We start from the raw sequence: 72,089 nt of genomic DNA on the forward strand, positions 1-72,089 counted from the left end.
GCATTAAGAGAAATGGCAACCTATGTTTACAGAGTACTACAAAGAACTGAGCATTGTACACAATTACCACTGATTGCAATGTTGCTAGACAGGAGCTGGAACAGAAAAATGACATCTCTGTCACCAGGTGTTTTGTATTTTGTATTATTACTTATAGATTGAATTAAGTGTGGATGGTTCTTTGGAACACAGTGGGCTTTAGGCTCTGCCTTGGTTAGTTTCCTGTCTAGCATGAGCCTTGACTAAACTTTATGTAACAACACTACACTAGGGGTGGACAGTTCTACATGTAATAATACGGAATGGAGCAGCAAAGTCAAAAAGGGCTGGCAGAAAATTGATTAAAAAGTTAGCTACGTTTAATATGGAAAAATCAAGCTGAGCCCCCAAAGAGGTTAGTGAAGTATAACATTTTCAACTGTGAAGGACCACAGGGAAAATTTAAATGGAGTTTAATGACCCAAAGTGAGTTCAGGCAGCACTTTAATATCTGCTTTTGAGAAATACAGCAAAGGGTACTGTGTTATTAAACACTGTACTTATACAGATTAATTCATCCAAGTGAAATGAAAAGGATTAAATATTTATAAGTCTGTACTTTTTCTTTGACTTGAAGTAGATGAAGGCCACTATTAAATACTCTGTGCAGCAAGAGCATTATCAGAAGTTATCTGCAATTCTCTTACTTATAAGTTCATTGGGATCAAGATAAAAGTCTAAATAAGATTTTCATATCCTTTCTGTTGTAAAGCACTATAGTCCCCTTAATCTTGTTCCCATGCCCTTTGTAAATACCTCTTTTAGGCTTTTTTGTAGCTCCCTTTAGCAACTGAAAGACTGCAAAAAGGTCTCTCCAGAGACCTCTCTTCCCCAGTCTGAATGATCCCAACTCTCTCATCCTGTCTCCATAGGAAAGGTGCTCCAGCCCTCTGAACACCTTTGTGTCCTACTCCAGGCTTGCTCCAGCAGGTCCATGTCCTTTGTGTATGGAGAGCCCAGACCAGGACACAGAACTCCAGTGGGGTCTCACAAGAACAGAGCAGAGGGGCAGAATCCCTCCCCTCTCCCTGCTGCCCACACCGCTTTGGATGCAGCCCAGGGCACAACTGGGATTCTGGGCTCCAAAAGCACATTGCTGGGTCATGTCAGGCATGTCATGACCTAATCAACACCTTCTCCTCAGGACTGCTCTCAATCCATTTTTCGCTCAGCCTGAATTTGTGCTTGATATTGCCCTGACTCCACAGTGAAATGCAGGGATGATGCACTGCTTCAAAACAAAAACAGCCTCAAGACATTAATTTGTACCAAATTCAGGACAATCCGATTGGTAAGAAGCACTGATTGACAACTCAAGCTACAAAGACATTTCGTTCTAAACAAAACTTCTTCAGTGTTCAGTGTTGTTTTGAACCAAATTTAATTTTCACTTTCCTTACATTCAGCCTTTTTATATTGTTCCAGATTGACAGCACACATCTTTCCAAAAAGCAGTAGCAATCCAAACTAGCTAGCCTTGAAGCAGAAGACTGCATGACAAGGAGTAAAGGCCTTTTTTATGATTTACCATAAAAACCCCACTTCTTGATAAAATTCATCACCCTAATTCAGTTAATACATATTAAAATCAGAAACCTAAAGGCAGATATGGAAATCTTGTTTTCACTGCAACTTTTAATTCACTTCTTTACTACTATAAAGTAGTTTTGTGACTAAAAGAAGGTTTAAGGAGGGGGAAAATAGGCAAGAGTGAATAATAAAATATTTTCTTAAGTCACACAAAATCAAGATTCTAATACTTGTTTGCAGCATATACTTGCAGCACCAGTTTGTATAAAAAAAACATTTAGTAGCCTCAGCTACAATAAGGTTGGCATGTTGATATGTTCTTACCTGATTGTCCATTACAGTGTTTTGGAATACTTAATGGGATACATTAAGAGCCAGCTATTCCCAAGGAAGGAATGCCACAAAAGTATAATTAATTTGAGGTAATACAATTGCTGCCTGTAAGTAACTAACAGTCTCATCCTGGAAGAGAAAGAGAGAATGCAAAGGAAGACCATAAATTATCCTTTAGCATCAATAGATTTCTCTTCAGGCTACAGGGAAAAAATATTAGCAGAAATATCAAAGAAGCTTGTGCTATAATATCCCTGCAGAAAATGCATATATGTACCTATAAAACTTTTTACTGCAGTAATTTTATTTATATATTCATATCTAAATATCAATATATCTATATCTCTATGTAAGGTCTTTGGCTTATACATTACAAATTGCATACACAGAAACACCACAATTCTATGTAGTCTAAGACCTTTTTTTCTGCACTGGGAGAAAACTGACACTGCTGCTATGTGGTGTTTACTGATGCAAGTGCAGTTTTTCAGATATTTTGTTGATATTTTTTTGTAAAATAACTGTTTTGGCATAAGAAAAAGCAAACAAGCATTAACTTAAAGTCCTAAGCATATTTTTTCAGTGGAGAAAGCAGGAAGAAAAGCAGGGGTGGCAAGAAGATTTAGCAATGGACTAAATTATTTGGATTTGTGAATTCTGGAATTCAGTTCTGTAACTAAATCAGTCTATGGCTATTTTAGAGCCAGAGCTCAATCTCTCTAAATCAATAAATATGTGATTCATAGAGATCAGTAGCAGATATTATCCCTCATCTGTAGCTTCACGAGCCATTTGCAAAATTTTGCAGATGTTTTTGCAAACAGGAGTGTTGAAGGTTGAAGAGCTCCCAGATTTTATATTTTGAGCCTTTACCAGTCTTTCTACCAGTATTTAGATGTCAAACAACAAACAAATAAAATCTCAAAAGTTGGACTCAATGATCTTGGCAGTCTTTTCTGTCTTAATGACTCTATGATTCTAAATATTTCTAAATTTGGATATTATAAATTAGAAAATTGATCAGCATACTGAAAATGAAAGGTTTTTTGTCTTTTTTTTTTCTTCAACTTCGTCAAATGTGATTCTCATTTTGCACAATGCTGAACATTTCTGAGTTGGCTGATCATGACCCATCTGCATTATGTAACTGTCAAAAGGCTGTCTTGGCTTTGGATAATGTTGAAAGCAAGTATTGTACACAGGGTCACTAGCCATTTTTATGTAATTTTCCAGAGAATGTCCTAGTTCACATTTAAATGACTCTACGATACAAAATTTCTCCCAGCATTCAATCAGCCTTTTGTCTTGCTCTGAATAGATCCTATTAAAAAGCAGAAATGTATGAATAGAGATACCACACTGCCTGCTTCAACCCACTGGAAGCTGTGACATGCTTGTGAATAAACAATATATACACATACATAAAGAGGAAGTTAAAATTAAAAACTTTGGTGTGAAAAATAGCATTTATGTTTGGGCTAGGCTGCTGTGGCAAAGGCAGTACTGAAGAACACCTATTCCTAAGAAAAAGGCCATGGTTCTGTGACGCCTTTGTAGTTCCTTGTCCCTGAAATCTGCCTTGTTTGCTGTCTTATGGCCTTAAATAGGGCACACCATGAGCATTCATTACTGTTTGTACTGTGCACAGTAGCAGAGGGTGGCCAGGTCACACAGACACCTTCAAACTGTGCTGAGAGGCCAGAGGGGCCAGGGACCCAGTTCTGCAGTGCAGCCAGGTATGGCAGCACTGCCTGGCCTCGAGAGCCCTCCTTGGAGAACAACACTCCAGTGTTTCCTTTCACAGCCCCATTAGCTCAGCACTTGCCCTGCTCCTGCACTGCCCAGTGTGGGACTCCTGGGCAAAGCCAGCTCCCTGGCAGAGCTGGTGCCATCTGTGCCTGCAACCACCACAGGCAAGGCACACACTCACATCACAGGTTCTCCCATGATGGCATAACAGGAAAGCACTATCTCTGCTTTCCCCATTGTTGTGGAAGGGGCTAACAGCGGGCTTGTTAGCTAAAGGAGCGAGAAGAAGCTGAGAAGTAAGAAGAAACTGATAAGGAGCTCTCTCCAAAGTTGTAACCAAGGAGACCGAGAGAGGAGAGATAGAAGAACTTTGCAGCTGGATGAAACATTTTTAGAAAGTTAATTAAGTCACCATAACTTCTCACCAATAGTATTATGTTGATTTCTTGTAGCCAATAGTAAAGATAGAAGAAAGATAAACAATTAAAAAGTGTATAAAAATCAGCCATATTCAATAATAAAGTGTTGCCAACTGAGACTGCTTGTAGTCTCTGCTTTATGTCGTGACCGCCTCAACAGCGACACATTGTCACATGTATTCAGTTACATACACTATCCTGTTTAGATATCAGATGAGAGGCTGAGGAGTTGGACCATTCTATTCTGCACAATAACATCAGTACCAAAGTGGGTTTTTTGTGCCAATACCAATTTCTTTTTCCTGCCACTTACCAAGATCTGAAACTAGTAAGTAAGAATCAAAACTCAGCAGCCAGATCCAGAAAACAGCTCAGTAAAGCTGGTGAATAGCCCTGTACTGCATTATTATGTGCCCAGACTTCCTTTTTTCCAGAGGCTTTTACATTATTTTTAATCAGTAACATAAATCAGGCTTTGAACTATATCTGCAAGGCCCAGCAGCCATTTGGCTAGTAATGAGCTAAAAGGGAGTTCAAAAGAACATCAAAGTTGCCAGGTATCTCCACCATGTTTCAGAATGAACTAAAAGGTTCCTTTTATTCAAATTACAGAATTCTGTATCACAGCTCTCTGTGGCAAGTCACATAACTTTATTTTAACTAGGGGACAACCATGCTGCTTTGAGAATCTGCTTCACTTGGAGGATTCTTCTTTTGCAAGATCATATTCAAGCAATTTCTAATCAGAGATTTGTTACAGTTTATTCCTAAATTATTTAACTTATTATTTATAGGCATACTGGCATTAAGGAAGTATAAAAAGCGTATTATCTATTTTAATATTCCATCTCTCACTGACCATTAAACTGTGTACTTGTCATTGAGAAAGAAAGTTTCAGTGGTGTCCTCTGTGCCCTGCCTGGCATGAGGCAGCCACTTTTCATCCATCCCTGCCTGTTCCCTGGTACCACTTGGATGTGTGGCACCTTCTGAGAGCCTGTCCAAGCTGCTGCCAGATACAGGGCAACCAGTTTCTTCTGCTGCTGCTGCTCACATTGCTCACCCTTTTTATTAGAGAATTCTCCTTGGACATTTGAATGATGATTTATTCTGCAGACTTTCAATTTCCTTTTTTCTTTTTGGTGCATCCACATTAGTTCTCCAGGTAGTACTTCAATATTGGTCTCATTAAAACCTCAAGGAGAGATAAAACTGCCTCTTCATACACTTACTCTTTGTTAGCTATATAAACAACTTTTAGCCCCCCTTCCCTGCAGAACAAGCATTTTAGGATCCTGCAAAAAACTTCTTTAGCCTCATCATTACTTAATGTTTTGTTGGCCTGTGTGTCATGTGCACATTTTATCAGATATGGTATGAGAACTAATTTGAAGTTATTGTACACTACATTGAACAGAACAGAAATGAGTCCTGCTTTCTGCAGAACCCTTCTACAAATTCCAACCATCTACGAAAATCTGGACAACCTATTTACATATATGTCACAAACAACAAAAATACATACCTATATAAAGACACAAAATTTCATATGCATTTTAAAAATCTGCCAGCTCACTTCTCTGCAAGGTCTGAATCATGGGAAAAGCATTTTGCTGCATTTGAAGTCTGAATGTCATGGAATATTTAGTCAAAACCTTAGACATCACAAAAGCAAAAAGATTCATTTTTGGAAAACAAAATTCAGTAAAATATTGGTTGGAATTGATTTTGTTCCTACCTTTTACTTCATAAAGAAGTTAATTGTGCATCTGTTTTCTGTTATTTTTGGTCAGACTGACCAGCCTACTGTAGCAGGGGATATCTTCGCAGCACTATTGCAATGTTATTACCATATTTTAAAAAATAAATAATTTTTCTATATGTATAATCTCATTGCTGCTTTTATAATTGATAATACAATAACATCAGATCTGGTTTTGTAGGAACAGATGCTTGTAGAGATCTATTCTTTATACATTAATTGAAAATACTTCAGAAATGGAAAAGAAATGGAATAGCACAGACTCATGGCAACTTTGCCTAGCAAAGCTAAGAGTTGAGCTGGGACTTACTCTTATTTTGCTCCAATATACAAAGGATGCATAGATCAGTGAATGAAAAGGCATATTTAATATGAAGGAAACCTACCAAATAAGTCAGCTTAGAATTTCTGAGAATGATTTGAGGGCAGGGGGGGAGATTGCAAGGTGGAGGTTGAGAGTTGTTTGTGGTTTGATTTTTTGTTTGGTTGTTTGGGATTTTTTTGTAAAAATGCAGTTTTATGGATTCCAAATTCTTTTGCTCGCTTCCTACAGCACTGATTTGCTTTCACTCTAAGACTGTTCTGGGGGAAAGCTACCCATGGCTTTCAGGTCTGTTGGGAAACCAGAGCTCTGCCCCAGCCCTTTGCTCCAGGAAGGCTGCTGTGAGCTGTGGGAACTGAAACCTGAGAACTGCAGCTATTCCTTGACAGAACCATCCTCATCCATCATTAGAGGAACCACTGAGACCTGCACAGCTGTCTCAGCCAGCCAGTTTCAGAGCCCACAAGGGATGAGTGGGCCTGTGAGCCCTTGGTCCAGGTGGGCCTGTCCGCGGCCCACCCGTGACAGCCTCGGGCAGCTCTGCACTCCCACCACCGAGCACCTGCCCTGGTGGCACTGAGCTCTCCTCCTTCTCTCCAAGGCTCTCTGTCCTGCAGAGGACAAACCATTCTGAGTGCTAGCACTGTACCTGCTTGTGTCTGCATTTGTGACCAGCTCTGGATTGCTCTCTCCTACTCAAACACTCAGCTCCAGCTGGAGCACACTGCTTGTCTGGTTCCCTCAGTTTGCCTCTGACTCCTCTGACCTCCTCTGACTGCAATACTGTGCTTTTTTTAACATGCCCAAGATCTTTCTTCTGGTCATAATTCTTGTTTGCAGCTTGGTCCTGCTAATTTAGGGGACAGTTGGATGCCTGACTCCCTTGACTCTAATTCCATTTTAAGCTATTTAACCAATGAAGCACCTTATGAGCAACTTTGCACTGCTGATCTGGACTGCCTATCCTTGGAGAGAGTGTCTGTCAAAGCTCTCATAGTCAGGGCAATGGTCATTATGCACACAGCATCAGCATTCTCCAGTAACAAACAGTACTCAGCCTTTCCTGTTTAAATTCCTGATAGTTCTTTCTCATCTGAAAACATTTCCTGTTTTTGTTCCCTTAGACAGTTTTATCAATACATAATTTTCTTAATCTGGGTTCTCCAAATTCTTGCAGCAGAGGCTCACAACTCAGTTTTATAGTTCTGCTCAGCCAGGGAAATATCTGGATCTTCCAAATATCCCTCGTGAGAGAAGCCTGAAAACAGCATCTATTTTCTTGGGAACAAATCCTAAATGTACTAGCCAGAACTCAACATGATGGAGTAAACTGTGTAGAGTAGTTTGCCAGATTATTCAATCAGGTGATCTTGTGACAGACAAGGAAGAATTATTTTTGCACACTGGAGAGAAGAATCTATTTTGTTACACAGGGTTTTTATTTCTAGCTTCTTTTACCACTGTCTCCAACATAGTGTAATGCAAAGCTACAAGCAAGTCTTACAGATATTGTTGATAGTGGTCATCTTTCCTTATAGTAGACGTGGGATTTGGTATTAATAATGTTGACAGTGCTTAGCTAATGCTTTTTATTTTTATTTTTAATAATAATATTTTTAAGACAAAAAAATTCTGAACATATTTTAATGTTTTTTTACAAACAGATGGCATGACTGTTTCACCTTTGCATTTTTATAAAAAAACCTCTGCTTGTGTTCTTGATTTTATTTTGTTCACACAATTGATTCTACAACCTTTACTCAAGAAAAGAAAACCTTCTTTCAGGATCCTCCTCTGGCACATGTAGATTTTTTGGGGGGGTGGAAGGGTGAGATTTAAACAGATAAACAGAGTACTCCAAGGCAAAACTGCTTAGCTTTCAAAGTAAATATTATGCTCAAAATGTAATTTATAATACCAGGCACCATTAGACATAATGTATTATTCAGCTGAACACCATAATAGTACCCAATTCACAATAAAAATTAAAAATTAATAACTTTGCAACCATCGATATTCTGTACTGTGCATAGATATGAGAAAAGTGAACTACAGTCTACATGAGAAAAAAAAGTCTTTAACAAGCTTTAAGGACACTGGACATGTAAACAAACAATAGGATGAAAAACATTACCCAGGCAACTTCTACTAATTTATATAAAAGTGAAGCAAATGGCAAAACAAACAAAGGGGCACTGGAATATAACCAAATATGTGCTGGGTTTATGTGTTCCTGTTTGCAAGACAAAGGAAATAACATTCAAAACCTCTATTTCCTGCAATAAGGCTCATACCTGCTTTGCTCTGAGAAATTATTACCTTCAGATAAATAAACAAGATATAACCAGTCTTGTCACTGCATTAGAAAATACCCTGAATATTTATCTGGGTTTTTCTGATGACATGAAGTGCTCTGCCTTTTTTAGGCCATTTAAGGAGAATTAAATGAGAAAATTACTCAGTCAACAAAACCACAACATTTTGAATGGAAATAAACTTAGATGCTCCTATTTCAAGTTCTAAACTTGAATTGTATCTTTCCTACCAAAAAACTTAGGATCAGATTTTAGATGAAAAGTATAGTAACCTTTCTCATTCACCCAGTAAAAACAATGTTTTTGCAACACAGTGTCAGCATAATTTTAACTACAAAACAATTTCAAAAGATGCTGAGGAGTCTGGCTGTGGATCAGGAATGCACTTAAACACATGTGTCACTTGAAGCACTTGAGCAGCTCCAAAAGAGAAATTCTGGCTCTATTTACATACAGTAATTTACATAAAGTAATAGTAATAGTCACATTTTCATTGACTCCAGTGTACCCAGAACTTCATTACTTCTAATAAAGTGCCTAAAACTAAGGCTTGTTGGCTTATTTAGATTAATTGGTGTAGCTAAGGAAAAAAAGAAAAGATTTGGGGTACACAAGCCCTTCTTCAAAAGCTGCAGAATTCAGAGCTAATTACAAGCTGAGAGTAGAAGAATGTATAGGTGTAAGTATAACTCTGGATTGAATCTGGGACCTGAGAATGAAGAGGAACATTTTGAAGATTCAGCAAATATGTAAGCACAAAACCACAGCAAAGGCTTTCCTTCAGACCTGCTTCATGCCTCTGCCTCACAACAATCACGGAAGAAGGCAAGCAGTTTTAGCACTTTGTTTCTTCTTCATCTTTTGTAATCTGGAGAATCTTTTAGAGTTATAAAACAAAAATCCCAAGGTCTAGTATTAGGGTCTCTGTCATTGTGCCTAGGGAGAAGGACAAACCCACTTTGAAAAATATTTCAAAGTTGTTTTACTTGGTGTTTATAAATCAGCACTCACAGTTGTTCCGCATTCTAAAATGGAAAGACTACTGCCATAGTCCACACATAAAGAGTTGCAAAAATAAAATGGACTATGTATTAAGAAAGTACTTCTCATTTCCATGTAAATATTGTTCAACTTTCATTTGAAACAAAACAAATAACATTTATTTGATAACATGGTCCAAATCTACTCCTTTTATAGAATACACTTTACCTACAAATTATTTTAAATTGCAATTATTGAAAAACTCTCTGAATTTCTGTAAGTAATCAGTCCTATTCTTTGATTTGTTGATATGTTTTGTCAGCAAAATCATCGCTGGATTTATACTATATTTATAACTGGAATTAAATGCTTGTATTAATACATTATAGAATTAATTTATCATAAGTAATATCTTCATATGCAGTAAAAGAAAACTGACTATTTAAGGTATCTACTAATATGAATTACCTTTCAGAGCATGTGTGAAGACACTTAGATATGACAGTCAAAAAGTTGCTGTATTGTCTTATAGTTATATTGTGCTTATGTGAGATAAAAATTGACCATTCCTGCAGCAATTTTCCTGAATTTCTCATTTAGTGTAACATCTTATGCAGTTGTTTCATTTACTGTACTTTTATGAATTTGAATAAATATACATTATTGTAAAGTAATTTAAAAAGACACCAATTTGTGAAGACCTAGCATCGTAACAGGAAATATTATACTGGTTGGTAGCTTTGCTTATATATGCTAATGTTTACTTCCTACAATTCAAAATTGATACAGGCACTATAAAAAAGATTTTACAGGAGTTAAATGATTTCCACTTTATAATTTTAGTTTTTGCTGGTGTGACAATTGCACATGAATGCACCTATTTATGTATCTAATTTTTATTAACATGCAATAACATTTACAAATACAACATTTAGTGTTTCAGTGCTGTTTCACACTAAATCAGAAATAATTTCAATTTACTAATACATACAAAGGGACAAAACATAATGTAACTACTCGGATCACATCCCAAAAAGCCATATATTTCATAATATTACAGGTTTACATGATTTTTTGTGGTTTAATTTATGTATAATCCATTTCTGCTACGGATATACTAAAGACATTATGTCCTGAAATTTTAATTCTGGATTTTTTGCTGGACTTTTAGCACTATGGAAACAAATGTCTATCAGTGTGTGTGTGTGTGTGTGTGTGTCTTTCTCTTATAGATTAATACAATCTTCATTAATAAAGTGCTCATTTTTTCAATGAGTTTTTCCTTTGTTTATTTATACTATGAAGTCTGTACCATGATTAGTTAATTCGCAGGTCAGGGGCAGAACAGACAGTAGATTATGTAGTTTCTTCTGCTATAACTACTCAGAATTAAACCTAACATGGCAATATTTCAAAAACATGGCGACTGTACAAAAAGAAATATCCTTTGCTGAGCATTTACCCTTGGTTCTATCATATTCTGGAGAGGACCTATCTGCAGTGTTTTGAACACTGAAATCATCAACAGATATTTGCACAATTCATTAGGAACCCGGTCTCTTGGAAAGATTAACATAAAATGAATGAAGAGTCAAATTCCCCTCTTCCCCATTCTCAGCCTTCTCCTAGCAAAATACATGCAGTTCACCTCCAAGGACCTCTGGATTACACAGTGTGCATACACAAAGCCGATTTTCTTCCCACATCTTTGTAATTACACTGCCTTCATTAAAATTAACAGAATTCTCACTGTGTATTTCAAGGCAACAGTGAGCACTAGGATGTGCACAGCACTCACTGGCATACACAGCACACGTCTCCTCTCTCTGCCAGCAGCACCTCCTGCACTCAATATACACCTTGGAATCTTCCAAGGTGCTGACAATAATTATTTGCATCCATATTAACAAGCACTTTAGGTGTTAGCATGCTACTGAGCTACAGCTTAATCAATTCAGTATTGCTCATCTGCAGCGTCGGGAAATTTTAAAGCCAAACTTGTTTTGTGGTTCCAAGAAAAATTTCATTTTGAATTAAGCGTATAAAATCTCTTAGTCAGAAAGGCCCTTCACAGAGGTGTTGCATGAGCTCTGCCCTGTCATTAGTGACATTGCTGAACAGGGACATTATCCTAGCTAATTAATATCTAAAGTATCCACTGTCCATTAATTAATCACAGTAACGTGAGAGAAGAATCAGCGTTGTGTATGCATACAGTGTAATCCAGAGGTTCTTGAAGGTGGACTGGAAGCACTTTGCCAGAAGACTCAGCAATGGGGCAGAGGAGTCTTTGACACTTAATTCACATGGAGGGTTTGTACTTGCTCTGTTTAATTATTTTTTCATCTGTTTAAGTTTCAAATGGTGTACTAGAGCTGCTGTTTCAGATTCAGAAAGCCAGCCATGTCCTGGCAGCACCTGGAGCACCGTGGGCAGCAGGTCAGGAGGGGATTCTGACCTGAGAATCTGCATCCAGATCTGGGGTCCCCAGCACAGGAAAACCAATGGACCTGTTGGAGCAATTTCAGAGCAGGAATACCAAGTTGATTGGATAGATGGAGCCCTGCTCCTACGAGGAAAGGTTGAGAACTGGGTTTGTTCAGCCTGGAAAAGACAAGGCTTTGGGGTGAGCTCATTGTGCCCTTGCAGTACCTGAAGGGAGCCTACGAGGAAGACAGAGAGGGACTTTCCTCAAGAGCATGCAGTGACAGGACAAGGGTGAATGGATTCCAACTGACAGACAGCAGGTTTAGATTAGATGTTAGGAAGAAATTCTTTACTCTGAGGGTGGTGAAGCACTGGAACAACCTGCCCAGGGAAGTTGTGGATGCCCCATCCCTGGAAGTGTTCAAGGTCAGGCTGAATGGGGCTTTGAGCAGCCTGGCCTAGTGGGAAGTGTCCCTGCCCATGGCAGAAGGGCTGGAATGAGCAGTATGGAAGAAGATACCTTGAATTATACTTTGGGAACATTTTATTTTCTCAGCACAAAAGGAAATAAAATAACTTCAGTAAAAAATATTGTAGTTCAGGTATTGAGATATAATTATGCATATAGTTACATGCTTTATTCAGAAAGTATTTTACCTTGCTCTATTTACTTTTTCAAAGGCAGAAATTCAAATTCTTACCCACTTTCCTCTATTTATTTTGTAACAATTGTATTCAATTTCTCATATATGTGTTTGTGTACTGTGTCTGGTTAAAGACAAGACCAAAGGACTATTAAAACAGATAATTTAAATTAAAATCTGAAAACCAGCAAAATAGAAGGCTGAAGGCTGATCATTATCCCCATAAAACACTGTGCATTCCATAGCAAACACAAGAAATTTATCTATTAAGCCCATGCAGCAAGCAGCTAAAGATAATCTTACAGAAAAATGAGCCCAGGAGCTGGTGATGCAGTCTCAAAAGGAGGTCATATCAAACAACAGCTATTTGTTGTTAAACCAAGCAAAACAACAAAATCTCTTGAAATAATCGCCTCTCAGGAATGAGGCCATGAAACACACAGCTCCTGAGCAATCTTACTCGTCAGAAGAAGGTAAAAGCTGTACAGTTCTAACTGCAGGGATGAAATACACTGTCTCACATAACCATACTGCTGTGAGGCAATGCTAATCCCTGAGTTAGAGCTTACACATTCCCTATGTTTTGGATAACACATAGGGATCATTGGTGTACTGATCAAATACAGACTACATTTATCTACTTAACAATAGTTTCTTTCACTATCCAGTAAATTATTTTATCTTAGAAGAAAATACTTTCAGACATCAGGTACAGCTCTGTGGTAGCTCCAGGTGGTGATTCAGAGCTACACTGCTCCACAGCACCATGTAAGACATTATTTGTTACAAAGCACTGCACTGACAACATTTGTTCTGAATATTGGGAGTTTCCTGGCCACAACAGAGTTAGCACAATCATTCCTCAGCCCTCTTGGGCACTGTAAAAAGAGTTTCTGCTATGCCATGCTCCTGAGAGCTGCCATGTGTGTGAAGTAACACTAGAATACAATAATTTATCCCCTGCACCATTATTGCATAAGTAGAACTAAACAACTGACATTGCTGAACACTGTTGAAAAGATCTCTTATTGTTTCAAAGAAGACTGCATAAGGAAATAATATTGGTGAACCTGTGCCATGTAGTACTTCCACTTCTGAAAAATTAAAAATTGATACCAATTGGCTTCAAATTTTAAAGGAATGCACATTAGAATGCTCAGGAGTTGCCCTGTTTTTTTGTAATATTTTCCATGTACAACCAGGTACAATTTAGGAAAATTTCCTAAATTACAATTTAGGAAAAGGTAGTAGGAAAGTCCTAATTTTGAAATAAAGTAGGCTTGGGTTAAATAGAACTAAGAAGTCAATCTTTAAGACTAAGCTATATGTTTAAAAGAGAAGATACTATCCAGTTCTGTTTTCCAAATACAGGGTCATAAAAAGAAAAGGAACTTGGGTCTGTTTCACGTGTTTTGCCAATGAATGTAGTGACAGTGCTAAAGGGGAAAAAGGACAGAGAACACCCTAACAAATACCCCTGGTCAAAAGCATAGAAATGTGTGCTTTATGCACATGATTAAATGAAACAAAATCCATGCAAAGTTGAGGTGTCCTTCTGTAGTATCTCTATTTCTGTAACATCTGCCACTCTTATTATCACATTATTTCCACCTACCATAATCTCTGTTTACTACTTTCTTATCTCTTAATCTGTACTTTCACTTACAAATACCCTAACCACGTGTTGTTTATCTCAGAAATCATTCTTTATCCTTGATTTCCAAATCAGAAAAGTATCCCTAAGCTTATTAATTTTCATCTCCACTAACTCTGTTCTTTCCTGAGCAGCAGTTGATATTGCACCCTCTACCACAGGGGAGGCCAGGAACCCTAAAACAAGACTAGGTTTCCATATGTGAGTGAGATGTTTTGTAAAAGCTTTTATCCCACACAGTACCAGGGTGGAAGTCTGCCCAAGAGAACACAGAATAGACTAAGCACCTGAACAACTCAGGAGAGCAGAGAAGCAACAAACACCTTTCAGGTGCCCTGGCATTCTCCATAGCAGTAGGACAATGAAGATGGCCAAATAAAATGTCAGAGGTCTTATAAAGTCTTGAGAACTGATGAACTTTGGGGTTTCTTTAAGAAAGAATTCTGTACCATCCTTTGCTAGGGCTGAGAGCATGCCTACCAATCAGAAGATGTGAAAAATATTTAAGTTATAGTTTGAGTGTTATCTATTTCATTGTTTATACCAATACTTATGGTTTATTCATCGTCAGCATCCAAGGACCCCTGCAAAGAAGAAAAACCAAGACATCCAATAAAAATAGAACGTTTGATACACTTTTCCATTGAGTATTACAGGAAAAAAATATTTTTAATTTACTGAGTATAGTAATAGCTGAGTCTGACTTAAAGTCTTTGCATTCTAATGCTAAAACACCTTCTGTGCTGTAAAATGCTGTTCTTTTTGAGCTCGTTCTGGGGGCAGAAGTTCTTGAGATTCTATAGAAACAAAAAAATCCTAAGGACTCACGGGAATGATGAATCTTAATTTAACAGATTTGCCTTGTAGGCTTTTGCATCTCATGTTTTGACTGAAGTTTTTCCTGAGATTCACAAAGTTTTATCAGTTGTGCACAGTTCTAACTACAAATTTCAGTGAAATCAGTGTTTCACCCTATCAGTGCTGACCAGATGGGGTTGTGGGTCCCAGTCACACCGCAGCTCAGCTGGATTATCCCGAGGTCCCTTCAACCCCATTTGTTCTGTGACACTGTTATCGGGTAACGGGATCTTTCTTTTGCAATCCAAGTGCAACATGTGCGTGCTGGGGAAAGACTTTGTAAACATTGCATAGTTTCCTTAGGGCTTTTATAATAAACAGCAAAACAAGTCATAAAACAACCTCTGACAGGTCACAGATGTGCGGACAGCCCCATGCCAGGGCTCTGAGATAGGGCAGAGAATCACAGAGTGGGTCAGGTTGGAGGGGACCACAGCGGGGCATCTGTGCCAACCTCCCTGCTCCAGCAGGGTCATCCCAGAGCACATTGCCAGGGACTGCATCCAATTTACTGGAGTATTTCCAGTGGGAAAGGCTCCACAGCCTCCCTGGGCAACCTGTACCAGTGCTCGGCCACCGCACAGTGAAGCTCTCTCATGTTCAGGTAGAACTATGTGTGCACCAATTTCCCTGCTACCTCTCGTCCTACTGCTTGGTACCACCGGGAACAGCCCTGCTCCAATCTTCTGGCACCCCCTCCCCTATCCAAATTCTTATATACACGGATGAAGGAAGGTGCATCAGAAAAGAGAGCGGGATGAGAAGTTCTGAGCCGCGAGGTGGGGCGGTTCGTTTGGCTTTGGGTTCGTGAGGTAAAGTACGGCTGACCGATCAGCCCACGTAAGAGCCAGCCCTGCTACTGCCCCTCCTGAGGGCCGACTGCCAGCACCCAGCGCCGGCGGAGCTGCACCCCGAGGTGCTTCCCTGGATCCCGGCAGCGGAAACAGCAGGACAGGGGGACAGGGCGGGACAGGGGGACGAGGAGCTCGGCTCCAGCATCTCCCCGGGGTACCCCATTGGCACAGTCCAGCCCGGTGCTCCCCCGCCCCGCCGAGCAATGGAACCTCCCGCGCGCGAGCAGTTTAAATTCGAGCCCCTCCCCGGCAAGTGCCCGGGGCTCGCGCGCGGGGGCATCACGGGCCGCGCCGCTTCCAGCCCCGTTCGCGTTCCGCTCCCGCTGTGCCTCCACTTCCAGCCCCGTTCGCGTTCCGCTCCCGCTGTGCCCCCGCTTCCAGCCCCGTTCCGCTCCCGCTGTGCCCCCGCTTCCAGCCCCGTTCCGCTCCCGCTGCGCTCCCCCCATCCCGCCCCCCGCCCCAAAACGACTGGCCGCCGCCGTGCGCACGCGCGGCCGCGCCCGCCGCTCTTCCCGCCGTGCACGCGCTCCCCTCCTCTCTCTCTCCCCTCCCGGCGTGGGCGGTGCGCGCGCGGTCGCGCGCCTCCGTCGGGGCGGGGGCGGTGCCGCGCGCGCAGCAGCCTCAGGGCCGGCGGCGGGAGCGGCGGCCCCGGTGCGAGGCCTCGGTCCGCCCGTCCGCAGCCCCGCTGTCCCCGCTCCGCGCTCCCCCGGCCGAGCCTCCCCACGCCCTTCCCGGTCGCTGCCTCCCCTCTTGGCCGTGAGCCGAGCCCGGCGCGCGGTACCCGCGACGCCGCTGCGCCCCAGGTGAGGGAGCGGGGGAAGGAAGGAGAGAGCGAGCGGGGAGCACTCGCTCCCCCTCCCTCCTCAGCGCCTCCCCGCCGCCGAACCCCGCCGCTCCCTGCTTCACTTCTCGCGGCGGAGCCAAACAGCCCCTTCCCAAGATGGGCTGCACGCTGAGCGCCGAGGACAAGGCGGCGGTGGAGAGGAGCAAGATGATCGACAGGAACCTGAGGGAGGACGGCGAGAAGGCGGCCAGGGAAGTGAAGCTGCTCCTCTTAGGTAAGGGATGCCGTGAGGGGAGGCTCCTCTTGAGGCAGCCGCTCCCCGAAGCTCCCTCGCCTACCGAGGGGTAGAGTTTTATAGGAACCCTCCGGGCTGGGCGGGGGGCGGTGCTGCCCTCGGAGACCGGGGTACGTGCTCGGGGCCCCTCAGAAGTTCTGGGGTCGCGGGAGGCACTGCAGCCTCTTGGAGCAGGTGGGCGCCTCGGCCGCCTGAAGGATTAGAGGCAGCGCCCCGGGGAAGCGGCGCGGCGTGGGCTGTCCGGGCCCTGACTTCCATAGCAAAGGGATAACGCCTGAAACTTTTGACCTGGATTTTCTGTTCCTCTGTTGAAAGGAAGGAAACGTTACGTTGGGGGAATATTTACTCTTAATGTTTCTTGTAGACCTGAGCAACATCTAAACTGTTGCTGCAAGAGTAAAGTATAGAAAAGTGTCAGAAGAAAAAAAAAGGCAAAGCACCATTTAACTTCTGAGGTTTTTTTTTGTTTGTTTGTTTTGTTTTGTTTTTTTTTTTTTTTTATTTTGTGGAACTTGCTTGTGTTTCTGGGATCTTACAACGGGAAGTACCGCCTTGATGGAGCTACTACATGTGTAATATAATGACTTATAGCGTGCCATCGTGTATTCTTCACTTTTGCTCACAAGTACTTGAAGCTTGCCTTTTTGTGTGTTTTACGGTATGCTTTGTGTGTAAAGATAAGGGTATTTTTAAAATTGCCAGAAAAAAGGAAGTGAAAATTTAATTAGAGTACATTTGTTCAGGACTAAAACTACTGTAGGCTGGGGACAGTTGAATGCTGCAAGATTTGCATTGAATTAATGTTGTGGGAAGTTTCGCAGTATATTCTGTGTAGCTAAACCAGACTGGGTCTAATAGCGACTTAAAATAGCTGTTGAGTTACAGCTTCCCTCTCAGAGGTGACGTTTCAGGCAAACTTTTTAAATGATGCACAATATCTCACTCCCCTCGACATTGATTTTGCTCTCCTGTAGTGCTCTATTCACTACAAACGTAGTAGACCGCTTAAATAACTTTCTGTTGCTAAATTCTAAGATGGCTCCAGGAAGGGACAAAAGACTGAGCAAATTTTATTGTAGATGAAGAAATGAAACAAATCTAGAATGGGAAAAACAAAGATCCTAAAATGATTTTCTAGGTTTAAAATTTAACTTGTGAAATAAGCCAGAAACAAAAGCTGAAATTGTTCTCCAGGAAATGGAAGCCTCTCGGGTCGGCTGAGAGGTGGAAACCTAAATCTGTTAGGTTTTGGGCTGGTACTGTGCCTAGTCCTGAACACCTTTGGAATCCTCAGCTTGTTGTATGGAAAGGTTTTCCTGTATGTGATAATAGCAATACTGCAGATGTTACTGCCTTTTTAAAAAGTGGGAAGATAACACTTTGTGTCATCTGGCATTTGAAATTAATTTTCAGTTTTTTGGTGCTCTGTATGGAACTTGTAGTGCCTGTAGTTTGGTACTTGTTTTCCTATTTTTCATCTTAATTCTTGGGTACAGATGACGTCTGTTTAAAGATGCTTTAAACTTAAGAATGGATTTTGTCACTATTTTAATGCTCTTATGTACTAAGTCCTATGTTATTAGCTTAAATTTGATAAATTCTCTGTTTCTAAGGCTGGGAAGGCTTTCTGCTGGGCTCTCATGAACAAATGGTCAAATACATGTGGGTTCTCAGGGTGTTCTGAGCAGCAGCTCTCTTGGGGGTTAGCATTTCCCTCTCCCCTGCTACAAAGAGGTGTGAAGGCTGACAGCCTGGCTTCTCCTGGGACCAGTGCTGGCATGATTGTTTGAACAATGATTACCTAAATGTTTAGTGAACTCTGGATGAGGTTTTGTGCTTACACCCATGGATGCACGTATGTTTTTCACGTGTTTTGAAAATAAAGCTTTTTCCCTTCCTCTTCCTTGTAAGTCTGTCAGGTGTCTTGAATGATGATGTGGATGCTTTATCTGGTGGCAAAAGTATTTAAAGTTATTTCCACTCGAGTCACTTTCTTCTCACCACTCACTTTCCCAGTTGCTTGTTCAGCCCACATGTCAGAGTTTATCATCTACTCGGTTGTACTCCTGCATCTATTTGTGGGTTTGTTCTGCTAAAAAGATACTGAAGTGAAAGGAAAAGTAGAAATTGTGGTCTGCTGCCAGGAAAATGCAGTGTGCGAGTGGCATCTGAAACACCTTGTTTATGTAGAAAAAGGTCATGTAGCTGTACACCTATTATTATTATAATTGACCCATTAAATTGGATTTATTCCAGCATATATAAAAATTCTGGTTTTGCATGGTGATTAGAGAATCCTCCTGAAGTTTGAGCTAGAATGCTCAGTTGAGGGAAGATGTTTTCATAAAATCAATCGATTTCTAGATTGGAAATTTAATTTATACCATCATATGCTTTTCTAATTTTTTTTCCTAAAACAGGAAATTGCAGGGATTTAATTGAGAGAGATGTGACATTGCTGTACCTGAACCATCACTGTGAACAATGTCACTGATGCATGTTAGATATATATTTTGTTTTCCTGTCTCTAGGAATAAGCAGATGTATTTAATGTGCACAAAAGTCTAAGTTCTTTTGTCCTATCTGTAAATTGGTTCATCACTTCATAAAATTTTCAATGCTGGTATTAGGAATAAAAATGCTGGATTCTAAGCATTATCTATGTATAGCTATTTTAACTTTAATTCTATGCACTTCCATGTGCTATCCCAACAGCACGAGAGCCTTTCCTGGAAAATTCTGAGAACCATCGTTCTTAGAAGCTGAACTTGATCTTGTAGTTGGTAAGCCAGATGGAAAATGCTTGTTTATACATGGGATTTGATGATTTTATCTTTAAAAACCATTACATAAACAAGCTTATTTACTTTAATGTTATTTTCAATCAGTGTGTAACTTAAGTTTCATGAGAACTGAACAAAAAATATAAGTGCAATATATTATATGACCAACACTAAAAGTTCAACATACAAAAGTATATACTTTTTGTTAAGCAGTTTATTTGTGACAAGTTGACAGTTCCTAAACTTCTGTGTCGTAATTGAAGTAATATTTTCTCTTTTTCTATTTTTTTGAACAGATAAACTCCTATACTTAGTGTAAGATTTCTGAAAAGCAGTTTATATTTTGGCTAGCTTCCAGACAGAGAAAGTAGTAGATCCAAGTTGGTTTTTTCTTCCGTGGTTCCTCATCTTAACTTTTAATTTTTAACAAATAAAAATTCTAGTGATGCTTGCAGAATGAATGTAATTCTTTTGTTGGGAGGTGGTGATTCTGAGTGACCAGTCTGTGGGCTGCATTAGTAGGCATGTGATCCTGGTCAGGTGTGCATCCCCAAGCACATTTCTGTTGAATTAGCAAGAGCACATAGGACTGAATTTATGCCAACTGCAGGAGAACAGGCAGTACCTCATTTAGTAGAATGCCTTCTGGTATGAGGTTAAACTCATCAGGTTTTATGAATACATTCAAATTGGCACCATGACTTTATAGGATTAGCACTTTGTCTTTTGAATTATCACATCCTTCACCGAGCTTAGCAAATTGGTGTTAAGGTTCTTTGTATCTTGGATGAAAAAGGCAATAAATGTGTCCTAAACATTCTTTAGGAGCAGGTCCTGGGATCCAGGAAGTCACAGGCCATGTGTTTGACAGCTGTCATTGTGTGTCTCCTTTCTGGATAATCACAGTTGTAGATGTGAGTTCAGTGGATACCTTTGTGCTCATGATTAGCAGAGCCACTTTTCTGTTCCTGAATAGATCCTTGTGATTCATACTGGAATGTGTGCATGTCGTTCTTAAAGATAAGTGACATTTAGCAGGCAGTGCTGCATTTAATCTTTTCCATTGCAGCTTCCTGTTCCTTAAGATGGTAGCTAGAACAATTCTATTTCATTGTTTTTCTAGTTCTTCACATCTCAGGCATCTTTTTCTGTCTGCTTTTCTTTTGTTCCAGACCTGCGTCTTTCTGTCTGCTCAGCCAAACTGTGTATCCTGCTGCATACTCATCTTTTCAGCAGCACCATCCTCACAGTGCTTGGCAGTACCTGGCTTCTTCCAGACCCTGTTGCAATTGGACTGAAAAAATACATTTATGCTGCTTGTATCATTACTTCTCTTGCCTTTCCTCTAGAATATTCTTTTTCTCCACACTTGCAGACAAGAAAGACTTTAGGAGTCTGAACTTAAGAGACCTCTCAGAAAAGCTTTTTTTCTCACAAGTATGGCAAATTTCGGAGATGTTGACCTTATCTTCATGAATTATGCCAGCCTAGTCTAAAACATTTGTACAAAACTATTTCCTGTCATGCCTTCAGAGACAACCATCTACAGATGCTTACCAAGTTCACCTCTTATTTAAAAGCTGATTTCTGATACCTAAAAGAAGTGTTTAATGTTTGGGTTGGGTTTTTACTTGTTGGTCTTGTCTGTGTTAGTGTAAACACCCCTGCCCCCCATTCCTGCCTGTCTCCTTAGATTTAGCAGGAGTTCTGAACTAGGAGCTCTCTTGCATTTTATTGTGGTGCAGTTGGACTCTGCCAATCAGGATGTTACTGATGTGGAGTGACTTGATTGTCATAGCGTAATAATCCCCCTTGCTTTTGTGAGAGGAGACTCAGGGATGTGCAGTAAGCAAACCCATTTAGTTATTGTTGTGCTTGTACTACTGCAGTGTGAGTTCTTTTATGCTTGTCTCCATCTGTTTGAATGTTGGTGTAAAACTTCAACAACATCATAATATTGGGCTTTAATGTGTGTATAGACTTCAGTATAAATTATCTTTAGTGGTTTCAGGTCTTCTGTTGCATTACTATATTAATAACTTCTTTTTGGAAGTTACTTTATAAAGTCACTATTTATGATTATATCATGATGTTAGTTCTTTAGCATTCTTAAGACAAAATTTACCTTAGTGCCTATTGTTTTAGGAAGGGTTAAAGAGAAACTGTGCATTATGTGCTTTGCTGTGTTACCAGTAACAGTGACTTTGCTTTTATAAAATTTTGATTAAAAAGTCTAGTCATGTATACCTAAAATTAGTTGTATTATACCAGGTATTAAGGGTTTTTTTTAGTATTTTAAGAGTTAGAAAACATTTTAAGCTTGAGAAGTGTTTTTTTTTTTCAACTTTTCATTCAAAAACAGTGTAAAGCTGCTGCAGTGTTCCTTCTGAATTCGAGGCTCTAGTAAGGTACTTTTTGATAAGCTGTCCACTCCCAGCAGCAGCGGTACCTCAAGACCCCTCATAACTTTTGTAAGAAACTATGATGTAATTAGTGTCTTCCTATTTTTATCTGCAGCACAGTTTATTGTATCATCATTTGATATATTTATATCCTTGTTATAGATGACAGTTTATTTTGTCCTATGTATTGTAGAACCAAAGTTGTTGTGGATTTCACCAGCCTCCTTTTGTGAAGTTGTTTTTAACTCACATCAGAACTGGACTTTACAGTGCAGCTCCCTGCATAGTTGTGTTGGCACGACTTGAACTTGGGGCTCTGTGCTCTAGTTAGGCTGTAGTGATTTAAATACTCATATTGCCAGAGTGGGTTGTTCTTTTGCTGCCACATTTTACCTTTTAGTTTTTACCTTTTAGTTGTTTTGGTCCTCTGAGAAGGAATAATCGAGTAGCCAGCATATAAGTCTGGCTAAATGATTTGAAACCAAACCATGGGTCTGGCTCAGAGGGCATAAAATTCTGAAGTCAGTTTTGCTGTCTAGCTAATGGATGTCTGCAGTGTTTCCTGTAACATGCTACCTGGCAAATGTTGTGGTACAGCAAAACTGGATGTAGAAAATAGGTATTTAAGATGTTCTTGTTAAGTGTGAGGGTGTGTTTTTTGGGGTTTTTTGGTTGGGTTTTTTTTTTTTTTTTTGCCATGGAAACACTGAAATAAAGATCTTAACTGACTTAATAATTAGCTATTAAAAGTTTGTGTTTTTTCCCCAAGACATGTATAGGAGAACCTGTATGAATAAAAACTTCCAATTCTGAATCTTAGTCATTGTCCAGCTTTTACCTAGCTTTGCTGTTCTATTCATTCCCCTTGTTTGCTCAGTGCCCTACTGTTACCTCAGGCTTTGTGTAAGTTACACAATTATTCTGTTAATGGAACTCAGTTGATATTAACTGAGAGATTCTGTATCCACAAAGTATTGAAGTTGGTAAGGTGTATATAGAGTAGTTGGAAAAATCTGAACTTTGGATTTTTCTCACTCAAAACTTTTCACTCTTAGAAGTCCAATTTATTTTAGTGGCTTAACTTAGTGACATTTGAGTGGAAGGATAACTGAGATTTTGAAATTAGACTCTTAGGACCAATATAAACTGGTTTTGCTGGCACGCTTCTGTACCAGGACTGTATGCTTCTGCAAGAAGAGATTTGACCTCATCTTTTCTTAATGCTATATATTTTGTTCTCCTTGAGCATTAAGTAGGAACAGGCAAGACAAAATAAGATTTCTTAGCAAGGATGTGAAGTAAAGGAGTGATTTTTGTAGACTAATTACCCATATTTGTGACTGCTTATAGTCCTTATACAGTACAGGTGTAAGAAGTATTAGAGTTGGGGATTTGGAAGATGCTTCCCATCATCATCATGGTTTTGCCTTTAGAATTTGCAAAGTTGTGGAGCCAGCTTCAAGGTCTCTAGAGTTATCTATAGCTTAAAACTCACAGATAGCTGCTATCTGCACCAGTCCTTGATTTGAAAGTGTGTTACCTGTTGAGGTTAGATTTTGACTTTGTTTCATTTTGGTTCAATTGCTGACTACCCCTTCCTTTGAAACATATTTCTGTTATTTTTAAAGTTACTTTTGGTATAATTCACTCAGGATCTCCGCTGATGGGGCTAATTGACATAAAGCAGTTAAGAACCAATTCTTTTAATAAGAGACTTGTTAAAGAAGTTATAAGCCAGTAAATTCTTAAATATGCGATAAGTTAGTTAAATGTGTGAGAAGTAAGTAAATTGGTTTTCTGGCTTGGAAATTTAAGAGTCTCTGATGCTTTAAATAAGACCACCTCTGATATGCTTTGTTAACTTGATCATCAAGTTGCTGTGTTAATTCACAGGTGTATGCTTACATGGGTACTTGGTGTTTATATTTACCAATACATGTAAACTTCAATATTGTATGTCCCTATAAAGTTGGTACTGAAATTAGAAAATTCTTTTTGTGAAGCAACTTATTTAAAGGAATCAACGCATTCATATATACTGTGCTTCAACTTCTGAAATAGACCAGACCTCATTACTTTTTCAAATATTCTGGTTAGAAATGTAGTGTTGCCTTTGTAGTGAGTAATATACACAGCAAAGGTTCCTGATTAAATCTTTAGTGAAATATAACAATATCTGGGCAACCAGAATGGACAGGAAGGCTTTACAATCATTGCTCTAAGCAGATTGTTTTTATAGAAGTAATCAATGTATTGTAATAAAAATTCCTGTTGAAACTGTGAAGTGGGTCTATAATTAATTATCTAGAATTTATTATGACCTGTTTCTTGACTTGAAAGTACTGGTGCTATCAAATGGCTACCTGTAATCCTATCTTCCTTTGGCAAAGTTGATCAAATTTTTTTTGCATACGACTTTGGGTTTTTTACATGGACAGAGCTGTTGTAGTTGTTTGAATCATGCTGCAAGTTTTTTATTGGTCACTGTTGTAAGGACATTCTGAATCTCTGGGGGTTTTTAATAGTTTCCAATAAAACTAAAGAGGTTCTTGCCTACTTTCTAAATCTGCATTGGAATGCTGGAAATAAGCAGTGGATGTTGTCTTACAAGCAGCAGAGCTATTCTAGAAGCTCTCTGTTGCTAAAAAGGGAAGTGCTCTTGCAGCATCTGGCTGAATAGCTTTGCCCTGTCCCTGTCACTTTTAAATGTTTAATTCAGGGTTTTTTTGCTGGTTGAGTAGTCAAACTGGCTGTCCTGATTAGACTTAGTTTGCTGCTGGAGTAGTCAATTCAACTGGTATTTGATAATGGTCTGATGAGGACCTGACTAAAAGCATAATGAGGAGCAGAGATATGTGCTGGAAATGCAGAGTAGCAGGTGGAGGGGAAAATGGATGCAGAATAGGATACTTTCAATTTCTGTATTTCTGTGTCACAGTTCACTGTAGAATTGGATTAGGAAGAATGTGAAATTTGCAGGACCACTTGGTAGACATGTTAAACTCTATTCAAAACCCTCTTTTTTAAGATTTCTTTGCTACAATAGGGAGAGAGAGATAGCCCACGTTAAGGAATGTGCTGATTGCCAGTTAGAGGTATGAGCTTCTTTTTGTTCCAAATACAGGGAGCATCAGATCTGTGCTTCTTCATGCTCTTGTGTTTTGTAGGTTGTAGGCTTGACTAGGAAGAATCCTCTTCTACCTAGCACTTCTTGGTGAAGAATGCAAGATGCTAGTGGGCAAGAAGTACAACTGCCAGCCCAGTGTCCAAACAGTAGAGAAGAGAATGGAGGCAGCAGTAAAGTTGTAGTAATATTAAAATAGAACACAGTGGGAATGCAGTATTGGAATGCAATTTTAAAACTTGCTATTACTGGAGATATGGGTCTTGCAATAAACAAATTGGGAGGAAACCAGACAATTGTTTTGTGTATTTATAGGTTTTATTTAAAGAAAAGTTATTTTGAATCCTGTTGATTTCATGTCTGCTAGTAATGTTTTATACAGTGCTGAACTGAAAATAAGTCGTGAAGTCTCATTGAAGTGCTGACTGTGTTCTTGATGCATTAAATATCTCTTGAAGCATTTTGAAAGTGGATTTCTCAGCTGTGTGCAGATCCTTAATAAATCTGGTAAACTCTTGGCAAAAGTGTTATATTCTTTCTAAAGCATATAAATGCTTAAGCATAAAGCTCTTGAATCATTGACATGGATCCCTTCTAATATGCTTTAGGGCTGCAGTGTTAGCTAGCAAAAGCTGTCATCTAATTCCTAGATGAGAGCCTATTTATATTATTTTCTCTATCTGCTGTTCTGGAAGATAGCAGCATTTGGGGTTAGGTTAGATCAGCCTTTGATGACATACTTGCTTGAAGCCCAACACCTGCTTCTGTAGGTGTCTGTCTTACTCCTTGCTTCTGGGATTATTGGGTGTCTTGGAGGGGGTTGACATTTTTATAAACTTCAAAGCTGTCTCAGTTTAATATGAGACTTGTTAAATACAAATGCTGTTTAAACAACAACAAAAAACCCAAAAAAAGCTGTATTTTTTAAGTACTGTTCACCCTACTTCAGGGCAGTTTTGTGTGTAAAATGCATGTGCATGGTACAAAAAATAAGATGGACTATGCTCATGAATTTTCTTTCTTGCTTCAAGTACAAATAGGAGTTATGAAAATGTTTGTATTTGAAAGAAATTGTTCACTGCTATCTAGGAACTTTTTACATTTTAATCTCTGTCACTTTAAATCCATCTGAGTTCTGGTGGAGTTGGTGACATTGAAGTGAATTTAGGTCAACTATCAATATGCTTATTTTCCTTATTTTTGTAGATCTTAGTCCTTGAGCTACAGGATGAAAAACTCTTAAGTTAGGTGTGGATGAATACTGAAAATTACATGAACTGAAGTTTATTGCTTTGTTTCTACAATAATGGGACAGCTTTTAGTGTAATTTCATTTTCCCTGAAATGAACTTTGACAGTACCCATTTATCACATTTGCAACAAATACCTTGTTGTTATGTACCAAGTAGAGCTTTGAATAAAATCAGTTGAGATTTATGTGAGAGATCTTTTTCCTGTTTTGCTAGAAATGCACACTCAGTTTTCTGCTTGTCCCAACTCTGCAGTTACATAGTTATATGAGATAGCTGGGACAGTAGGTTCTGTCAAAATCGTAGATAGAGCAACAGTAGTTTGTTCTGAATTGGAAGTGGGGCTTGCAATGAAAATACATTGTTATTCCAAGTTGTTTTGTTGTATCTCTCTGCCAGAACAACCTCCATAAAGTATGCCTTTGTTGCAGAGGAGGATTTTTTATAAAGCATTTTTGTTGTGATTAATGATAGGCTGCTTAGTAAGTTTGCCCTGGTGTCTCTGAACCTGCCATCTTTTCACACCCTATTTATAGCTTGGTGCATTGTTAAAGGCCATGAAGGCCAACCACACTATGAAGAGCAACGTCAAGGCACTGTGGTTTTTTGGAAGGTTTATTAGATACACATTTGAAAGACTGGATGAGGCTTGCTGTACTCTGTTGACAGAAATTGATGGTAACTCTCTTGATAGAGATTGTAAGAGTAAAGGACTTGGTTCTTTCTGTTGGAGCAGTCAGCATTTATCTCCTAGATTGGGCTCACATACAACAACCACTGGAACTCATGATCAAGAAGATCTTTAATCATATTCTTTCATACCATGATTTTAAATTATGTAGTAATTGTTTCTGAGCATACTACTTAGATTTTTTTAAGTAGCAAATTTAAATCTTACTGCAGTCTTGTAGAGCAGATAGTTATTTGCTGTACTGAAGTTCCATTCAAAATCCTAACAAGTTTTTGGGCTTTGAATTCTGGAGAGATTTCCAAGTATTTTAGATTACATTAGTGTGGATGCTGGCCTCTGATACATTTAAGTAGCCAACTGCTAATCTTATCAAGTTGGGTCAGTATTGGCATCTTAGATAAACCTGAAGCCGTGCAAGTTTAGCTGCTGGTGATGTGCCATGTAGTTGTCAGGCAGCAAGCATGATTACCAAGTGGTTTGCATCTCCAAAGGTGCATTAGCACCTGTGTTTAATTTCTGGCCTAAGTGAGAGGTTTATTTCCAAGCCTTTGATTCTCAGCTTGTTGTGGTCCTGCTGGGCTTGGCACTTCACATGAAGGAAGCTATGCTTCTGTCTTAATTGAACCAAAAAGTACAATGGCACTGTCCCTGTCTAAGGCAGTGATACTGGTGTTTGAGATCTCCTGTACATTCTGGACAGATACACCTTTCTAAAGTAGCTTCCATTCCAAGGTACCACATTTCCTTTTGAACGTTTCACAAAATTTCTGAAATATGACACTTGGCATTGTACTGGTGCTCTCCTTTTGAGTGAGATGACTCCCCTGTACAGTAATAAATGATGCACATAATGATAAAAGAGTTCCTACTATGTAGCACTAGCAGGAGCTAGTAATTTAAAACACCTGAGGAATATAGAAATGTGTTTGAAGAGCAAGGTAGAATTTGTATTCAAAAGCTGCATGCATTTAATTTTGTATGGTACATAAAATTGCACATAATTTCTGCTAGATGTCTGCTTATCACGATTGAATTCTAAGCAAAAAGAACACTTCATAACACTTTGTCATAAAAAGATATGAAGCACTAATTGAAGATTGCAAGTAGCTCAAAACTCAGTTTATACTTCTAAAGATGTGAATAGAAGTTACCTGAAGGTTTGCAAAATGGAGTCTCTGCCCTCCTTGTTTCACAATAAGATTTATTTTTAGAATTCATTGGGTTCCAGAGGTTATATTAAATGTAAACACATATTTTCTCCTTCTTGTTAAACTAATTAACACTGCCTTTATCACTTGCCTATGTGTTTGCTCTAGTAACAGACTAAATACCAATTTAAGAAACTCAGAGCAGTCTATTAGATATCTAGACCTGAATAAACATACAGGATGCTACTATGAGTTTATATGTGATTGCTTCTTGAGATGACATTTTATCTTAACAGTTTTCTTAAATTGTTTTATGTACAATAGATTGATTATTTTATTGTATACAGTTGATTTCAAACATCTAATAAGAGCAATACTGAAGACCTAGGAAAGACAAAATTAGTTGTAATTAATTTTTGATTTCTTAGGGAATTTACAAAAGTGACAGTGCTGTATGGGTATAAATGGTATTGCTTCTGTAGAACTAAGCCTGCATTTGCTGAAACCTTGAGAATTATCTCAGTTCTTTTACCTCTAAAAAGAGATTGGTGCCATAATTTTAGAATCTGTCACTTCTCTGGTTTAAATCAGTGACGTAATCTGTGATTCACACTATTACTACATGGCTAATTTACTGAAGTATTTTCTGCCAGATACTAATCATATGGATTCTTAATTCATTGAAAGATTCCTGGCACGTTCACATTCCAGTAGCTGTGGAAATTCCAAGACTAATGCCACCTTAGAAGTAATGAAATATATCTCCCTTTGGTTGTATGAAAACAGTTGGGAAGGGGAAAAGGGACATCAACTGCAAGGGCTAGCAGCTGCTCCAGAATAAGAAGAATGCCAGATGGTGGTAGATAACTGTTACTGTTGGGAGACTTCAAAAAGGGGGAGTGGACAAAATAAGAAAATTCAGGCAGAGCAATGTGGGTTTTGGAGAATGTTTCATTTGGTGTTCAACCTGTCCAGAGTGTGTTGTAGCAAAGTTTCCACCGTGGGTTTCTTGTACTAGCCTTGATGTATTTTGAGTATAGTAACACTGATTGGCAGCTTGGCTTCTAATTTTAATCTCATGTCTGATGATGTGTCATGAAGTGATAAATTTAAGAGATTATACTTCCAAGCTACAAAACCATGCGATTTTGTAAGAGATTCCTGACCCCATAGCAGAAAGGCTAGAAAGCACTGGGTATTTAGTTTGTGCTGTGACCAGTGGCAGCTGAGAAACAGGCACAATTCAGCTTGTTCTTTCTACTGTGAAGGTCAAGTGTCTGACAGAATTGGATAGGAAAGGTTGGAGAGAGAACTTTACAGTACCTGAAACCAAAAATTTACACGCCCGTGTATTTTAAATTTCACTTGTGTCTTTATGCTTAAGTCAGTCTGATCTAAGTGTCCTATTCCACAGGCTGAAAAGCTGGCAAACATCTGTTGAAAGTTTTAAATGAATTGCTCTTGTCCATACTTGAACTCTCTTCTGGTAACATACAAGACTGTTCTACATTTTGTGGATTCTGTTCCTTAGTCTGACTTATTTGGTGTTATTTCAAAGCCAGCCCAATTTTTCTCTCTAGTTTTTATCTAATGCTTAAGTTATTTTAATTTAGTCTGCATTTTTTTTCTATGTTAGTATTACGAGGAGTATATTTATTCAATTAGAAATACTTGTACTTGAGAGTTGATTTTGTCCAAAGAGGGATACTGTGAACTTGAAGTTTGCCTTGCTTTTTACTTTGGTATTTCATTGGTTTCTTCAGGAACCAATTAGCAAATGTGTCACAAGTTAGAAGTGTTACTGTTAAGATCTCAGCCCTTCCTTTTGGTACACGGGTGCATAAAACGTTTGTTCCAGAAATTAGTAGTTCTGGAATGTAGGCAGTGTGTGGGATAATGAGTCATGAGACATTCTAAGTAGTTTAAAGTAACATTTTTGCTTACCTGTTAATTTTAATCAAATTATTAAATGTTTCAATTCATTTTAAACACAGATTTGCTCCATTTGGAAAGAATATTGAATTTAAGATGGTGTTTGCTACAATTTCATAGTAATGAGTCATAGGGTGATAAAATCATTTAGGTTGGAAAAGAACCTTAAGATCAAGTCCAACCCAGTATTTTTAATTGTTTTTAAATTTCTTTTTAGAATTGACCAATTTACAGCTTGGAGGATCAAATATTGCTTTAGCTGTTTCTTAAATTTATTTGAGCTCCGCTTGTCTTACTTGGCTCCTTCAAGGGAAAGATTCATTGAGACTGATCTGTTAAATGTTTTTTTGATTGGTTGGGGGCTTTTTTTGAACATGAAGATGCTTTGATTTTTTTTCTATTTCCAAAGTAGAGAGCTGGCCTTGGAAGAAAAAGCATAATATGAGCTCAGTCCCTCTTTAGCTGAGGGTCAGCTTCACCATGCTGTGGGTGGGGCTGGTCACAGGCCTGGGTCTGTGTGCTGGCTCTGAATTCATGGAGTGCTGTCAGAATTCATGCTGCATCCAGGCAAATACTGCTCTGATAGCACAATACTAGCTGGGAAATAATGGCATGTGAAGGTAGAGCCTGAGTATTAAACTTTGATGCAGAAGACCCTTCAGATTATAGTAGAATCTATGGGGATAATGTGCAATTTTGCTATTTAAGTTGGATATGCTTTACTCCCATACTTTGGCAGTCTGCATAAGGAAGCATAAGGATCTACCTGCTTTCTGGCAAGAGGGTATAAGAAGATTATTAGATTTAATCCAATTTATGTTCTTACTCAACTACATGAACAAAAGTTTTAAAATTCTTTAAATTAGATTTTTGTAGATTGTGTAGCCCTCTTTTTGAGGAGCACATGAAAGACATAAAGTGTGCAAGAGAAAGAAAGGACTAATCAGTTATTGAAACTTCCATTAATGTAATGACCTAACAGTTAACTTAAATTTCCATTTAAAAGTAAACAAACAAAAAATGCCCACTACTCTTTTAAATTCAGAAATTACATGCTGCTGTTCTTCTAGTCTAAGCAGAACTGTCATGTCTTTTAAATAATATTTTTGTTATAAATAAATAGTAACAGAGCCAGTAAGACTGTTCAAATTATTGACAGTAGTGATCTAAAATCAAGTATCGCACTTAAATAGCAAGCAATAAATAGCATCATTTACTAGATGTTTGAGGAATATTCAATCAAGTCTGTCTAAATTTAGATAGTGTTTGGTTGTGTCAGTATAGCTAGCTCTGACATTTTATACACAGCTGTCACATGTAATATTTAATACTGCTTGCTTCTGTCCTAAACTTTCTAAACCAGAGTTAGTTCTTATTTTGCTGTATGAGCAACTTATTTATGCTGAGATAAAAGAGGGAATTTTACAAAGTATATCTGTCAGAAAACCTGGCAGAGTTCTGCCTTCAGGAGTGCAAAAATAATGCATTTCCTTTCAGTATGGTTCAATGTGTAAGGTGAAATTTTTCTGTCTACTTTGCAAAGATTATTAGGAATGCTGCAGTCATTTCAGCGTGCAGTTAAAGGAAAAACCCAAACCAAACAATCATTTCTGTTTTCCATTAAATAACATAGGGGAATGCACCTTCCAGGAACTCACTGCTGATGTTAGGTACTCTGTAATAAATGACTTAATTATTCTTTGTGTATTATGGGTGTATGTGGTTATAAACTGAGAATGTTTTTATGATAATTGTTGGTGTTTGATACATGTGAATTCTAACACCATGGAGAAACATGCATATCTGACTCAAAAAATGGAGTACAAGGTATATGACAAAAATAATTAAATTCTTAAACTATAACTAGCCCTGACACTGATATTCTTGGTTAGTCAAATGTGATAAATTTTTAACAGAACATTTCATGAGGTTATGTAAATTAAATGCTGTAGTATATTTCTTAATATCTCCAAAATTGCTGTTGAATGAAGGGAATATAACATCTTCAAATTATTTGAATAAAAATATTAGTCCAAAGCATATTATAGTAATTTCATTAATAAAACTAATCTTTAAACTTTTGTCACCTATTTGCACTTAAGTGCATAATTAGCTATTTTGAGATTATTTGGTTTATAAATGCTTCAGGTGTCTAAATAACAACTGACTTTTGAACTGGTGTCTGATTTCTGTTTATATTAATGTACTCCCATGGCCAGATTCTCAGATTTTGAGAACTATTGCTGCTCTATAAAGAAACTTGCATATTTATAAAGAACTAAGTCTTTTGCTTTGACATGAGCTAAAGATGGCATTAAGCAATCTAGATTGATGCTGACAGGCCTGCTCTCTTCCTTAGCTCTATTCCTCTGAGCTCAGTGTCTCCTCTAGGTTCCAGCACTCATTCTCTGGTGTTGGAGGAAGAAAGGTGTAACCACATCAGTAGCAGTGCTGGGAAGACAACCCAGCACCATGTGGTGGGACAGCCTCTGACAGCCAGTCTTAAATTGGGCTGAGCCTGTCCTGAAGCTATGTATTTGGTTTAATAAGAGGAATATCCTAAAAGCATCACTTTATAGTTTTTAAGTATAGGAATACTCTGTTCTGCAGAAAAACTTGAGTTGGAAGAAACCTCGTAGAGGTCATCTAGTTTAGGCCTTGGCTCAAAGCCAGGCTAACATCAAAATAGATAAGGTTGCTTGGAGCCTTGTCCAGTTGAACCTTGAAGATCTCCAAGGCTCAGTTTTTACTTCCTCTATGGGCAGTGCAGCCTCTTCATGGAGCAGGTTCCCTGCACCTCCTTCCCCCATCTCTGAAATTAGATGTGCTAGAGGTTCTTAATTGCCTCACATCTCTTTGTTGTGTAGGTCTGACAAGTTTACTTCTGCTTTAAGCTGTCAGAAGTGGGTGTTATGGCAAGGACAGAAATTTACAGATATCCAACCTCCTCCCCACACCAATCTTTCTAGGATTAAAATGCCCAGTTCCTTGTAGCTTTTCTTTGAATGTCACGTGCCCTCTAAACATCTAAGTGACCTTCAACTGTTTTTTATCTATCTCATTTCCTGGGTGCTGAGGGGGAGAATTGTATACAGTACTTGGATACAGCATGATGAATGCTGACTGCTGGGGATGAGCAGTGTCCTTTGACTTGTCTGCACTGTTGCCACTGCAGCAGTGGAAGCTGTTGGCCAGCGTCAACCCCAACACCCACACAGCTGTGTGATCACTCTCCCTTGGGATAAGGAAAAAATAGAAGGAAGGCAAGAAGATACATGGGTCAAGATAATGATGTTTTAATAGGGAAAACCACGGCTTGCACGCACTAGCAGAGCAAAGAGCAGAGTTAATTCCTTCCTTCTCACTGGGAGGCAGCTGTTTGGCCACTTCCTGGAAAGCAGGGCCTTGGCTTGCATAATGGTTGCGTGGAAAGAATCATAGAATCCTTTAGTTTGGAAAAAGCTTATAATGTCATTGTGTCCAACCATTAACCCAGCACTGCCAAGCCCACCACTAAACCATGTCCCCAGCTTCCAGAGCTGGAGTTTTTAAATACCTCGAGGTATGGGTTTTTAAATACCTTCCAGCTGGAGTTTTTAAATACCTCCACCACTTCCCTGGGCAGCCTGTTTCCATGCTTGACAATGCCTTTGATGAAAACATTTTTTACTAATAGCCAGCCTTAAACTCTCCTGGTGCAACCTGAGGCCATTTTCTATTGTCCTATCACTTATTACCTGTGAGAAGAGACTTACCCCACCTGGCTAAAACCTCCTTTAAGGTAGCTGTAGAGGGTGTTGAGGTCTCCCCTGAGCCTCCTGTTCTCCAGGATAAAAAACTCCAGTTCCCTCAGCTTCTCCTTGTATGAATTATGTCCCAGACCCTTCATTATAACCAACCTCCAAAGGTTTTAGCAAAGAAATGTTCAGACAAACACTGTAACAACAAATGACTACCCCTCTTCCCCCCTGAGTTTTTACTGCTGAGAATGGTATCATGTTGTATGGAATGTCCCTTTGGTTGACTTAGGTCAGCTGTCCTGGCTGTGTCCCTTCTCAAGGTCTTGTCCAAGCCCAGCCTACTCACTGGGGCTGGGGACCTGGTGGAAAAGACAAAATGCCTTGATGCTGTGCATGCATTTTTCAGCTATAAGAGAACCATCACTTTATCTTACTAATGAGTGTTACCAGCCCTGGTTTAGCTACAAACCTGAAGTGCAGCATCATAAGGGCTGCTGTGAAGAGAGTTAACTTTGTCCCAGATAGACCTGGTGCAGCATCCTGCAATGTGGTTGATCTTTATCACCACAAGGCCCCACTGCTGACTCTTCAGTTTCTTGAACCCCACAGTTTTCCTAACCTATTAGTCTCAAATCTAATGTGTTGGATGTGTTACTCAGTGCCCCTTGCAGGACTTCATAATTGTCTGTGTTCTGAGATACCTCAGCTCAGTCCTCTAGCATGTGAGGACCCTCTGAATAACACCTCTGTTATCTAACACTGGCAACCACTTCCTGGCCTCCCAGGCTCATGTCAGCTGCAACCTTGATGTCAGTGCATTCTACTTTTGCTTTCAGGTCATTGGTTGAGGATGCTAAACTGTGCTAGCCCAGTGTTGTCTCCTGGAGACAGCCTAAACACCTTCCAGTTAGATTCTTCAACCATTGACACAAGCCTTTAAATGTGACTGTCTAGGCAGTTTTTCAGACACCCTGAAGTTGGTACTTATCCAGCTGGGTACAAGGGCTGCCATGGACGGTGGCATTGGAAGCCTTATTAGAGTCAAAGTAAATTACATCTGTTAAATATTCTTCACCCCCAAACCCACCTGTTTCCTCATGAAAACTTAGTAAGTACAGTTTGTACTTTGTAGACCTGTGTTGACACTTCTCAATAACCTTTATTTTATCCAAGATGAGGTTGACTGTCATGAGTCAGGTTCTTGCCCTTTTTTTGGAGACAAATAAGTACAGCCTTTGTCAGTGCCTTTCTGTGGTCAGAGTGTTCTTTTGGTTATATTGGAGTTGGACAATGGGTGATCTCTTTGCATTAGAAATACCTGTAGATTGTATGAAGATTGTACTCACTTCTGTAAAGCTATATTGAGAAAAGGGAACTGTGAGAGGGAGAATTCAGCACAAGTCAGAGAAAAACTGGGAGTGTGCTATCTAAAGGGATTAGACTGCAGCTGTAAGAGTTCCACATGTTTTTTAGGGTAAGAAGCAGACTAAAGATAGATTGTTGAGACAGCAAAAACTGCATCTTTTTCCCTGTCTGTTAACAGATACTGTTTTTCTAGGCTTTGTATTTTAACATATCTTCTTGTTTTGTTTTGTTGTTAAGCACTTAAAATGATATCAGGTTGACTGGCAAACCTCATGCCATCTGTTCTAACAAAAAGTAGGCTGACTGTTGGTTTATTCATGCTAGGGTCAAAAGACAGTTACAAGGACTGAAGCCTTGAAGAATTTTAAGGTGTTCATTTGCAGTTTTGAAAGATCATTAACACAGTGTGAAGAGTGGATTTTGGTTACGTTTTGGTTAAAAAGACAGAGGAATTAAGCTTTAGATCTCTTTGAAGTTGAGCAGCTTATCACCTGTTCACATTAGAAACACCAGCAGACTGTGTAAAGATTATGCTCACTTCTGTAAGAGAAAAGACTTTTGGAACTGAGATTTGTTCTTAAAATGGCTTGATTTTGCAATTACCAGATGAAGGTGCATTTTTGTATTAAAAATCAGTTTGTAGCATGTTCAACATGTTGTAACCTGTTGAAGGTTTTTATACTGGTTAAATACATGAAGTATAGAATCAAAATGTATTTTCAAAGATTAGTAAAAGCCTAATGGTGAATTTTCACACGTTTATTTTTCAGGAGCTGGTGAATCGGGGAAAAGCACAATTGTCAAGCAAATGAAGTAAGTGTGGTGGAATACGGTGATAGATAAATATTTTTTTAATTTGAATAGAGAATTTATTTATTTTTTTTTTCCATAGGATTATCCATGAAGCTGGTTATTCAGAAGAAGAATGTAAACAGTACAAAGCTGTTGTCTACAGTAACACCATTCAGTCCATTATTGCTATCATTAGAGCAATGGGGAGGTTGAAGATAGACTTTGGTGATCCAGTCAGGGCTGTGAGTATTGAAATACATGCACAGATATACAGCTGAAATATCCATACTATTTCCTTCAGAAATCTTTGTGTGTTACAGTGTTTGATAACTAAATGCCTTTGGTCTTTACACACAAGGTTACCTGTGGAGCAGTCAGCACTGGGTTGATTCACAACAACTTTTTGGTTTAGATACTATTTTCTGAATTCTGTCTAAATTTGGAGATCTAAACATCTGAATTTTAAGGAGTCCACAGTCATGTGTCTATTTGTATGGACTTGGGGGCTACTAAGTAGGTAATTTAGGTTAGGCACCTTGAAAAATACAGCTTAAATAGGGAGGCATGTAGCTACTTCTGCACTGTACAGCCTGCACCTCTCTATTAGGTCATAGACACAGTAGTGCCTGAACATTGCCAGCCTCTGAGCTGGATCCTGTTTCATACTGATTTCCAGTGTTGAGGTCTTTATTTTGCTCAAAGAGACATGGGCATGGACCTGCTGCTGGGATGCCACTTTTTCATTATACTAATCCTGGGATTTTTCCCAAGAAAGGAAACCTTTTCCTAAGCTTTTCTGTACATTTTCCATCTTATTTCGTCTAATGTCCCATGTGCAAATCTCTGAGTTTATTTGCCATCCCACCTACTGGTATCTCCAGTCCTAACCCTGTGCTCTTACCTATGGTGACCCTGATTACATCCACATCTGGTCAGGCAGGGAGATGTTTGGAGTATCTCTGTAAAATGCTCAGTTTATCTTTTTTTTTGCTTGTCTTCTCATTACAAAACTATACAGTCTGTGCTGCAGTGCTGAAACTGACCTCCAGAGTTGTTGGTCTGAACAGCAGTTAAACTTGGTTCAGGATGTATGCTTTTGTCTCCTCCCCACAGAAATCAGAAATCACAGTGCAGAATGCTTGCCAGTACTGGTTTGGAAGCCAGAACTTGCCACAGTGTGACTGCCTCACAGGAAAGATGGAGGAAGGATCTTGTTGTTCATGAACATGTTCATAAGTATATGTAAGGTAGTCAGGAATATTTTGTCATAAGTTCTTTCCATCACTTTAAGGTAGAATTACAGTTTGGGAGGCAAGGAGGGTTTTTAAAAGAAACAGTATGTAGATTCTTCATTCTTGACAGTCTTCAAGATTTTATTGATTGTTTGAAAAGCAGTTTATAAATGTTAGACAGTATTCATTCAGTAACCTTGTGAAATGCAGTATGTATGGTTGTCATAAGGAAGATGCTTGTAAAATGATGTATAGTGAGTCATAAAGTTGTATCTGAAATCTAAATCTGATTCAAAGCTAATTACAACCATTATTTTATGTACATATGTTAATTCTACCTGATGTTTCTTCAGTTGTAAGCATAACTAGTAAAAGCTTCAATTTCACTGGTTATTCCTCTCTACATTTGCTCTCATGTTTGCTGTAGTCTGCCCTTGAGACCAAAGTTTTCCAGAGCACTGACAGTATTTCACTATTGTTAGTTCAGTGTTTGTGCAGCCCTCTCTGGAGTCTGGCAGTTGATGCTGGGAAGAGGCAGATGGTAGACTTATGTTACTGAATGCGTAGTAAGAGAAACCAGAGGAGGAGTAAATTTAGGTGTTAGCAGATAAAATGACTAACAAGAAGATTTTGAGGGCCTTGTTATATATGATGTCAGTTTTAAGTCATCTGAGTTTTTCAACTTCAGAGAGCTGTATAAATGATGAGGCAAACTTGTGTCAGGAACAATCTTAAAATAGCTGTCCATCCCTGTGTAATTAGTCAGGTCTTGGTGGTCCAAATTATTTTTTTTCAGAGGAACGTTGCTATGGAACGTTAGCATTAGATGTTAATAGTAGCATGTTCATACCTTAATTATTTTCAATTTTGTTTTAATTTTGTTGTCTTTAGCAGAAAAAATAGCTCAAAATTGTAACTCCTGGTGTAAAGTGTTACATTCAGATTATTTTTCTTAAAATTATGAGGTGAATTTCTGATGGTTTTGTTCTAAAATGGGGTAAGGTGTCTTTGAAAATCACATACTCTTATTTCTGTTGTAAGACTAATGGTAGAACAGTGAGTTGGGTGTTCTCTTTTTTCAAGTTATTGAATCAAGGGAGCATAGGTAACACCAGCAGGTCAGTTGTAAATCTGGTGTATCTTCCTTTGTGCTACAGGATAGTTTAAATAGAAGCATTTAGTGAATGTGCTTCAATGGCCTGTGAACCACTTTCTGAATGTGAGATTTGCACCAGTTGGAGAGATTGTTAAATTGGTTATTTTACATTACCTTATGTATGGAATCTCTTTAAAAAAATGACACTGTAGAGGAAGTTTCCCTATTTCAGTGTAACTAAAGGAAATTCTCTAGCATTGATTAAAAATTAAAATAGAACTTGATCATTGCATACTGCCTCACATGTGGTGTCTGTGGTAGTTGTCATTTTAGCACAAGGAAGATGGGGTAACAGAGACCATTTTGCATTTTAATGTTTGGCCTTTAAAAAAGCTGAAATCAGTTATCTTCTTCTGCCTTTCCTTTCCCCACTCCCCTGTTTGAGAGCATGTAGAGATACATGAAAGTCAGACCATCTTAGGTATAAAATGTCATCATATTTTGTGACAAAACTGTCAGTTTCTAAGCTGTTTCCATCATGTGTCCTAATATATTGTCCCTTCTTAAAGATTTGCTGCTTTTGTGAGTTGAAGGTTCTTGCATTTGCATCCACAAACAGTATTCAAGACCAGAACTGTCATTCAGGTTTCTTTTATGCAGGCATAGTGTTCAAATTAAAACTCCTGAAATCTGACTATCCAACCCTTTGATCTTTAGAGCTCTGGGTTTTATATGTAATTATTATTGCAATCTGTTAAGTTTTTATTATTTGTTCACAGTTTTTTTTGTGTATGTATAGTAATCAGTATTTTTGTTTGATGAATGTTGTTTTAGATTTCTACCTACTCTAGCTTTCAAAAGACACTTTCAACTATACATCAGCAACCCATTCTTCATATGTATACCTACAAATGTATATATATGTTTGAATCTCTTCAAGTTTGGCTTGAGTTCACTGAACTGCAAGCCTTTCATTTTCAGCCTCTGAAATTCAGTATTACCCAATCCATCTGTAAACAATTTCCCTGTCAGCTCACACAGTCTTTGATTATTTAAGTCGACAGTGGACAGTATCTTTAGAACAATCACTGCTTTCTGTGCTTATCCTGAAAATGGGCTTTATTTTCCCCACAGTTTTGTTTTGGAACAGCAAAGTGACAGATTTTTCTACAGATTTGCATATGTGTCTTCACTTACATTTTGTGAGAATAACGTTATATGTTGCCTTTTTAAATCCTCCTCTTTCTTGAAACACTTTCAGTTCCCAACTGACATGTCTGAGTCTCCCTTTTATCCTTCCTCCTTTCCAGCTTCATTGTTCTCTTTCTTTTAATTACTGGACAAACAGTGCATGCTGTGGATAGTTGTTACAAGCTGATTTTTCTGGCTGACGTACCTTGGCATTGGATCATGTTCCCCTAATAAGCAAGGTCAAGCAGCTACCTACAGGAGAGTACTAATGTGGATTTTCCCTATACCCATCTGCTGTCTTTTCTTCAGTGCCTTACAGGCCTAAATATAATAGAAATACTTTAGAAAATAAAATATTAAGTTTTGTTGCTCAGTCACAGTTGGATGTTGCTGGTGAACTGGTCAAATGCTGATAAAAGGGGAATGGTGGATTTACATCCTGTACTCCATTAGCCTCACTCTCAAAGCCAGTTATTGTATATATATATAACTATATATATTATTTTCAAAATCCAGCATTTGCTCTTAAAATGATGTTTGCTTGATATTGCATTACCAAGAGAACCTGGTCTCAGTAGAATAATTAAGGCAATGGGTATTTGTAGCTGATTCATCTGAAAAGATTTTTAGAAGTGTTTTTCTAATTCCTGATGTATTATTGGGAAGAAGTGATTATTTGTCACTTTCAAAGTTGTGTAATTAATTAAAATTAAGCATTTAATTTGTTTTCTTCAGCTGTTCAGTATACAGCTACCCTTCTGAAGGGTCTAGTTTGTCTTGTAACCATTTTATCCAGGATGTGGTATTATATGAGCATGTATGGTTAGCTTTAGGTTTGAGCACAAAATATGTTACTACTCCTGTTTATAAAAACCTCGCTCAAGTTATAAACAGACCAGAAGCTTTGTCAGCTAATGATAAATTCAATTACTAGTCTTTTTCTGTTGTTGAAAAATGTGGGAATTAATATCTAATGCAGAATAAATTTTCTTTCACTTTTTTTTTTGTTTGATTACATTTGCATTTACCAGGTTAAGTAATGCATTTGCTGAATCTAGTTCTTAGGTGATAATACTTCAGTTGTATTTCTCAATATTTCTCTCTTCACCCTGTGTTTCTATCCTAAAGGATGATGCTCGTCAGCTCTTTGTGTTGGCTGGAGCAGCAGAAGAAGGATTTATGACTTCAGAGCTTGCAGGAGTTATCAAGAGACTCTGGAAAGACACCGGGGTTCAAGCCTGTTTCAACAGATCTCGAGAATACCAGCTCAACGACTCTGCTGCCTAGTAAGTGCTGTGTGACAGACAGGATTCTCTTTGCCTTCTAGCTAGTAGCTAAGGCAGTATGAGGTGTCATGTTTTGACAAATTCTGCTCCCACGTAGATGGAAACCACAGAAGTATCTGGACAAAGATAGTGTCTGCTTGGGTCAAAATGCTGCAGCAAAGCTTTGAGGTTAGAAAGGAAAAGGCGTAGTGTAATTATGAGCTTGTCATGTTCTGACCACATGTTTCACTCCCTTAAAGATGGTAAAGATTGATTTAAGATGCTTTAATAGGTTTTCTATTAAAAAGCATGACTAAAGTACCTTTTTAGTATTTGAGTGTGTCCAAAAAACTGTGATTACATGATCTGTATCTCTATTACCAAGGATACTACCTTTTTTCATAATAAAGTTTTTCCTATTTGAACACTGCTATGTTTTCATTGTTAATTAATGGTGTCTATTGGAAATATGTTGAGCCAAGTAGCAATTAAAATGTATCTTTTATGCTAGGGCACTTAAGTAAGAAAATAAAACATTAAGGAATTAGGAAGGCAAAAAATAAGGTGGCATGGCAGTAAGGAACGGTAAGTCAGTCAAGGAAAAGAGTCCACTGAAGGAAATGTAAGATGGTAGGGTGGCAATAGCAATGATAGTGCCATTTTTTATGATTCTGAAGTATTTTGTAGTACTTGAAGCTGCTTCTCAGTTGTATAACTTTTTTCCATATGAACACTTCATTTGGAGATTCACATACTCTCCTGTCCTAACTTTCTGTGGTCTGTTTTGTTGTGTTAGACAACTGTGACTCAAGTTTCATAAGAAAACTATTCTTCTGGCCATATAAATGTATCTGTAAAATTGTTAACATCTTGTTACACGGAAAATAGAACACAATGCCTTCCCTGTTTACTATGGGAAAAGCACAAGGAAGAGCTGTATAGTTTTTTGGAAACACTGGACTTGGCCTACATTGCAAGGAGTTTGGCAATGAAAACATACTAATTCTAAAAAATACATGCAATTAGGAATTCTCAATAGAAAGTTAATTGTCATGTATTAGGCACTTTCTCAGACACATTAATTCTGGCCAAAACACTGAGTTATTCTTTTCATATCTGTTATCAAGTAGTGATTTTGGGCTTTGTTTATGGTTCAAAGTAATCTGCAGTTCAGTAGGTTGCAAAGATGAAGATGTTCTCATTAATGCCAATAACATGGATGTTTATGGAACCATGTTTACATTTAGGAATTTCTAAAGAAGAATTCTTTGTAATGGAATAAATTGCTTAAGTTTCCTTTCATCTAGGATGAAATCTCATTGTGTCTCAAAAGCTTATTTTGAAAAAACTTGGAAATTTGAGTAGAATACTGCATCTTGTGTCTCAGAGAAAACTCTTTTATAAAATTCAAGCACAGTGTAATGAATGGACTTAAAACCTATGTAATTCTTTGTAATTCTTTTGTTGCTGTTTTATGAATAACTGAAAGCAGTGTTTATTTTTACCTTTAGTTACTTGAATGACTTGGACAGGATAGCACAAACCAGCTACATTCCAACTCAACAGGATGTTCTCAGGACTAGAGTGAAAACTACAGGAATAGTGGAAACTCACTTTACTTTCAAGGATCTTCATTTTAAGTATGTAAATCATGCTGCATGGTTATCTGTCCATCAGAGTTCCTGTAAAATTATGGAATATGGAATTCAATGGTGTAATTTAACAAAATTGTCTAACCACAAGCTTGATTATTACCCCCCACTTTTTATGGAAAAAAAACCCAACAACTTATGCTTGACTCAGTTTTCTGAAGAGAGTTGTTGGAGCTCCAATAAATGTTTTTGTTATATTGAAAATGCTTTTTAAGGATACTTTTGATATAAATTCAATCTCACAACAAAATATTGCATTTTCTGCCATGTTAAATAGCTGTTCTATTGGATTCTTGTTTTAAATTCTGTTGGAGAACTGGAAGCTTATAAGAGTTTGCTGGTGTTGTATGAAAGAGTAATTCCATTTTCCCAAAGAGGTGAATTCAAATATGTCCTATACTCTAAGGTAGTATTTTAGAGATAAAAGAATGTCACTTACATTTTCTGTGGTGTGAGATTTAGAAAATAATGATAATATTCTGAGCATTTTATGTCTAAAGACACAGAATCAAAGAATGGTTTGGGTTGGAAGGGACCTTAAAGATTCTAACCTTGCTGCAGTGGGCAGGGATACCTTGCACTAGACCAGGTTGCTCAAAGCTTCATCCAACCTGGCCTTGGACACTTCCAGGGATGGGGCATCCGTACCTGCTCTGGACAGCTTGTTCCAGTGCCTCACCACCCTCACAATAAAGGATTTCCCCCTAATACCTTATCTAAACTTACTCTCTTTCACTTTGAACTCATTCCCCCTTGTCCTCTCACATGATGCTCTTGGAAAACGTTTCCCCTGACTCAGGTGCAGCATTCAAGGTAAAAACACAAGATAGTGTTAACCATCAGTGTACTCTACCTCCTAGTGATGAGGAAGAATGAGAAGAAAACTCAGTCAAACACACTTTAAGTATGGATTTAGGTTCTGCAGAAATTGTTCAGCATGTCTGTATTATATATTTGTTTAGTATCTTTATAGAAAATATTTTTTTCATGGAAATGCCTGGCAAATACTGAAATGTGGATACATCAGGACTGTGAAAAATCTTTTGTTTCCTTGTTTTAGGGTTTAAGAATACAAATTTTATATAAATCCACAAAAAATAGCTGATAAATGGTAATGAATTTCTTGCAAACCTAAGAAGAGTAGTCCTTAGCCAAGCCTGAAGAGAGAACTTGAGTATTCTCAGGAGCTCTCCATCTTCTCACTTACTTTCAAATGTTTCTTGTTCCCTCCTGTAGATGGGTCTAGTCTCTACAGATTATTGAGACTGTTACAAGGACCATATGGTTACACTGCTGTAAAATGTGTCTTTGAGCCAGGCCTGTGGAATTGTTTAGCTGTAATGTTGTACATTCAAACATCTGTACCTGTGTCTTAGGCAATAGGCTTAATGAGTTATTAGGAGGGCCTGCAGTACACTCTTACATAACCTTGAAATGAACTTTTAAGATCATCCAAACACATGAAAGGCTTGATTATACTAAGACAAGGGTACATAAGTATGACTAGCTGCACAGAATCAATTTCTTTCCCTTTCTTTCCTGTTCTGCTCTGTGTGTTTAGATTCCTTCAGGTTGGGCCTCAATTCAGCCTTCTCCATAAAGCAATTAACATAGCTTTGATTATTGATTCAATCTGAATTGCAAATAGCAAGTCATCTTCATCCTGTTTCTATAGCCTAGTCCAAAAGTTGAGTCTGATTATTTACTAGTTTTGTGTTCAAAGAACACTTTTTTTTAGAAGTGTTAATTCTTATGGAAAATCAGGTCTCAGTATAAAGTTACAAAACATAGCATTAGAATTGACAGAAGTAATTACTGAAATTTAAGGGATTAATTATTAAGATACAGTACAAAGTGCAGCATTAAGTACAAAATATATTCTCTGGGTACAGGCATTGCTAATTACTTGAGAACTGAGTAGTAGGTGGCTGGCTCACATTTGTATAGAGTGATATCCAAAGACTTCCCTTCAAAGATTTTTCTGAAGGTAAGGAGCCACCTCTAAGGAATCCTTTTTTCAGCAGGAATTATCTTTCAAGTGTTTTTGACATGGCATTATTTCAATGTAGAAGCTTAAAATGGCAGTGAGAATTGTCGCTTCTGCAGTAGTTTTTCCAAGTATAAGACCTTGTTAGAGGTTACAGTGTTTTTGACAGTTTTCCATGAGAAAGCAAAGGGTCTTTTTTTTCTTCTAATTTGTTTCCTTCTCCACTTACTTTTACTGTGGGTTTTTTTTCCTATTAAAACCTAGCAACTTGGAACACTTGAAGATATCTAAAAATAACAACTGTAATTGAATCCCTTCAAGTGCAATTTACAGTGTTTCTGTAGTGCACTAACATTAAATCAGTCAGGGTTCTTACCTGCCCTGTACTTGCAACCTTACAACTCATGGAAAACAGGAAAGGAGGCTAATAAAAAACACAAGTCAGCTTCAGTAAGTGTCATATGTGAGACTTAATTGCATTTCAAAAAATGCATTTATTGTTGGGAAAATGAGAGAGTTTTTACTATATAATGCTTATTTTGTCTTCTAAGATAATCTCTTAAAAATATTCTGTATAAACATGGCCAATTGAAGAACAGATTTAAGTTGTAATTTGACTTAGAAGAGAGAGGAGCTAAAACTCACCAGGACATTGTTGATCAGTACCTTTTATTATGATAGACTTTTTAGTAAAGCTAACTGTATATTTTATTTTATACAGATTACAATTAACTTTGTTAATGAAATATAATATTATAAATAGTTAATTTTGTCTTTCATCTCATGCTTTCTCATGTTCTCTAAAATGTATAGGAAGACTTTCAAAGCTTAAAATTGAGGTGTAAACTGAGAAAATACAGAGTTTTTTGCCTTCTTTTTAAGATGTTGTTCTCAGACTCACACAGCTGATAGTTCCAGATTTTTAGCTTCAGAAAGCTAAAAATTCCAAAGTTCATTCTCCTTTTTGCTTCTGTTTTGCAGAATGTTTGATGTTGGAGGCCAAAGATCAGAGCGGAAGAAGTGGATTCATTGTTTTGAGGGTGTTACAGCAATTATTTTTTGTGTGGCACTGAGTGATTATGACTTGGTCTTGGCTGAAGACGAGGAAATGGCAAGTACCATAATGCTGAAGAAGGGAATAGTTGTTGCACAGAAGCTAAGCTTTGAAGGAAGGCTAGAAATGGGTCTTTTGCAGTATTACTCCTTTGTAAGATGTGTGGGGTTTGTGCAAAAGGTCTCAGTGAAATGGTGATGGAACCCAAAAGCATGAATTCTAAAGTATTTCCTCATATTCTCATAAGGAATACTAAAAGATAAGTATTCATTTAGCCACACTTTTCATGTTTTAAAGGAACCATAAATTAATGAGGATGTATTGTCAGTATTATACATTTTAGTCTCTTTCTTGATGCCAGAAGTGCATAGTAAGAAATTTTTTTACTTACCTGTATCTGCTTTACCACATTTTGTTTTCCTTTCATTCCTCAGTCTTCAGTTTTTGTTTCTTTCTAACTGTGTTTCTCCAATCTCTTGTCTTAGTTGCAGAAATCTTTCTCTTCTTTTTCCTTTCCAACACCCTCGGCTCCTTTCTCCTCTTTCAAGAGTTTACTCCTTCCGTGTCACTGTGCACAGGGTGCATTTTACTCTCTTGAGTGGTCTGAAGTGATGCTTACCTCTGTATGTGAATCATTAACAGACTCTTGTGCTCTTCCTTGTGTTCTGCAACTTTCTATAACATATAATTTGGGGAGGAAAGAGAAATAAGAAAACCTTTCAAGTCAAATATAGTGTCAAAGAAGGTCGTAGCTAGCATCCTGCTACTTAAATGACTGGAACTTGGCCAAAGTACTTACATGTTGGATAATTTTTCTACAGAGTTAAATATTATGGTAAGAGTTAAAATACCTGCTTACTTGATTCTCTAGCTTTGTAGAACTTTCTTCCTTATTCTGGAATATCAGCTAGGTGCAGAATTTATTTTCAATTTCCAGAAGATCTAATCAGTGTTAAGACAAATACAGGTAACTCAGCAATTCCTGTAAAATATCTGTACGGCAAAATGTCAAACACACAAAAAAATTATGAAATATTGAGAATTTAAACCTGGAAATGAGAAAAAAAGTAGTTGCTTAAACCCTGCTTGTGGAAGTGATCTTTGTGGTAGTCTTGGCTTCTCTGTATTTCCCTGCAGTAAAATATGATTTAGTTTGCTAAAAACTTAGTTTTGTAACTGGTTCATTTGTAAGCAGTCAAAAATATGTATCCTTATGTTACTACTGAAGTCTGATAAAATAGAAAGTGATGGCTTTTTTTTTTTTCACTTACAGAATCGGATGCATGAGAGCATGAAATTGTTTGACAGTATTTGCAACAATAAATGGTTCACAGACACTTCTATTATTCTGTTCCTGAACAAGAAAGATCTTTTTGAAGAAAAAATCAAAAGAAGTCCTCTCACTATTTGCTACCCTGAATATGCAGGTATTGGAGGGGTGCAGATGTCAAGGTTTCAGTTTTTGTTTGTTTTTTTTTTTTTTATGCCTGATTTTCCATGCACAGATCATGAGGAGTTGCATAACTTCAGGCATCTAAAATATTTATATGACCTAAAATTTAGATGGGGGTTGTTTTGATGGGTTACAAATAAAACAGTGCTTAAGTCTTTTTAACCAGGTGAAATACGCTGGTCCACTGATAGCATTTACATGTTACTGCTGCAACTTTTCAGGCTCATTTATTTAGCCCGTTATTTCTAAGAAAATAACAAACTGCTTTTGTACTTTGATATAAGTAGGAATTCCTGAGATACATGAGAGGTTTTTGAACAGGGAGTGTACATACATTTTGACATTGTGGCTTATTCAGGAAATATACAGCAAAAGAGCATTAATTCATTTAACAGGTCTTAGCATTTTTATGTATCATTTTCATTGTAACTTCAGACAGAAAATAACATGTTGGAAGTAAAAAGCTTGGGAGAAATTTGTATGCCAAGTGTCTGTAACTGAGTGTGGGAAAATCCCAAAGCTTTTAAAAACATAAAAATTTAAAGGGAGTAACTTAAATGAAGGAAATAAAATGTCCTAAACTAGGAAAGTGATGGTTCATTAATGACTTGTTCCTCTGGCACTGGAGTAAATAGAAAGACTATTCCTGCACCTGGAACTGAATTGAGTGCCAAGTTTTTACTATTACAAATGCATCCAAAAGGTCTCCTTCCAAGGTTTTATTAATGGTATCTTAAAACAATGGCTGTGGAATTTCTCCTCTTCAGGTTTAGGTTAACTGTTTCCAAAGAACCCCTCTTCCTTCAAAGATAGTGCATCTTGTTCTTCCTCTGTTGGAAATCTGCTTACTGAGCAATTTTCTTCTTCTAGGGTCAAACACCTATGAAGAAGCAGCTGCTTACATTCAGTGTCAGTTTGAAGATCTGAACAAGAGGAAAGACACAAAAGAAATCTACACTCACTTCACGTGTGCCACAGACACAAAAAATGTGCAGTTTGTTTTTGATGCTGTAACTGATGTCATTATTAAAAATAACCTTAAGGACTGTGGCCTCTTCTGAGAACAGACAAAAGGTTGTTAAATGGTAAATTACATGCCTGAAAACAGGACTTAAACATTTGGAATATGCCCACGCTGTGTAAAACCTGCATAGATATACTTAATTCTCTTTTATTTTATTTTTAGGTTTGGAGATAGACTTCGCACAATTCTAATCTGATTCTTTTCAAGGTGAAAGAAGTACAAAATGCATTGTGCTCAATGATAGATCAGTACTGTACTTGCCTGTTTTAACAGCTTTATTTATGTTTGTCTTGTAAATTTAAGTAATTAGTTAACACTGAGATGTCAGTTGATTGTATGTAAACTTACAGTTGTAGTAATGTATTTGTATAAACGTTGAACGGAATATTTTAGTAACTTGTTGTCCTCTAAAACATTCCTCTAAAATTTCCATGTTTTATGAAGATACTCTTAGAGGAGACAGACACTTTTTGCCTTTGGATTATTTAAACATCTTGTAAAATTAAATTTTCTTTTCATCTTAAGGGTGCATGCTGCCTTATTCTTTACTTTTGTTGGTAATACTGTATATGGCGTTAGCTTTTTTGATATTTAAACAGCCTCATACACCTTCTCAGACTTAAAGAAACATAACCAATAAACTTATTTTTTGCCTTAAATATTGAAAAAAATCTTTTTATAAATTTAGGATAAACGCAAAGATTATTTTAAAATTCAAATGAAATTCATAGTGTATGAAATCCAGGCTTGCAGTCTTTGCAGTGGAAATGTGGCAACACTGGGAAATTGTTCTTTAAGGGTCAGCTACCCCTGAAGCTGATGGAAATGCAAAAAGGAAGTTGTTAAAACTATTCATATCAATAAAAAAAATGATACTGTGCTCTTTACTCAGTGGATTAAATGGAAAAATTACCTTTGGGGTGTTTTAAATAGCACAGGCTGGAGTTCAGAGTAATGTTTTTTCTGCTTACTTTAAACATAAATTCATGTTCTCCTTAAATTTTTTTGCTATTTTCTGGTAATAAAACTAGTTGGATAACTTTAAAACCATACAAAGATTGTGTTCTCCCACAAGACATGGGGGCTTCACAGATTAAAGCAAATTCCTGTTGCATATAGCAAGAATCTTCAACATTTTGGGTAGGGTGTTTTAGTGAGTTAGAAGTGCTGATTTTTAATTTCCTCTTTAATTATAGCCTCACAGTTTCTTATAAGTTAAAGATGATTTTCTTCTGGTTATGCTTTCATTATGTGATTTGCTGTCTTAGGTAGCTATCATCCATTGCCTTAGGGATAGTGCCAAAACTGATTTTTTTAATACAGTTTTTAAAAGGAATAAGCTTCTAAATGTAAATAAGTTGATGGTTGTCTTAAATGTATGTTGTCATCTAGAAAACACGAACATACCAAACCTGGAGATAAAATTTTCTATAATTGTTAAAATATTTCAGGCAGCTACAGTACACCGTAAGTTCTTTGAGAAGTAAATAAGTCTTGGAGCCTGTGGCTATTTTTCTATATTATCTTAGCATTTATGTTCTTAGAATGTTCAAAATATTGAAGTCATTGTTCTGTTGTTTAAATTTTGATTGTGTATGTGTTTAAGTTAGGCCTCTGCTTGAGTAAAACTTACCTGCCCTTCTCATTCTTTAATGCTTTCTTTGTTAGGTACAGAATTGCTAAATGCATTTTAAATGAAAGATTAGAAAGGAGATAAGTTATTGCTGGAGGTTGTTAAATATGTTGATACATTGAGCTCTTTCAGCAGTTATGGTAAGCAATCTGTATATCCTGGGCTGCTTTTAAGTGTGCTTTATGGTTTTGGATATGATTTTAAATCTCACTGAACTACTTTGTGGAATTGTATTTACACCTACGTTCCAGCTGGTTTTTGTACTTAATGTAAAACAAAAATTGGGATTAATCAAATTAAATAAATCTAAATTTTGTGCCTTGCTTGAAAGAAATGTTTTTCATTAAATGTGCTGATGGAAATCCTTTTGCATCCATTCTGTGGAGGTAACTAGGTAGTAAAAATGAGAGGATAGAAAGAGTAAATGAAAAACTTTGTGCTAGAAGCATTAGGGTTTTTTATTGATTAATTAGTACATTTCTTAGCACCTTCACTTGGAGAATTTTTGGAATTTTGTGACTAGTGGTTTACGAAGCATTTGTATATTAACACAGAACAAAAATTGTGAGCTAATTTGCCTTGCTAGTCCACAGATAATCTTTTTTTTTTCTGACCTGATGCATAGCCAGCAGGGACGTTTCCTTGTAGAGGTGCTGCACTGGTAGATCAATCTTTGTCTAGAGATGAAGTTGTCAGCCTAGGCCTCTTCTCTAGGAAAAGCTCCAAGAAGATTTCCATGCAGTTGTGGTGTGAGCCACACTTAATTTTCACTGCAGCTGTAATAAGGCTCCATATCTCTGTTCCATCAGGACCCTGCTTCCCTGTCAGAGCACTGCAGAAAATGGAGGAAATGCTGCAGGTACTCCACTGTCCAAGAGACAATCTTGGCTCTCAGCAGCCTGAGCTCTGTTCTCTTCCAGTTCCCCATTCCTCTGATTTCTTCATGCAGAGTGTGCAGGCAAACTGCTTTCTGTAGCATGACACAAAGAAGCTCTCTCTATTACCTAAGAAATTCCTTCAGGATATTGTAAATGCACTATATGTAAAAAAATAGATATATTTTTTTTATATATAGTACATTTACAATATCCTTTGTGGAAACTTCTCCAGCCCCATGATCTTGTGCATGGCTGTGGTTGAAGTCTCTCAGTAAAATGCAGCTGTCATTAAGCATGTAGTTATTTTTAAGAGGCTTAACACTGTGGAAGAGTGGTTTGGAAAATTTGCTATTTGGCTTCATTATGCCACCTATGGAATCTGGAGGTTAATTTGATGTTAAATGTAGTAATCTCTCATTAACTAAAACAAGGTCGAGGATCACAGCATGGGAGCAATGTAGATTTTCTGGATTGCTGTTTCTGGTTCCATGTAGGCAATTAGCAGCTTCATGATTTAAAGTCTACATTAAACCTTAGGGAGCAAAAGAGATCCATCTCCAGCATGCTGAACAGCATGGTGGCTGGTGTGCATTCAGAACTGGGGAAAATTAAAGGATAATTGTCTGTTTCAAATCAAGCAAAAAGGAAACCCTGCCAAGATACTAGCTATCCTACTGTGTGAATGTGTCTTGAAGTTGTTATACTTCATATTAGTAGCTCAGATCCTGTGGGTCAAAGAGTAATTGCAGGGTTGTAAGCTTCAAAGCCTTGACTATATTTCATTTTTAAAAAGGTATAGAAGGTGCAACAAGAGTCTTTAAGGACCTCATCCTTGAATAATTCATAGCCTGTGGAAGTGCACTCATGGTCCATGAATGTGGAACATGAGACTGGTAAAAGAGGAGCTTAATCAGGACTATAAGCAGTGCTTGTAGTTTTTGCAAAATTGTCAAGTTTTTAGACTCTGATGAACAGTAATATTGAAAATTCAGTTGCATAAGTGCAAGAAAACCATTTTGTGGTTTTGCCTCTGGAGCTCTTGCAAAGAAGCTGGCTTGACATAGAGGAAACTAGGACCAGACTTTTACTTAGTTATATTTCCAAGTAATGAAAATATGCTGTACTTAAAAATGGCTGTTAAATTTCGTTTATCAAGCTTTTTGTCCTTGGTGTATTTAGAAGCAGTGCTTTTCAAAGTTGGTCATTCCAGACAAGATGCTTCTGGCTGGTTTGCTCTGCTTGTGTCTTCATTTTTGTGGTAGTGAGAAGACTTTGACTGTTACCTGACACAACAGAGATCAGGATTATTGAGCAGTTTATTGCAGGAGTAATTTATTTGATCTAAGGCATAGTTAGGCTTATTTTCAAAAGTCAATAAGGTGAGATCTATATAGGGCAGTGTAATACTATATCAGTTTCTTGGTATAGCATACCCCTTCTGGGTATTAGGACAGGAAAAATTGAGCCCACAGTGTAGAAGTACATGTCAGTAGAACTTTGTCAATTCTGAAAGGAATGGCAGAGCATCTGTTACAAAAGAAAGATTTATGCATGCAAGCATGTACTGATAAGAATGTGCCATCTGAAAATTGACTCTTTTTAATTGCAGTGGAACAAAAGGCATTTAAAACCAAATACATTGTCACTGGAAGCCACTGCAGCTTCACAGAACTAGCTGTTCCCAGCTACCTTAGTCTTCCTCCTTTTCTATCCTCCCACTAAGAGAAGTCTGGGGAGAGGTGGTGTCACTGTGCTTTCCCTCACGGGTTGTGCTATTTGTGTCGACATCTGAGGAACGGGTACCTTGAATCCTGCTACAGATATGCTGATCACTTTCTTTTGCAGATAAAGAATATGCAGATGCCTGATTTAGGATTATTATTAATATGGTAATGTAAGAATATGCAGATGGATTAGAAAATAAGTATATTTAAAACTACTTGTGTTTGTATGGAAAAGCATGAAGAAAAGTCCAGGAAACCAGGAACCTGAGCAGGTGAAGCTTTTTAGTTCTGTATTTTACAGTTCCACTGTGATCCACAGTCTGACCAGAAGTCTTCACATCACACTAAGCACATGTCAAATACCTCTTGTAAGTGTCCTCCTGTCTACAGAATGCACTGTGAGACAGTACTGTACAAGTGACTGAGAAGGAAACACATTGCAAATAGAAGCATACTTATAGGTTTTCTCCATTGGTCAAAAAAAGGAATAGTTTTCTAGACTAAATCAAATTAATAAACCATCTATTTTGTACATAGTTTCATAATAATTTGTCTCAGGAGCTATAAAATCTTCCTGTGGAAAAAATATTGGGAGGTACAGTCACAAATTTTCACTCTTCCTCTGTTCCAGTGTCATGATTCTCTTGAATTATGATTAAAAAAACCCCAACCCACAAAATCTATTCTAAAAATGCTATGAAACTGTCATCCTGAGAATGCTAAATAGTTTTTATTAAAAAATGTTAATACTTGTCCTGTAAGTCAGGATTTTTTTTTGATAGATTAAAATAAAGATTCCTGTTTTGATTCTATAAATCACAAACTTATAATAATACCTTGTCTAACTTTCAAGAGCTTTATTAAAACACAGATTTTTTTGTGAGAGTACTATTAACTTTGACTTGATATGAATTGCCAAAACTTATATTTCTATTCCTATTAATGAGAATTAAAGGTGAATTTATTAAAAAAAAAAAAGAACTGTAGCTATCAACTGCATAATTTAGAGTGTAAAACTGAACACAACCAGAAAAAAAATGCATTGTGATTTTATTGTTGTAAACATTAGAACATAGGTTGAAGATGTGAATTTGGCCTGTAGGTCTGTAAGTCAGCAAGGGTATTTTGTTACATCCAGTTTCTAATGATGGCCTTTCTACTATTTTTTTGGCATTTAACAAAAATGTGATTTTCATCCTTCATAATTCTGGGCAGATTATTGAAAAAATTTTGAATTTGTTAGGCACTGCACATGGACATGAGTATGTCTGAGCAAATTCTGGAGTTGTTGCATATAGATTCTGCCCATATCTTTCATAGCCAAATTTTGTTGGTTTAGCTTAAATGTCATTAGTTTGCCTTGTTTTCCTACCTATTAACTTAATTCTTTGTAAAATTCTCAGTCTTTGGCCATCTGATTCAATTTAAGGAATGGAAGAAAGTAATAAATTTTATTATCTACTGAGACAAAAAAAAACCAAAAAACTTTTCAAAACGTTTTTGCTCAGTTGGGCATATATGAGATTAATGTTCTGGGAAAGCATTAAAGAAAGTATTCAGTGATGATCTTCACAGCTCTGTCCAACATTTGAAGAAAGCAGCTTTGAGGGTGTGTTGTGGCATAAAGTTGTTTTTTTGGTATATTCTTGCCTGCTTTTGTTGTCTGGAGCTCTAGTGAGACAGTAACAGTGAGGTATGTGCAGTTGCTCAGCTGCTTATCCCTTTCCCAGGTGAGGCTGTTGATGTCTGTGTGTTAAAGGCACATAAGCCTGATCTTTCATATATTCAGGGAAAGGGTCTGAGCTACTCAGCAAAAAGAAATGGGCAGGAGGAGGCACCCTGATCCTCCTGGACAGGAGAGAGGGAGCATTCTTCAGCAGTGAAGAGAGGAGGAGGAGGAGGAGGGACACAGGTGCACTTCTGATGTCTATTAAGTTTGTATTTGGATGCTATCAGGACTTAGTACAATTTTACAAGTAGAGATGATGTATTTGGGTGCTGCTAGGAGACAGTTGTTGGTATGTTGTACACTTAAACTTGGAGCATCTTGTCCTATCCAGATTCTCAGTCCTTCAAGATCTTTCTTCCTCTACTTAAAAGCTGTGCCAGAAAAAATGGAAGTAGAGCAGTAGAGTAATAGTTTGCCAGTCTTGAATGAGTTTTGTCTTCACCACCAGAAATTTTAGTGTTGCAGCATTTCAAAGATGATCTGAAAGATAAATTGCGAGGTTAAGTGAGTTTTATAGTGTTTTAAATATTAAAGTGCAGAGACAGGAATAAGGTATTTTATATCACTTCATTTTTTCCCCCAGTAGCTCTGTGAAATGAAAATGAATAAAGAACTCCAAGTGCTCTGGGTGAGTCTTCTCAAGACCAGTGTTGAAATATGATGCTTCCTTCGGCTGTAAGAGAAGCAGAATGAGGCATTTGTGTCTCCTGTGGAATTACAGCAAAGAACTGATAGCACTGGTGTTTTTAATCCAGTACACTGATAGTTGACATGCTTGGCCAAGAGGAGAGAACCTACTGCACTTGTATCAATGACGTAGCACCCTAAATTACAGGAGTCCAAGCGTTCAGGTCGTTTGAGGCCAAACTGTGATGGCTGCTGCAGATGGGTTGTTTACACAAACTGACTTTCAGAAAAGGCTTTGAAAGGAGCTACCTGTTCCATCACCTTAAATGGACTGCAGAAAGCAATGAGCAGTCCTGCTAGAAATGCATAATTTGCTTCACTTTAATGTTCAGCTTTTCAAGTGAGTTAAAAGAGTTTCTCAAGTGATTGCTGTCAGCTGGCATGGGGTAATATGTTTTCTGAGCCTTTACCAAATGCAGTGTAGTTCACATTATTTAAAGCAACAAAACTTGTACTTCTGAGAAGGAAGGCATGATCACTAAGGAAAAACTTTGCAGAATTAAAATTACATATTAGGTAACTAAGACTTGCATTCCTCCAATAACACACACATTATCACATTATGCCAGCATTTCAGAAACTCAATTTTTGCAATAGATCTGTGCCAGGTAGCATTTCTCATTGCCATACTTTCTACAAAAGGGAGGGGATGATGACACAGTATTTTCTGTACTCCAGTTGCAAGGATGTTCAGCTGGCAGTTGGGATGCTAAGGCTCAAACTCAGTCTGATGATTGAAATATATTTGGCCTGCTGAAATCTGAGAAAATCTTTGTGACATAGTGAGTAAGTAAATACTCTGATTTTATTTTTTTTACCTTGTTAATTTGATTTCATTTATATGATACTGACCTCCTACAAGGACTAGAATCTGAGTCACAGTTACCAATACTAGTCATTCATTCTTTTGCAATAAATATCTGTATCCTTTACTGAGTAAAATAAGTTCAATAGAAGGTCTCAGAGTGAGATCCTTTCTTGGCTCCTTGCTCTGAGCTGAAGTTGAACTCTGTCAGTATCCTGAGGGGGACCTGAGCCAGTGGTGCTCTGGTGTGTGAGAATATTGCTGTCCCTCCTCTTCAGCTTTGGATCATAACAAAACCATCCTTACAGACTTCCCCCCCCCACCCCCAGAGATAACATCTTATTTGTAATAGTTCACAATGTCTAGTTCAATTTGAGATTAATAATTTTTTGACACCAGCTCACTTAATAATTTTTTTAGCTGCCAGCTGACTTGGTCATCCTTCAGCTGTTTCTCTTTTGAGCTGGATGGATTTGGCCTGAGGAGACTTTCTGTACAATGCAGTTTTTTAGTCCATTCATTCTTGCAGTTTTTTCTTGAATCAGTTTCCATTTCTCCTTGTGTATCTTGAATTGTGAAGTTATTTATAAATGAAAGGGGTTTAAAAGTGGAAAGCTGTTTTTTTTAAATTTCCTTTTGGTAGGGTGGATGAGGATGGAATATGAAATGAGTGTCTTACTAAAAAATACCAGTTTGAATCATCTCAACAAGCTTCAAAATTTTCCATTCCTCAAGATTAGACATTACTTGAGATGTTTGTAGATTACTAAACATTTTAATACACTTTAAAAAAAATCTGATCGAAAAGAAAACTGCTAACTTACCAAACCCCCTTTTTGCCTCTGTCCAATTTCTGGTGAGACAAGGATAGTTAATTGATGGCTTCATTAACTCATGATGCCATTAGACCAGGGAGAGACGGAGAAAATCAGAGTACTGTGTTCATTCCAGAAGAATTCAGGTAGCACAGTGAGGAAAGGCAGAATGATGAAATAGGACTGCAGGAGTTTAACTGGATAATGGAACACTTTTAAATTGCTGAATGAAGGCATGCAGCTTCCTTGCAAGGTGTTTGTCCCTTGCCTGAATTGCTCTAACTAAAGACTGCTATAAAAGCATTTCTTCGCCTCATTGCCAACCCCTGTTCTGCTTTAGAGCCATTAATCTTTGCTGTGTTCAAAAAGAGACTCTTAGGAAGTCAATTTTCCAATGGCCCAGGAGGTATAAGCTGGACTTCTAAGGCGGATCTTTCTTATGAGCTTTGTTCTGGAAGGCAAAATTGTTCAGTTAATGTGTCTACTCAGGTTTCTGTGCTTTAAGCACAGCAAAGTGATGTTTATAGCATTTCATTATACCAAAATAAAATACTCTATTAGCAGTTCTATCAGCACACCTCTTCACTTGTATTCTTTGTTGGGTGCCCAGTGGGGCTGAATTCTTTGAAAGAGAAATGCCATGAGAAGTATGGTGAGAAGGTACAATCATTTATCCTTCTATTGATTAATATCTGATTTGGTTTTTTTATTGCTGGAAATTCAAACAACCTGGAGGTCATACCACAGATAATCATGGTAATGATAATCATGAAACAGCATCATCAGAATGTATTTTGTCACCAGGATGAGTTTGCTTCTGAGGCCAAAGACTGTAGATTACAGAAGAGCTAGAGCTAAGTGCAGAAATCAGTAGTTCTGTGGGATACTTGAATAGCTTTGTTCAATGGATCTTTTCTTTACTTCTGAGCTGCCTGCTGCTCCCTGGAGGCTCTTCAGCTCAAGATGCAGGTGGGTAGTTTTGTGACCCTGGTAGTTTGTAATGCTTTAAAAAAATTTCATACTGTCTTTGTTGGAAAGTTTTCCCTCATCACTATCTCTCTTCTAGAGCTATGATCTTACACAATATATGGAAAATGCCTCAAATAACTATACTAAGGTTTCTCATTGCCTTGCTATGGGTTTAAATATTTCGTGGCTCTAATTTAGAGGTCTTTTTTTCTTCCATGGTTTCCCTTTATTTTTTTTCTGTTATTGCATCTTTTCTATGTTCTATAGTACTGCAGCTGTGCTGAATATACTGTCAAAAAAAAACCCCACAAGTACTTATAGTCTTGCTGATACATCAATTATTATGGACCAGAATAATTGTTTCCTCTGCAGTTTAGAAATGTCATGCATGTTTTCTTTTTCTGTTTTAGTACTGCACTTGAAGCCTTGTATGCTTTTGAAAATTACTTTTTAGTTCAGGCTGCCTGAAATCTCTCAGTAGTTTAATTTGGGCCATTAACTCACAAAACACACTTTTGATAAAAGCTTAGTGCCAAGAAGCTTTGACCAGTGTACCTTTCTATTTACAGGGCTTTTATGCCCCCTCTCTTGTTATTTATCTACAACTACAATAAATGCGCTTGCCAAGTGATGAATTGATTTAGGGGGATTTTTATTAGGAGAGGGAGGTAACAGGAAATGCAGTGAGTGGATCTTGGGGAAGAGGAAGCAGCTGAGGATGCTGGTGGCTGTGGGATGTGTTATAGCTGAAAAATAAGATTTTAACATCTGTCTTGTGAATGCCATATTTAGTGTTTTGTAGAGGGAGCAGAGGGAAAGAGGCTGTCAGATCTGCACACTGTGGAAAGATAAAGAATAAGCCCATTTAAAGCAATATGGAATCCTTACATGTTTCCTCTTCTGTAACAGCTTCCAAATTATGATTACATGGTCATATACACAGCCTCTGACTGTCCTCCATGCAACTCCTGGGCTACATATCTTGTGTATGATCAAAGAAGGTTTTGGCACCTGTTTCTGAGCACTTGCTGTGTTGTGTTCTTAAATGCTTTATGCCCCACTACAAACTGTAATCATTTGGCTTTATTTGTATTGGTACTTTTTAAAGTGTTGTTTTCAATCACTCTTACACTGCTGATGGAACAAAAACTCCTGTCTGGCTGCTGTTTTATGGTGGGAGACACAGCTGGTCAGTCTGGCCCAAGGCAGTGGAGTGCCAAGTGTGAAACCATGCTAAATCAAGGATGAAGCAGTGATGGTCCAAGACAAGTTAGAGGACTACCAAAACCAGACTTTCTAGATCTTTCCCATTTAAAGTGAACAAACTCATCCTGAATTGGAAGTTGCCTCATTTCCTACACAAATACCTGCTCTGACCACAAAAGCAAACATCTTTTTGTTTTATTCCCATAAATGATCATTTGAGGTGAATTGTCTGGAATAGCATTTAATGAGAATAAGACATGGGTATTATTCAATTCCTCACAGTTATTCAGGAGATGTAAGAAGTGATTCCACAAAGTGAATCCCAGCCAAAGGAGTCTGCAGCATGTGCAGGGGACACCATGATTTACCAGTCAGACAGGGTTTCACTGTAGTAAATAAGCTTGAGATGTTAGCCTGCTCTGGAGAGGAATACAAATCCTCTTTTGGAAAAAAACCATGCAAACATCAAAACACGTCACATTTCATTCCTCAAAATCAGCATCAGGTGTTGGGAATTTCTCCCAAGACCCAAGCAAAAGGTACTGTAACTAGAATACAATGCTAAAATGTACCTGACAGTGCTGCCCATTGCTTTGCTGGCAACATAGATGGGAGTTTTGTGTTCAGCGTTGTCTGTCCCACTCGGCTGAATTCTGCTTCCACTAAGGTTAGAGGGTGACCAGCTAATCTAGTACTGGCTTGCCTGTGATGACACAAAGCCCCATGCTGGCCAGTAAGTGTGAGCATCCAGCTTTTAACATGGCAGGATTTATAATGGATGTTGTCTGATGTGTAATGGTTTAGTAGCAAAACTTTTTAACACAGTATTTAGTATCCAGTAAGCATTTAAGATGGTCTCTGTTTAGTCTGATGCAATAAAATCCAAATGCTGTCATAAACAATAACATCATGTAATGCTAGCAACAGGATGCTTCTTCTGTATATTTTAAAATCCCCATTTTATTTGGAATTCGGTTGTTTCTATTTATTATGAATCATTATATAAACAATATAATGTCCAGTGTAGGTGAGAAGGGTTCTTCTACCTGTAAAACAATCCCTTTTCATGCTGTAATGTGCTATGATGTGTTAAAGATATTTTCTGTAAAAAACAAACTGGAACTTCTTTTCCACAGTTGGAAATGGCATGAAGTATTACTGTGTTACTGAAAACAGAAGGTAAAAATGACTCCTGTAGAATCTCTGAAAGACCATTTCCTGGCATACCTCACGTATTATAATACATTTCTTACTTGAAGTTGCATGTGAAGTCTGTGGCAGAGCGAGTATGAGATAATCATATTCAGCCTTACTCTTTAGATATCTCTAAAACTGCACTATTATCCCTCAGCCATTTCTGAGATCTGGTTCTCTGAGCTGCTGTGATGTAGTTCAGATCATTTATTTAGTATTTAATTACCCTCATGTCCTGTAAAGGTACTCAGCCTTTCTTTAAAGGCATAAGTTAGAAAAGCAATCTAAACTTTCCAAAGAGACAGGGTGAAATATTACTTTAGAAACAAAATCTATAACCTTTTTCTTGGAAAATGTGTGCTTATCTCCTTTTAGAAAACATGTTTATATGACCCTTATCTTAAATTCGTTGGTTTTATCATATTTTCTCTCTGATTAAAAATAGCTGACTTCAGAGTGTATTAACTTCTCCATAGAAAATAGATTTCATAGCTTCTCTTCAGATACAGTGTTCTCAAACCCAGATACAAGGTAGTAAATGTTATATACTAACACTTTACAATATGATCTATCAGCAATCCTGTTAAAGCAAAATTGAACATCTTTTCAAGGATTCATAAAAGCTGGTACTAAAACCAGCTGGTAGCTGAAACTGAAATTGCCAGACTTGTTCCAGCATGACATGCTTTTTAAATCCATTAGAGGAAAACAGAACACTTGTATCAGGCCTTGCAAATAGAAAGAATCTGTGGTGAATTGTGTCTCTGCTAACTTTTGTAGGGATCATCAGAGAGGGCATTTAAGTCCTCCATAGTGCATGCAGACTGTCTGGTTACCATGCTGCTCTTGCCTGTGCTCTACAGTGGCTTGGCTGGGCAGTGCAGTGGTTCAGCTGCAGCACCAACTCTGGCAGTTTTTGGAGTGTGTCTCTTGTCCACCTGTGCTTGTGGATCACTTGTCTCACGCTCACCTTGGCTATACCTGATAGCAAGCAGCACAGACTGCAAGAGGTAGATTTATTCAAGTAAAATGCCTGTTGCTAAGGGTGCAATGCCCAAGGTCTCTGTTTCACAAGATGTTACTCTGAATCAGCTCCTCTTTTGGACCAAATGCCCCTCAGAAGCTCTAGGTGCACTCCTGGTACAGAACCAGATTTGCAGAACTTATTAACTCTAGGAAGCAATGAGGATGCATTTCCTTTGGAAATACATTCCTGGTGAAAACTAAACTTAGTGTAGACACACGCACCTGGTTACTCACTTGAGGGAGACTGTGCACAGGAGCTCAGTCTTTGTGTATCACTGGTATAGAAAGAAGCAGCAACCAGTGCCCAGCACTCTTATTTCCACTGAAGGTGCATGCCTCTGGAAGAGAGCCTTGCCACTGCTCTCTGGATCTTGGGAATCCTTTGCTTGCACTGGTCACTGAGGAATCAATTCAAAGTCAAATGACCATCTTCTGGTGGCCTAAGCCTGTGATGCCATTTCTCACTTTTAATATAGTTTGGTCTCTTAACAGTTGTATACCCAAGGTTAATCAGTACTGGTGTGTTATTAGTGATCTCTCAACTGGAAAGGAGTACACATGCCTGTATGCAGTGTTCATAATAAAATTATGATTTTATTAAGTAATAATTATATTTTTTTTACTTTACAGGCCCTGTAAGCTGTTGTGGAAGGTGATTTGTGTCTCTGAGTCTCTGCAACAGCACCAGAGACAGCTGTTGCATCACAAATTGCCTTTTACCCTTTAGCCTTTTTCCACTAAGATCCATTTCTTCTCCTCAAGGAAGAACTTGTTCTCCATGGTCTTCATTACCATTCAGCTCTACCAACAGACCTAGAGGCTCATGCACTTGCTTTGAGAATCTCCTAACTTTTCACTGTTGACATGCAGGGTGTTTTCTGTCATGTCTCTAAGGAGAAGGATGGTGTGGGACAGACTTTCTATGAGCAATGTAAGGTGCTTGAAACCACTGTGCAGGGAGCTGTGAGCTGTGCCATACCATCCCAGTCAAGTGTTCAGCAGGCTCAGCCTTGTCCAAGGCTGCCATTCTCCAAACTCCCTGTCCCCTTTCTTGCCCAACCAGACATTGTGCTCATTTGTATTGCTTGTTTCCCTGCATAGAGCACTGATCTTTTCTCCACAGTGAAAGGTTGCAGCATGCACAAAATGTGCCATAACCATAAGGGCACTTTATAAGGACACTCATATAATAAAAAGCATAACCACTATGTTGCTGTTATTGACAGTAAAGGTCATCCTTGTTCTACAGAGCTATGAAATTTTGTGAAACCTCTTAGGCTTCTCTTTCACTCTACAAGTTCTGAGTGTTTCTCCTTGCTTGCAGCCTTTTATCTATGGAGATAAAGCATTCCTCCTTTATAAATCTCCTGTTTAGCAACCTGGATTTCTGTAGCAGCCTGGATTTCTGTGGGCTGCCTTCTTGTTGAAGAGCTTAATATTTTTAAGAGGTGTAGGAGCAGAAAAGGCTCCCATCAAAACACTGAAACAATTTTCTTTTTTATGTTTGGGCTTTTTCAGCCTGTGGAGGGAGGAGATTGGGATGAGGTTGTCAGCTAATGGCAGCCTACTTGCCTGGACACCTGGACACCTGCTACACCTGGAGAGCCAGAAAAGTGTCCTTCCATGGGGTCTTCTGGGGCAGGAGACTCACATTAGAAAACACAACCAAGGAACTGCACTTTTCTCGGTGCCCATGACCTTCCTTCAAATGCAGCCTATCAGACAAGTCTGTTTTTTTATTGCTCCGTCTTCTCTTTTTGCAACATTTTGACAATCAGCCTGCTGCTGGATGACCCACACTGAATTGTATGTGCAAGCCTGGGGATAGGTGAGGCTAAAGTCTCAGATCTTTTTGTGGTGAGGAGCTGTTTTATTCTGAAGATATGCATTGGTGCCAGTATATGTGCTTAGCTTACTGGGATCTCAAAAGTTTTAATAATATTCAGTTAGATGACAGTAACAAAAAAAAAAAACCAACCACCTTGGAGAAGGGTCTTTACTGAAATGATTTACTAACTACTGCTAAACATCCTTTGGTGTGGAGAGGGAGAGGATGGCAGTGCCTTGTGTTCAGTCTGAATGATCTCCTTGTTTTCCTAATAGCCTAGAGATGGGAACCTGGAACGGGTTTTTCTGCGGGAAAAGCAGTTGAGTTGGGAGTGTTGGGCAGGGTCTGTTGTGGGAGGGGTTTGGTACTACTGGTCCATTCCTGTTTTTTTCCTTGTTGCCTGCTTGGAAAGGATTGGATTGCTGCCTTTGCACTGGTGTAAGGATTCACTCTGTCATTAATCACAGTAGCCACATCATCCTTTGAGCAAACCTGCCCTTCTGCTGGAAGCTGCTCTTCTCATCCACATCTGGGACTATGGGACCTGCTTCTCTTCCTTGTGGCAGCAAAACACCTGGCATGGGCTATCCAGGAAAATCTACCAATATTCCTTCTTCTGGGGAGGTCAATATTTGGGATCCATACTATGGCTGGGCTGTCCTGCTAGAGGATAAACAGGCTTAGAAGCTTGGAGTGGTCTTGTGGGAAGAAGGTGGAGTGTGGAGGCCAGGGAAGATGCCCAGTGGGATAGTAAACAGATGTTCCATGCTGGGTGGCTTGTGTTTTGTGGTGTCCCTCTCCTGTCACAGCTGCTGCTTTCATCCCATACCATGTGTCCCCAGCAGGCAGCTGCTGTTGGCACATCCTCCTACCAACACAAACACAATCCAAGCCATGCAGGGCTGCTCCTGCTCCTTGCCTTACCATGATGGGACTGGGGTGAGCTCTTTGTGATGACACAGGAAGGTGATGTGTCCTCCAATGGCCTCAGAGGTACTGAGTCCATGCAGTTATAGCATATGGCCCATTTTACATTTCCTAAAGCAGAGGAAAGCTGCCACAGAGATGTGAATTCTGAGCTGCCAAATGGCAAATCTGAGAATCTGCAACTTCTGTCTTTGTCTCAATTCAGGAAATAGTGGTTCTGAACTGATGGGTGAAGAAAATCCTGGGGAAATAGAATGGAATTCCTTTCAGGAATCTTATGGCAGATACCATGGCAGAACAGATACTGTTGGTGTGGGAAGAGAAGGAAAAGTTCAGATTTGCTGTTGGAGGTTTCTGAAAGTCAAATCTTCTGAAGCTGGTCTGCATCTTACCACAGGATTTGATTGCATAGTCTGAATTTTTTAATGTTTCATAACTGTAGATGTTAATCATACAGTTTGCAAAAATAAGTTGTGACATCAATTTGTTTTCTTACTTTTTTTTTAAATAAAAAGAACATAAGATGATTAATTTTTTTTCCTAATTGTTGATGCTTGATTGTGCTATATAAATCCACCATTGTATTCTATTTAACTTTGTTCTTCAGTAACAAAAAACAAAAAAAACCCAAAAACAGAGCAATGAGTTTAGCAATTGTCCTGTTTGCTTCTATATCTGTACACTGGTCGAAACATTCAAGGATGTTGCTAAAAATAAGCATCCTCTTCCTGCAAGGCAGTGAACTTGGACTGTAAAGTGCATCTTTCAGGGAGGTACACAAAGTAACAGGAAATCAGCTCCGTCTTGTTTCAGTTTACTGGTGCTTGGCAATGATGTCACCCTTCTAGAGCAAGGGTGAGGCCCTGAGAGCAGGAGTAGTAATTCTGTTCCACAATCCTGTGTTTCAGAGAAATGACCTCTGATTAGCAATGAGGCTGAGCCAATATGCAGTTAAAATGGGAAGGCAGGGTCATTTGAGCTTTCTTCAGAGATATCTGTTGTAATTTGGAAAGAAAAAAATAAGTTTATCTACCCATGTAGGCTTTTTTCTTAAATGATAAAGCTGGTGGTAAAACCCAGGTATTTAATGTTGTGTTCCTTATGTCAGCAAAGCTAATAATATTTTTTTGGGCCTTTATTCCCTTCACTTCTTCAGTTAATAAAATCACCTGATAATGTGAGTGATGAATTTTGGGCTTTCAGAACTATTATTTGTTTTCTAAAAATGGCAAAACCAAGCAAACCACAAAAAGAAGAAAAAAGAAAAACTACTCTATTGTTACAATGAAGGGAGTTCAGTGTCTTTTTAATTAATCTCATATTTTCTAGAAAATAATGATAATTTAAATTTTAACAGATAAAAAATTATCTTTTGAAGTGCCTTAACTCAAGCTAAAGGTATTCATTTCTAATGAAATTTTTAACCCATGTACCTGTTTAAGAAGATTACTTTAACAACAATGATATTTTTGAGTTAGCACAAAGATTATAAATTATATTCAAAATTCCAGTGAGTTTTCTTACTTTTTCTGGTTTTTTGGGGTTTTTGGGTTTTTTTCCCCTCCTCTAAGCAGGTTGGTCAGGTCTGCTTAAGAGTGTAGTTGTTGCACATGAGACTCCAAACAGAACCCTAATCTCAGAAATTATTCATTTCAACCCTGACACTTTCGATTTATTTTCTTATTTCCTTTTTTCCAAGCAATAGACATTTTTTATACTGTTTGAAGTGCTTGATATTCATGTGGCTTTAAGAGAAAGGATTGTCCTCATTGCATTGATAATTTTCAGCTACCTTTTGCACTGTGCATTTTAGTGCTATTGTGAAGTGTTCTACCTCAATGCAGACATTTAATCAAGATTCATATGAATTTTATTAATCCTTAAGTTCTTCATAAATCAATATGCTGTAATACTTATGTAACAGAAGTTATTGGTAACACGGTGTTACAGAGTTTATTCATATAAATATTAATTCAAAGGACTTTATTAAAAGAAATAAATAGTTATTCCCTTCCTATGACCAAAAAAGTGAAGAATGAAAGCAGTCACTGGGGCAATGCATCAGCCTACTGTAAAAATCAGATTGTCTTGTTTTCAGAATTCAGTGTCACTGTGTCCCATATCATCCATATAGGTGGTATATGTACCCACCACACAGGGAGGATCCAGCATCCATAGATAAAAAAAATACACTCAGAAATTAAGGGTTATCACTGTCCTACACAAAAGACAAAAATCCTATAGATTATGGCAAGTTTGCTGAGCAAAGAGCCAAAGCCTATATTTGTATTACTCCCTCTTCAGGAAGCCTTATATCTATATTTCATAATTAGTATAGTTAGTCTGTTCACATGAGCTATCTCTGTCCTGTCATGTTGAATATGATCAAGTGAAGCTCTGACTTGGTTCTTCCTAGCACCAGGACTCTCAGAGTTTCTGCATGTCTGATGGCAACTCTATTTGTCTTGTTTAATAAGCTACATTGGCTCTGAGTTTCAAAAGCAAATGAAAATCTGGTCTTTTAGAAACTGCAAGAATGAAAGGGAAGAAGTTCCCAGGGTTTCAGCATCCAAGTGTTAGAGTGCAATGATGACTATCCAGTGAAAGCCCCTTTCTGATGTAGATGTGAGTTGCACTTGCTGGTAACTCAGGGTGTTTTCAGGGTGATTGAGACTGGTTCAATATTGGGGATTTGGGATCCAATAACTCCAAAGTGAAGATTGCACCCAGTCTGTAGGAAACTCTCTTCAGTCTTTGCAGTCTAATACTTTCAGCTACATTAAAAGGTGATATAAACCATGTGCACTGCACTGCTGGCATCATTACTGCTTCAAGGTAGGTTTGCTTATAATTCTGTCCTCAAAATATTATATTGCTTCTTTCAGATGAGTCCAAGAGGGAATATTGCATTACTAAATCAGGTAATTGAATAGCCAGCACAGCTGAAGTCTAGCAGGAAGGGTTCCCAACAATGTATGTCTGTTGCTTGAACACTGTAAGCTGGTGGTCTGCTGAGTGTGTCTTTTCTAAAGAAAACACTATCTTGAAATTGGTCTGAAAACAGGACTTATCTGTTGGGAGAGAGGAAAAAAGTTGTTGGGTTTTTTTTTTTTTCATCTCTAGGGTAATTAAAAACCTCCCAAACTTTTTAAAATATTGTGCGACTGTCAGCGAAGGGGAGATTCTAGTTAAACAACCTCTACATTGTATTGCTACTTATCACTGAGATCTGCAAGGTGTTACATTTTTTAAAAGGTGAGTGTATTAAATCACAGAGTTTTGAGAACTTTTCATCTTCTACATCCTGTGAAAATATAGATGATCCAGCAGAGAGGAAGACAAGTGAATAGCTCTTGATCTGGCTGAGCCAGTACCCAGACAGCTCCATTAACAGCTCAGGGAAAGTGCTGCAAACTATAAAGAAAACTGCTGAATAACACACACATCTTGTGTGTGCTCCCCCAGTTTGCTGCACATAGACCTGACAGTGTCTTTGGGCTGCAATGTGTAACAGCAAGGGAGGTGAGGAGAAAATGAAGTGGCCATCCAAGATGTCTTTGACTTGTATCTGAAATTGAAAGTACAACAGATAATGTTTAAATCATCAACTTATTCACAATGAACAAGTTCAATGGCTTTCAATCTAAAAATTCAGGCATACAGGGACATCTTTGTTCTCCCATAAATGACTTTAAGGCCTGATGTTAAGTCTGCTAATGTTATTCAGAGCACTTGAATTGACTTTTGTATGCTGTGGATGTAACACTTTATAAACAGAGTAATTCAGATGAGATGAATCCCTTTCCTCTTAGGAAAATAAATACAGAAGTTCTCTTATGAACTTTTCATATATGTGACCAGGGACTTAAATATTCCTCATGATTTTATTTCTCTCAGGAAGTAGAGAGAAATAGAGACTGAACAGACAAAGCCATTACAGGAATCATTCCTCTGGTGTTTAAACTCAATCATGAAGAGATTTGGAAATGTGGTAAAAGTGACCTTTAAAAGACATGAACTACAATCACATTATCTATTTTTTAAGACGTAAGATGCTATATCAAAGATGGAAATTATGTCAGAAGTAAAGATGCACATCTGCCATTTAAAACTTGACATTTTAGGATGGCAAATTATCTATTACTAGTAGCAATAGATTTTTATGTCCACCCTGACTGATATATTCTTGCTGATATATGTTTTTCATTCTGCCCATACAAAGCCAGTGTAATCAGGTGTTCTTCAGCAGAGTTTATGGCTGCTTTTCTTCTTTGGGGTAGAATAAAGCAAGTACAGTATGTTAATGAATTTGGACCTATACTTTCACAAAGAAAAAGTAAATATGAGCAAATATGTTACATGTCTGATAATCAAAAATTAGAGGCATGAAGCAGCTTCTAAAATTAATCTTTTTATTTTTGCAACTAAACCCTTGTTTTTCCAGACCTACATTTACAGCTGCGAGTGAGAGGGAAAAGAAAAAAAGCAAGGATCAAATGCTCTTTGGAGTATTCTAGACTAGACATTTCCTAAAATTGACATACTTAAGCAATTTTGATATTTCAGGGTTTTGTGGGTTCCTTGTTTCTACTTTCTCTGAATCAATGTCCTATTTCACAGCAGCAAGAAACATATTGCTGAAGCAAAACAGCACAACTGCACCAGTGAAGGAATAGAGCATCTTTTCTTTTTTTTCTTTTCTTTTCTTTTCTTTTCTTTTCTTTTCTTTTCTTTTCTTTTCTTTTCTTTTCTTTTCTTTTCTTTTCTTTTCTTTTCTTTTCTTTTCTTTTCTTTTCCTTTCCTTTCCTTTCCTTTCCTTTCCTTTCCTTTCCTTTCCTTTCCTTTCCTTTCCTTTCCTTTCCTTTCCTTTCCTTTCCTTTCCTTTTTTTGGATCCACTTTAATTCTTCACAGCAGCCTTTCCTTCTGCTTTGACTACTCCGCACACCTATAGAACAAAATCTGTTTTAAACATTCTTCAAACCAACAAAGTGCTCAGTTTTCTGCTCATTAGTAAATGCCACTGAAGATGAGTGGGAGAGTTGCAAACTCCAAAGTCTGTCCTGTAGGTCTAACCATACCACTCCTGTAGATCTAAACTCCTGATTCCTCTCCATGCTCTTGAGAAAACACAGGCTCTTGTTGTAAGCCAAGCTTTCTCCATAATGTGGGTGATGTTACAGAAGAAATATTTTCTGCCCTCACCCTCTGTTTTATAGAGTAGGAGGTGGGATTCAACCCTTTCTGTCTTTCTGGTCATTTTATTATGTAGAGCGTCCAAGGAACGCTGCTGCAGACAGACACAGGCTGCCTTTGGCCCTGCTCTGTGGCCACCCTTGGACATGTCACAGCTTTGGAAAGAGGGAAGATATTGCCTGGAGCATGGCAGAGTGCTCTGAAAGCACCTCAGGGCCATGAGTCTGTGCTTATTCCTCCCTCTGGGCTCTTTCAAGCTGGATTTAACATGATGGAGAGTCTTCCCTTCTTCCCCTCTGTCAGCAGTTCTCACAGATGATTATCCACAGACAATAACATTACTGTTATGACTTGCTAAGAATTACAGAAGCCTAGTGGGGCTGCTCTAGCTGAAAGAACAGCATGGACAGCAGTAGCACATTTAATTGGCATTGTAACAGCTGTTACAGCGTACGTGTAGAAAGTTTGGAATGGAAAGCTTGGGGTTTCCCACCTAGAAAGGCTGAAATGAAAAACTCATTCCACAATGCTAATGCAGAAGTGGCAGACAGTGAGGACTAGTGAGTTGCTATATCTTTCTTTGGTTTAAACCAATTTGATCTCAGAAATAATATTTAAATGTGGTAATTATGCTGACAGCTTGCTTGCTGGAGAGGCATGCACAACTGTGCACAATTATTAGTGTATATTGTAGCAAGGGATTAAAATTTAAAAATTCAAACTTCATATTAATTATTGTGGCTCTTTTAAACACATGGAGGGCTAAGTTGTTCAGCCATGTAATTTGGCCTACTAACATTAAATGGTTGCATGTTTATTGGGTACAGTAAGATGAGAATTTTCTGAAAATCTGCTATTGCATTGGGTCTTGCAGTATGTTATTTTCTATGTGCTGTCATTTAAAATAACACACAACACACAGTGGAAGAAAGGCAGTGGAAAGGGTATTGTCACAAATAAATAGTTAAAAATAATAGAGTCTGTAGTGAGTTTAATGGTTCTCAGTTCTTGCCTGCCTTTTGCCCTTTCCTGGCACATGATTTTCTTGCTTTTGCAGTATCTCTCAGAGCCAGCTCTGGAGCCTTTCAAATGTAGCACACTGAAGTGTGGTTTACAAGATCGTTTCTAATATTGCCTGACTGCTCTGCTTCAGGAGGAGAAACATTAAACTTCTTCTTGGCCTTGTGAAATGATGCCATAAAGTATAGACTGCAGACAGCTAAAATTCTCTTCTGGATCTTAATTTTCCTTTCATGTGAAAAATGCAGCCTGCTCTGAAGGCATGGAGGAATTGACATATTAAAGCATATAGAGAGATTTTAATTAGGTGAATTAGTCAGAAACAGAAGTAGTGGGTCTTTTTGCAAAATTATAATGAGTCAAGGAGTTGCCTGAGACAAAGTAGGAGCTGGCTTTTCACACATGAGCACGCAGGCAGTGGAGCAGCGTAGCTGGCATGAATTAGTACTGCCAGCTGAGCTGGGATTAACCATGTGTGTGCTCACAGCCAAGGGTAAATGCAAAGTCAACTTCCAAGGTGTTTTCTGTTCATAAGCTTTACTTTGCAATGGCATTGGAGTACCACAGAGCCATTGTGCCTGGCTCTGCAGACAGAGATGACACACTAAAATCCCATTTTTACAGTGTTTTTTCAGGTAGCATGTGTTACGAGCTCCTTAAAAATCCCACCTAAATTTCTCACTTTTATCTGAAAATTTATATATAAAAATTTCGAATTAGAGGTGTGAACATCCACTCAGGGACCTTTTTGTATTAGGAAAGCATATTTGAAAATGTCTTCAATATTTTTCTTAATTTTTATTCTTTTTAAATGTTAGGGTAAAAAAGTTTCAGTTAGTTTTAAATTTATTTGGGGACCCCTCTCTCTCCTATAGTTTTTATGATTCAGAGTGCAATTTTATCATGAGTGTCCTTGAAGCATTTTGAAAGCTTGCTTGTGAACTATTTCTGGCCTTCTGGTGTTTTGTGAAGCATCATATTTTGCAACTGAAATATTTTTAGCATGATTTTTGTCACATCTGATTTTCCAAAATCATAGGGAGCCTCTCTTGACACAGATGGAAAAGTAATAAACACCTGGAACTAAAAGGAACAAGTTACAGGTGATATTCTGTGTTGGTTCCCCATCTATTAATTTAATTTCTTTTGATCTCAGATTCAGTATGTGCAGAAAACTTGGAGTCTTTTTTTATGTTTTCCTTTTTTTTTTTCTGGGAAGGAGTGTGGACTGAAGAGGGGAGGGAACATCCTTTGGGACTTACCAGGCATTCATCTTCAGCAGCTGAAGGCAGAAATAAAAATCTCTTCTGGCTTGGTTATTTCATAATTTAGCATTATTATAAGTTTCTTCCAAGCTGCTCTAAAATATTAAATACTCTTGCTATAGTCCTGGCAGTGTGATTCTGTGTGTGACTATCTTTGGGTTTTCCCCTACTTACAGCTGCTTTAACATGCTTAATGACAGTAATTTGCTGAAATTGACTCACTAAATTTGTCCAGGAGGAAAAAGATACCATTCCAGATTCCCTGTTCCCCCAAAACACAAATGAGGGGTGAATCTGAGTCCTCTCTCCCCAGCTAACCATGAGCTCTAACTTGTACATCAGGCTGCCATTGTGGGTTTTCCCCCTCCCTGACAGGATTTCTGGCTGTTGTGTTTACTTCCTCAACACCTGGAAATAGCTGTGCTGCCTGGGCTGTGGGAGTGGGGCTCTGCATGGCCTGGCAGGGTCCTGGAGCATCCCCTGGGCTGGGTACCAGCTCCTGCCCATCCAATGGGCAACACTGAGAAGATCCGGAGGAATTCGCCCTTCAGTCTTCCCAAAAGGTGCATCAGGATTAAAATTCCAGCCCTGTAATTTCCTTCTCGTGGTGTTTTTATTCCCACTGAGGTAAATGAAAACAGGATCTGTCCAGACAGCAATAATTATTTCCCAATGGTGGTAATGGGCACAGTGGGAAAGTACTCTTGCAGCAAAGATTGTAATGCATGAAGCAGCCAGTGGCTTTGGCTGCTGAGGGACTGCTTTCGTCCTCAGACCCCCCTCAGGGCTGGGGCTATCTGTCATGCTCTGTCACTGCAGACAGCTGGTGCACAGCAGGCAACGTGTGTGTTGCTGCAGGCTTTTGTGTTGCTTTAAGATTTTCATAATTAAATATGAAGCAGCAGTTAAGTACAATACAAACTCGACAGGATGTTTTCTCAGTAAATCAGCACAGCTCCATTGGCTTAGTTTAGAAGAGTCAGCCCTGGTGTACTGGGATCCTGGCTAGTCATGCTGATCAGCATTGTTTCACTGCTTTCTCT

General features: G+C 38.2%; 1 protein-coding gene across 2 annotated transcripts; it reads left to right on the plus strand.

The window, feature by feature from the left end:
• The first annotated feature begins 16,440 nt into the window (after positions 1 to 16,440).
• On the plus strand, positions 16,441 to 48,670 carry GNAI1 (G protein subunit alpha i1). 2 transcript variants are annotated; one of them, XM_071424013.1, is made up of 9 exons: positions 16,441 to 16,945; positions 36,171 to 36,213; positions 36,293 to 36,434; positions 40,840 to 40,997; positions 42,488 to 42,616; positions 45,597 to 45,726; positions 46,943 to 47,096; positions 47,993 to 48,207; positions 48,309 to 48,670. In XM_071424013.1, exons 1-8 carry the CDS (start codon positions 16,828 to 16,830, stop codon positions 48,181 to 48,183), a joined length of 1,065 nt encoding a protein of 354 aa, XP_071280114.1. In that variant the 5' UTR covers positions 16,441 to 16,827; the 3' UTR covers positions 48,184 to 48,207; positions 48,309 to 48,670. The 2 variants fall into 2 exon arrangements, with proteins under 2 accessions (XP_071280114.1, XP_071280113.1); XM_071424012.1 differs by having other exon boundaries at positions 16,442 to 16,945; positions 47,993 to 48,670.
• Positions 48,671 to 72,089: the final 23,419 nt, after the last annotated feature.

This window comes from Agelaius tricolor, unplaced genomic scaffold (genome assembly GCF_023055355.1).
Source record: "Agelaius tricolor isolate 1412-34295 unplaced genomic scaffold, bAgeTri1.0.p SCAF_3, whole genome shotgun sequence".
Lineage (NCBI taxonomy): Eukaryota > Metazoa > Chordata > Aves > Passeriformes > Icteridae > Agelaius > Agelaius tricolor.

Excerpts from the sequence above, each read along its gene's own strand:
- GNAI1 (XM_071424013.1), top strand. The coding sequence starts at position 16,828 with ATGGGCTGCACGCTGAGCGCCGAGGACAAGGCGGCGGTGGAGAGGAGC. Across the intron at positions 16,946-36,170 it reads AGTGAAGCTGCTCCTCTTAG|GAGCTGGTGAATCGGGGAAA; the intron begins GTAAGGGATGCC and ends TTTATTTTTCAG. Across the intron at positions 36,214-36,292 it reads ACAATTGTCAAGCAAATGAA|GATTATCCATGAAGCTGGTT; the intron begins GTAAGTGTGGTG and ends TTTTTTCCATAG.